The sequence below is a fragment of the Triticum aestivum genome, chromosome 3A (genome assembly GCF_018294505.1).
Source record: "Triticum aestivum cultivar Chinese Spring chromosome 3A, IWGSC CS RefSeq v2.1, whole genome shotgun sequence".
Classification (NCBI taxonomy): Eukaryota; Viridiplantae; Streptophyta; class Magnoliopsida; order Poales; family Poaceae; genus Triticum; species Triticum aestivum.
In genome coordinates this window covers 512,571,858-512,643,946 of record NC_057800.1, presented here as the reverse complement: position 1 = coordinate 512,643,946, position 72,089 = coordinate 512,571,858, and the positions used below count along the sequence as shown (strand labels likewise).

General features: G+C 45.7%; 2 protein-coding genes across 2 annotated transcripts; one reads left to right on the top strand and one right to left on the bottom strand.

The window, feature by feature from the left end:
- Nucleotides 1–27,276: 27,276 nt before the first annotated feature.
- On the top strand, nt 27,277–36,593 carry LOC123061915 (terminal nucleotidyltransferase 4B). Its single transcript, XM_044485200.1, has 13 exons — nt 27,277–27,817; nt 28,222–28,334; nt 28,424–28,480; nt 31,128–31,220; nt 32,357–32,427; nt 32,524–32,566; nt 32,722–32,802; nt 32,909–32,968; nt 33,428–33,496; nt 33,776–33,873; nt 33,976–34,024; nt 34,113–34,157; nt 35,678–36,593. Exons 1-13 carry the CDS (start codon nt 27,310–27,312, stop codon nt 36,221–36,223), a joined length of 1,833 nt encoding a protein of 610 aa, XP_044341135.1. The 5' UTR covers nt 27,277–27,309; the 3' UTR covers nt 36,224–36,593.
- Nucleotides 36,594–37,562: 969 nt separating this feature from the next.
- Nucleotides 37,563–39,967, bottom strand: LOC123061916 (uncharacterized). Its single transcript, XM_044485201.1, has 3 exons — nt 39,795–39,967; nt 39,377–39,655; nt 37,563–39,087 (listed from the first exon to the last, which is right to left on the bottom strand). Exons 1-3 carry the CDS (start codon nt 39,897–39,899, stop codon nt 37,873–37,875), a joined length of 1,599 nt encoding a protein of 532 aa, XP_044341136.1. The 5' UTR covers nt 39,900–39,967; the 3' UTR covers nt 37,563–37,872.
- Nucleotides 39,968–72,089: the final 32,122 nt, after the last annotated feature.

Genomic DNA, 72,089 nt, shown 5'->3' with positions numbered 1-72,089 from the left:
GTCTCACCGAGATTGTGTAACCGTTCTCACCGAGATTACGTTATGCCCTAACCCTAATGATATCGGTCCCACCAAAAACCATAATGGTCACATTATGAACTAAATCGGTCTGACCGAGTTGTATGATTCGGTCCCACCGAGTTTGGTAATTTGTGTGTAACGATTAGATTTTGTGTGGAGGCTATAAATACCCCTCCACCCACTCTTCATTCATGGAGAGAGCCATCAGAACATGCCTACACTTCCAACATACATTTTCTGAGAAAGAACCGCCTACACTTTTGCTGAGGTCAAGATACTTCATTCCAACCACATAAATCTTGATCTCTAGCCTTCCCAAGTTGCTTTCCACTCAAATCATCTTTCTACCAAATCCAATCCTATGAGAGAGAGTTGAGTGTTGGGGAGACTATCATTTGAAGCACAAGAGCAAGGAGTTCATCATCAACACACCATCTATTACCTTTTGGAGAGTGGTGTCTCCTAGATTGGTTAGGTGTCACTTGGGAGCCTCCGTCAAGATTGTGGAGTTGAACCAAGGAGTTTGTACCGGCAAGGAGATCGCCTACTTCGTGAAGATCTACCCTAGTGAGGCAAGTCCTTCGTGAGCGATGACCATGGTGGGATAGACAAGGTTGCTTCTTCATGGACCCTTCGTGGGTGGAGCCCTCCGTGGACTCGCGCAACCGTTACCCTTCGTGGGTTGAAGTCTCCATCAACGTGGATGTACGATAGCACCACCTATAGGAACCACGCCAAAAATCTCCGTGTCTACATTACCTTTGCTCGCTCCAAACTCCTCCCTTTACCTTCATATGCAATTGTTTTACATTCCGCTGCTATACTCTTAGAATTGCATGTGTAGGTCGTTTGCTTGACTTGTGCTAAGTTGCTAAAATCTGCCAAGAATTAAAATTGGGAAAAGGCTAGAATTTTATTTGGTCAAGTACTCTAATCACCCCCCTCTAGACATACTTTCGATCCTACAAGTGGTATCAGAGCCAGGTTTCCATTTGCCTTGATTTCCATAGCTTTTGGTGATCATAGCCTTGGTTTCACAACCTAGGAGAGTATGGCGTCTAGTCAAGGAAATTACCACCGTAGAGGTCCTTACTTTGATGGTACTAATTTTGCTAGTTGGAAGCATAAGATGAAAATGCATATTCTTGGACATAACCCCGCCGTTTGGGCTACTGTATGTACTGGCTTGCAAGGTGAATTCTTTGATGGGAGGGAACCGAACCATGAGGCTAGCGCGGAAGAGTTGAAGATGCTACAATACAATGCTCAAGCTTGTGATATTCTCTTCAACAGATTGTGCCCCGAAGAATTCAAAAAAATCAGCCGTCTTGAGAATGCAAAGGAAATTTGGGATACTTTGATTGATATGCACGAAGGTACCGACTCCGTCAAGGAATCCAAATTGGATGTGCTTCAAAGTCAACTTGACAAGTTCAAAATGAAGGATGGTGAAGGTGTCGCTGAAATGACCTCTAGGCTTGCTCTCATCACAAATGAGATTGCCGGCTTAGGAAGTGAAGAGATGACCGATATATTCATCATCAAGAAGATCTTAAGAGCCTTGGATGGAAAATATGATACCGTGTGCACATTGATCCAAATGATGCCCAATTACAAAGATCTCAAGCCAACAGAAGTCATTGGAAGGATTGTTGCTGATGAAATGTCACTCAAGGATAAGGAAGAGCTTCACGACAAGTCAAGTGGTGCTTACAAAGCCTCATGTGATGCTCCCACATCATCAAGTGAGAAACAAAACTTCAATGAAGAATTGAGCCTAATGGTGAAGAACTTCAACAAGTTCTACAAGAGTAGAAGCAAGGAAAGAAGTTCCAAGTCAAGGTCCTACAATGACAAAAGATCTTCAAGTCGTGAACGTAATTGCTACAATTGTGGAAGATCCGGACACTACTCCAATGAGTGTACGGCTCCTTACAAAAGAAGAGAAGATTCTCCCAAAAGAAGTGTTGGGGAACATAGTAATTTCAAAAAAAATCCTACGCACATGCAAGATCATGGTGATGCATAGCAACGAGAGGGGAGAGTGTTGTCCACGTACCCTCGTAGACCGAAAGCGGAAGCATTAGCACAACGCGGTTGATGTAGTCGTGTCTCTTCATGATCCGACCGATCAATTACCAAACGCACGGCACCTCTGAGTTCAGCACACGTTCAGCCCCATGACGTCCCTCGAACTCCGATCCAGCCAAGTGTTGAGGGAGAGTTTTGTCAGCACGACGGCGTGGTGACGATGATGATGTTATATCGATGCAGGGCTTCGCCTAAGCACCGCTACAGTATTATCGAGGTGGACTATGGTGGAGGGGGGCACCGCACACGGCTAAAAGATCAACCGATCAATTGTTGTGTCTCTAGGGTGCCCCCTGCCCCCATATATAAATGAGCAAGGGGGGTGAGGCCGGCCAGGAGAGAGGGCGCGCCAGGAGGAGTCCTACTCCCACCGGGAGTAGGACTCCCCCCCTTCCTAGTTGGATTAGGACTTGGGAGGGAGGAAGAGGAGGGAGAGAGGAAGGAAGGGGGCGCCCCCCCCTCTCCTTGTCCTATTCGGACTAGGGGGAAGGGCGCGCGGCCCAGCCCTGGCTGCCTCTCCTCTTCTTCGTAAAGGCCCACTAAGGCCCATTAACCTCCCGGGGGGGTTCCGGTAATCTCCCGGTACTCCCGTAAAATCCCGATTTCACCCGGAACACTTTCGATATCCAAACATAGGCTTCCAATATATCAATCTTCATGTCTCGACCATTTCGAGACTCCTCGTCATGTCCACATCCGGGACTCCGAACAACCTTCGGTACATCAAAACATATAAACTCATACTATAACTATCATTGAAACGTTAAGTGTGCGGACCCTACGGGTTCGAGAACTATGTAGACATGACTGAGACATGTCTCCGGTCAATAACCAATAGCGGAACCTGGATGCTCATATTGGTTCCCACATATTCTACGAAGATCTTTATCGGTCAGACCGCATAACTACATATGTTGTTCCCTTTGTCATCGATATGTTACTTGCCCGAGATTCGATCGTCGGCATCTCAATACCTAGTTCAATCTCATTACCGGCAAGTCTCTTTACTCATTCCGTAATACATCATTCCGCAACTAACTCATTAGTTGCAATGCTTGAAAGGCTTAAGTGATGTGCATTACCGAGAGGGCCCAGAGATACCTCTCCGACAATCAGAGTGACAAATCCTAATCTCGAAATATGCCAACCCAACAAGTACCTTCGGAGACACCTGTAGAGCACCTTTATAATCACCCAGTTACGTTGTGACGTTTGGTAGCACACAAAGTGTTCCTCCGGTAAATGGGAGTTGCATAATCTCATAGTCATAGGAACATGTATAAGTCATGAAGAAAGCAATAGCAACATACTAAACAATCAAGTGTTATGCTAACAGAATGGGTCAAGTCAATCACATCATTCTCTAATGATGTGACCCCGTTAATCAAATGACAACTCATGTCTATGGCTAGGAAACTTAACCATCTTTGATTCAACGAGCTAGTCAAGTAGAGGCATACTAGTGACACTCTGTTTGTCTATGTATTCACACATGTATTATGTTTCCGGTTAATACAATTCTAGCATAAATAATAAACATTTATCATGAAATAAGGAAATAAATAATAACTTTATTATTGCCTCTAGGGCATATTTCCTTCAGTCTCCCACTTGCACTAGAGTCAATAATCTAGTTCACATCGCCATGTGATTTAACATCAATAGTTCACATCACCATGTGATTAACACCCATAGTTCACATCGTCATGTGACCAACACCCAAAGGGTTTACTAGAGTCAATAATCTAGTTCACATCGCTATTTGATTAATACTCAAAGAGTACTAAGGTGTGATCATGTTTTGCTTGTGAGGGAAGTTTAGTCAACGGGTCTGCCATATTCAGATTCGTATGTATTTTGCAAATTTCTATGTCAACAATGCTCTACACGGAGCTACTCTAGCTAATTGCTCCCACTTTCAATATGTATCCAAATTGAGACTTTGAGTCATCTGGATCAGTGTCAAAACTTGCATCGACGTAACCCTTTGCGGCGAACCTTTTGTCACCTCCATAATTGAGAAACATATCCTTATTCCACTAAGGATAATTTTGACCAATGTCCAGTGATCTACTCCTAGATCACTATTGTACTCCCTTGCCAAACTCAGGGCAGGGTATACAATAGGTCTGGTACACAGCATGGCATACTTTATAGAACCTATGGCTGAGTCATAGGGAATGACTTTCATTCTCTCTCTATCTTCTGCCATGGTCGGGTTTTTGAGTCTTACTCAACTTCACACCTTGTAACACAGGCAAGAACTCCTTCTGTGACTGTTCCATTTTGAACTACTTCAAAATCTTGTCAAGGTATGTACTCATTGAAAAACTTATCAAGCGTCTTGATCTATCTCTATAGATCTTGATGCTTAATATGTAAGCAGCTTCACCAAGGTCTTTCTTTGAAAAACTCCTTTCAAACATTCCTTTATGCTTTGCAGAATAATTCTACATTATCTCTGATCAACAATATGTCATTCACATATACTTATCAGAAATGTTGTAGTGCTCCCACTCACTTTCTTGTAAATACAGGCTTCACCGCAAGTCTGTATAAAACTATATGCTTTGATCAACTTATCAAAGCGTATATTCCAACTCTGAGATGCTTGCACCAGTCCATAGATGGATCGCTGGAGCTTGCATATTTTGTTAGCACCTTTAGGATTGACAAAACTTTCTTGTTGCATCATATACAACTCTTCTTTAATAAATCCATTAAGGAATGTAGTTTTGTTTATCCATTTGCCAGATTTCGTAAAATGTGGCAATTGCTAACATGATTCGGACAGACTTAAGCATAGATACGAGTGAGAAACTCTCATCGTAGTCAACACCTTGAACTTGTCGAAAACCTTTTGCGACAATTCTAGCTTTGTAGATAGTAACACTACTATCAGCGTCTGTCTTCCTCTTGAAGATCCATTTAATCTCAATTGCTTGGCGATCATCAGGCAAGTCAACCAAAGTCCACAATTTGTTCTCATACATGGATCCCATCTCAGATTTCATGGCCTCAAGCCATTTCATGGAATCTAGGCTCACCATCACTTCTTCATAGTTTGTAGGTTCGTCATGGTCTAGTAACATAACTTCCAGAACAGGATTACCGTACCACTCTGGTGTGGATCTCACTCTGGTTTACCTACGAGGTTCGATAGTAACTTGATCTGAAGTTACATGATCATCATCATTAGCTTCCTCACTAATTGGTGTAGTAGTCACAGGAACAGATTTCTGTGATGAACTACTTTCCAATAAGGGAGCAGGTACAGTTACCTCATCAAGTTCTACTTTCCTCCCACTCACTTCTTTCGAGAGAAACTCCTTCTCTAGAAAGGATCCATTCTCAGCAATGAATATCTTGCCTTCGGATCAGTGATAGAAGGTGTACCCAACATTTTCTTTTGGGTATCCTATGAAGACGCACTTCTCCGATTTGGGTTTGAGCTTATCAGGTTGAAACTTTTTCACATAAGCATTGCAACATCAAACTTTAAGAAACGACAGCTTAGGTTTCTTGCAAAACCACAGTTCATATGGTGTCGTCTCAACGGATTTAGATGGTGCCCTTTTTAATGTGAATGTAGCTGTCTCTAATGCATAACCCCAAAACGATAGTGGTAAATCGGTAAGAGACATCATAGATCGCACCATATCTAATAAAGTACGGTTACGACGTTCGGACACACCATTACACTGTGGTGTTCCAGGTGGCGTGCGTAGTGAAACTATTTCACATTGTTTTAACTGAAGGCCAAACTCGTAACTCAAATATTTTACTTCTGCGGTCATATCGTAGAAACTTTTATTTTTGTTACGATGATTCTCCACTTCACTCTGAAATTCTTTGAACTTTTCAAATGTTTCAAACTTGTGTTTCATCAAGTAGATATACTCATATCTGCTCAAATCATCTGTGAAGATCGGAAAATAATGATACCTGTCGCGAGCCTCAATATTCATCGGACCACATACATCAGTATGTATGATTTCCAACAAATCTATTGCTCGCTCCATTGTTTCGGAGAACGGAGTCTTAGTCATCTTGCCCATGAGGCATGGTTCTCAAGCATCAACTGATTCATAATCAAGTGATTCCAAAAGCCCATCAGCATGGATTTTCTTCATGCGCTTTACATCAATATAACCTAAATGGCAGTGCCACAAATAAGTTGCACTATCATTATTAACTTTGCATCTTTTGGCTTCAATATTATGAAAATGTGTATCACCATGATCGAGATCCAACAAACCATTTTCATTGGGTGTATGATCATAGAAGGTTTTATTCATGTAAACAGAACAACAATTATTCTCTAACTTACATGAATAATCGTATTGCAATAAACATGATCCAATCATATTTATGCTCAATGCAAACACTAAATAACATTTATTTTAGGTTTAACACTAATCCCGAAAGTATAGGGAGTGTGCGATGATGATCATATCAATCTTGGAACCATTTCCAATACACATCGTCACTTCACCCTTAACTAGTCTCTGTTCATTCTGCAACTCCCGTTTCGAGTTACTATTCTTAGCAACTGAACTAGTATCAAATACTAAGGGGTTGTTATAAACATTAGTGAAGTACACATCAATAACATGTATATCAAATATACCTATGTTCACTTTGCCATCCTTCTTATCCGCCAATTACTTGGGGTAGTTCCGCTTCCAATGACCAGTCCCTTTGCAGAAGCACTCAGTTTCAGGCTTAGGTCCAGACTTGGTTTTTTTCACTTGAGCAGCAACTTGTTTGCCGTTCTTCTTGAAGTTCCCCTTTCTTCCCTTTGTCCCTTTACTTGAAACTAGTGGTTTTGTTTACCATCAACACTTGATGCTTTTCTTGATTTCTACCTTCGTCGATTTCAGCATCACGAAGAGCTTGGGAATCGTTTCCGTTATCCCTTGCATATTATAGTTCATCACGAAATTCTACTAACTTGGTGATGGTGACTAGAGAATTCTGTCAATCACTATTTTATCTGGAAGATTAACTCCCACTTGATTCAAGCGATTGTAGTACCCAGACAATCTGAGCACATGCTCACTGCTTGAGCTATTCTCCATTTTTTAGCTATAGAACTTGTTGGAGACTTCATATCTCTCAACTCGGGTATTTGCTTGAAATATTAACTTCAACTCCTGGAACATCTCATATGGTCCATGACGTTCAAAACATCTTTGAAGTCCTGATTCTAAGCCGTTTAAGCATGGTGCACTAAACTATCAAGTAGTCATCATATTGAGCTAGCCAAACGTTCATAACATCTGCATCTGCTCCTACAATAGGTTTGTCACCTAGCGGTGCATCAAGGACACAATTCTTCTGTGCAGCAATGAGGATAAAACTCAAATCACGGATCCAATCTGCATCATTGCTACTAACATCTTTCAACTTAGTTTTCTCTAGGAACATATCAAAAATAAAATAGGGGAGCTAAACGCGAGCTATTGATCTACAACATAGATATTCTAATACTACCAGGAGTAAGTTCATGATAAATTTAAGTTCAATTAATCATATTACTTAAGAACTCCCACTTAGATAGACATCCCTCTAATCCTCTAAGTGATCACGTGATCCATATCAACTAAACCATGCCCGATCATCACGTGAGATGGAGTGTTTCAATGGTGAACATCACTATGTTGATCATATCTACTATATGATTCACGCTCGACCTTTCGGTCTCCGTGTTCCGAGGCCATATCTATTATATGCTAGGCTGTACGATCGAAAGTATGTCTAGAGGGGGGGTGATTAGACTACTTGACCAAATAAAAGCTTAACCTTTTCCCAATTTTAGTTCTTGGCAGATTTTAGCTATTGTAGGACAAGTCAAGCAATCATCACACAATTCAAGCAAGCATGCAAAGAGTATATTGGCAGCGGAAAGTAAAGCATGCAACTTGCAAGAATGTAAAGGGAAGGGTTTGGAGAATTCAAACACAATTGGAGACACGGATGTTTTTGGCGTGGTTCGGATAGGTGGTGCTATCGTACATCCACGTTGATGGAGACTTCAACCCACGAAGGGTAACGGTTGCGCGAGTCCACGGAGGGCTCCACCCACGAAGGGTAATGGTTGCGCGAGTCCACGGAGGGCTCCACCCACGAAGGGTCCACGAAGAAGCAACCACCCACAAAGGGTCCACGAAGAAGCAACCTTGTCTATCCCACCATGGCCATCGCCCACGAAGGACTTGCCTCACTAGCGGTAGATCTTCACGAAGTAGGCGATCTCCTTGCCCTTACAAACTCCTTGGTTCAACTCCACAATCTTGTCGGAGGCTCCCAAGTGACACCTAACCAATCTAGGAGACACCACTCTCCAAGAAGTAACAAATGGTGTGTTGATGATGAACTCCTTGCTCTTGTGCTTCAAATGATAGTCTCCCCAACACTCAACTCTCTCTCATAGGATTTGGATTTTGTGGAAAGAAGATTTGAGTGGAAAGCAACTTGGGGAAGGCTAGAGATCAAGATTCATATGGTAGGAATGGAATATCTTGGTCTCAACACATGAGTAGGTGGTTCTCTCTCAGAACATATGAGTTGGAATTATGTATGTGTTCTGATGGCTCTCTCCACGAATGAAGAGGAGGTGGAGGGGTATATATAGCCTCCACACAAAATCCAACCATTACACACAGTTTTCCAATCTCGATGGAACCGAATCAACAAACTCGGTCGGACCGAAAAGGTAAACCTAGTGACCGTTAGAGATTTTCGGTGGGACTGACATGCAATTCGGTAGGACCGATATGGTTAGGGTTTGGGCATAACGTAATCTCAGTGAGACCGATTACACAAACTCGGTGAGACCAAGTTTGGTAATAAGCTAACCAGAGAGTTGGTCAGGCAAACTCGGTGGGACCGATTTGCTCTTTCGGTGAGACCGAAAAGTTACAAAAAGGAAACAGAGAGTTTACACTGCAATCTCGGTGGGACCGATTCGCTCTTTCGGTGAGACCGAAAAGTTACGAAAGGGAAACAGAGAGTTTGCAATCCCATCTCGGTGAGACTGAGATCCCTATCGGTAGAACCGAATTGCTAGGGTTTGGCAGTGGCTTATGACAAGTGAAACTCGGTGGCACCGGATAGAAAGAATCGGTAGGACCGAGTTTGGCTTACGGTTTAGGTCATATGTGGATATGGGAAAGTAGCTGAGGATTTTGGAGCATATCATTAAGCACATGAAGCAAGAGGCTCATTAAGCAACACCTCATCCCTCCTTGATAGTATTGGCTTTTCCTAAAGACTCAATGTGATCTTGGATCACTAAAATATAAAATGAAGAGTCTTGAGCTTTTGAGCTTGAGCCAATCCTTTGTCCTTAGCATTTTGAGGGTTCCACTTTCACATCCATGCCATGCCAATCATTGAGCTTTCCTGAAATAGTCATCTTGGAATAGCATTAGCTCAATGAGCTCTATGTTGTTATGAATTACCAAAACCACCTAGGGATAGTTGCACTTTCAAAGGCCATATCTATTATATGCTAGGCTCGTCAAGTTTAATCTGAGTATTCCACGTGTGCAACTGTTTTGCACCCGTTGTATTTGAACGTAGAGCCTATCACACCTGATCATCACGTGGTGTCTCAGCACGAAGAACTTTTGCAACAGTGCATACTCAGGGAGAACACATATACTTCAATAATTTAGTGACGGATCATCTTATAATGCTACCGTCAATCAAAGCAAGATAAGATGCATAAAAGATAAACATCACATGCAATCAATATAAGTGATATGATATGGCCATCATCATCTTGTGCTTGTGATCTCCATCTCCGAAGCACCGTCATGATCACCATCATCACCGGCGCGACACCTTGATCTCCATCGTAGCATCGTTGTCGTCTCACCAATCTTTTGCTTCTACGACTATCGCTACCGCTTAGTGATAAAGTAAAGCATTACAGGGCGATTGCATTGCATACAATAAAGCGACAACCATATGGCTCCTGCCAGTTGTCGATAACTCAGTTACAAAACATGATCATCTCATACAATAAAATTTAGCATCATGTCTTGACCATATCACATCACAACATGCCCTGCAAAAACAAGTTAGATGTCCTCTACTTTGTTGTTGCAAATTTTACGTGGCTGCTACGGGCTGAGCAAGAACCGTTCTTACCTACGCATAAAAACCACAACGATAGTTTGTCAAGTTAGTGCTATTTTAACCTTCTCAAGGACCAGGCGTAGCCACACTCGGTTCAACTAAAGTTGGAGAAACTGACACCCGCTAGTCACTTGTGTGCATAGCACGGCGGTAAAACCAGTCTCGCATACGCGTACGCATAATGTCGGTCCAGGCCGCTTCATCCAACAATACCGCTGAACCAAAGTATGACATGATGGTAAGCAGTATGACTTATATCGCCCACAACTCACTTGTGTTCTACTCGTGCATATGACATCTACGCATAAAACCTGGCTCGGATGCCACTTTTGGGGAACGTAGTAATTTCAAAAAAATTCCTATGCACATGCAAGATCATGGTGATACATAACAACGAGAGGGGAGAGTGTTGTCCACGTACCCTCGTAGACCGAAAGCGGAAGCGTTAGCACAACGCGGTTGATGTAGTCGTCTGTCTTCATGATCCGACCGATCAAGAACCGAACACACGGCGCCTCCGAGTTCAGCACACGTTCAGCCCGATGACGTCCCTCAAACTCCGATCCAGCCGAGTGTTGAGGGAGAGTTTCGTCAGCACGACGGCGTGGTGATGATGATGACGTTCTACCGACGCAGGGCTTCGCCTAAGCACCGCTACAGTATTATCAAGGTGGACTATGGTGGAGGGGGCACCGCACACGGCTAAAAGATCAACTGATCAATTGTTGTGTCTCTAGGGTGCCCCCTGCCCCCGTATATAAAGGAGCAATGGGGTGCGGCCGGCCAGGAGAGAGGGCGCGCCAGGAGGAGTCCTACTCCCATCGGGAGTAGGACTCCCCCCTTTCCTAGTTGGATTAGGACTTGGGAGGGGGAAAGAGGAGGGAGAGAGGAAGGAAGGGGGGCACCGCCCCCCTCTCCTTGTCCTATTCAGACTAGGGGGGAAGGGCACGTGGCCCAGCCCTGGCTGCCTCTCCTCTTCTCCGTAAAGGCCCACTAAGGCCCATTAACCTCCCGGGGGGTTCCGGTAACCTCCCGGTACTCCGGTAAAATCCCAATTTCACCCGGAACACTTTCGATATCCAAACATAGGCTTCCAATATATCAATCTTCATGTCTCAACCATTTCGAGACTCCTCGTCATGTCCGGGATCACATCCGGGACTCCGAACAACCTTCTGTACATCAAAACATATAAACTCATAATATAACCGTCATCGAAATGTTAAGTGTGCGGACCCTACGGGTTTGAGAACTATGTAGACATGACCGAGACACGTCTCCGGTCAATAACCAATAGAGGAACCTGGATGCTCATATTGGCTCCCACATATCCTACGAAGATCTTTATCGGTCAGACCGCATAACTACATACGTTGTTTCCTTTGTCATCGGTATGTTACTTGCCCGAGATTCGATCGTCGGTATCTCAATACCTAGTTCAATCTCGTTACTGGCAAGTCTCTTTACTCGTTCCGTAATACATCATTCCGCAACTAACTCATTAGTTGCAATGCTTGCAAGGCTTAAGTGATGTGCATTACTGAGAGGGCCCAGAGATACCTCTCCGACAAATCTCGAAATACACCAACCCAACAAGTACCTTCGAAGACACCTATAGAGAACCTTTATAATCACCTAGTTACATTGTGACGTTTGGTAGCACACAAAGTGTTCCTCCGGTAAATGGGAGTTGCATAATCTCATAGTCATAGGAACATGTATAAGTCATGAAGAAAGCAATAGCAACATACTAAACGATCAAGTGCTATGCTAACAGAGTGGGTCAAGTAAATCACATCATTCTCTAATGATGTGACCCCGTTAATCAAATAACAACTCATGTCTATGGCTAGGAAACTTAACCATCTTTGATTCAACGAGCTAGTCAAGTAGAGGCATACTAGTGACACTCTGTTTGTCTATGTATTCACACATGTACTATGTTTCCGGTTAATACAATTCTAGCATAAATAATACACATTTATCATGAAATAAGGAAATAAATAATAACTTTATTATTGCCTCTAGGGCATATTTCCTTCAAGAAGGAATAGGAGAGAAGAATCACCACCAAGAGAGAGGAGTAGAGATGACCGTTATGAACGAAGAACATCACGGAGAAGCAAGGATTCGGAAAGGAAGGACAAATCATCAAGGGGCTACCCAAAATGAAGACATCAAGCTTACGTTGGTGAATGGGTATCCGGCTCCGACTCCGACGATCACTCCGAGAGAAGTTATCACTCTGACTCTGAATATACTCAAGATGAAGGTGTTGCCGGCCTAGCACATGTTTCAACCAACTCCTACGACATATTTGAGTCACCAAATGAAGGAATTGGAAGATGCTTCATGGCTAAAGGCCCAAAGGTACCACACCCCGAGTATGTTGATTTCAATAGTGATGAAGATGACTTGCTAGGTGATGATGATTTACTTGTTGACAATTCTAGCGATGAAAACTATGATGAACTTTCTATTAATCATGCTAATCAAGACAAAACGAATGACGATGATCAGAAGGAGATTGAGAATCTAACTAAAGATCTAAACACTCTTAAGTTAGCTCATGAAACTATCTTGGAAAATCACCGAGAGCTTTTAAAGACTCATGAGAAGTTACACTTCAAAAAGCTCAACCTTAAGCAAGAGCATGGGTTCTTAAAGGCGACCAATGATGATCTCGCAAGAAAAGTTCTTCTTACATTGCCAAGCGTTTACTCTTGTCTACTTACATGCCACAAGTTAAATCTAGCAACAAGAACAAGAAAGATTCCTCTTCTAGTAGTAATAATAATCATGCCAAACCCAATGGTGTTGCTTCTAGTACTTCTCTTGATTCCACTAATGATTCTCTTAGCCAAGTTACACTTGAGCAAGAAAATAGATTATTGAAGGGAATTATAGAGAAAGGTGTTTACAAGAGCCTTGCCGGAAGTAAGCAATTTGAGGAAATTATACGCAAGCAAGGAAGACACCGGAAGAATCAAGGTGTTGGTTTTGAACGAAAGTTCAATGCCAATGGAGTTGAGTGGGAAGAAGATCAATACCCCAAGACAAAATTTGTTCCTTAACAAGAGAAGTATGATCCTACTTCTTTCCAAGGAACACAAGCTCAAGATGATCTTCCACCACGAGACCACAAGCAAAAAGGCAAGGACAAGCTTCAAGAGGAGATTGATGAATTTGAAGAAGCTCCCAAATCCTTGGTCAACTGGTTTCCCAAGACTACATCAAGTTCTACTTCATCAAGTACGACTACAACTCCAAGGATTCCCATCAAGATGGTGTGGATCTCGAAGAAGAAGAACTAGAGAGTTCTTGAGGGTGACTCCGCCAACACACTTCACTCATATCATTTTGGCGAGGACAAGTGCAAACAACTTCCATATCTTGCACTAGTTCAAGGAGTCACAAACCCTCTTGTTGGTAAGACAAGGGACAAGGTAACCTAATGCATTAATGGACATCATCTCATGTGAACATCACTCTATGTCTATGGGTATCCTTGTTTGTTCCTTGTGGGACTAAGCCGTGTAGGTATTGAAAGTGCAACTCACTCCAAAGGATTGCTCCAAAGGATCTACATCAACATTGATCATCTACATCTTCAACACCTACATGAAGTCATCATCGACAAAGCCCAAGGTTAGTTCATCCCTCTTAGGGGGGATATCACATCTAGGGGGAGCTTTACTCTAATCAATTGAGCTAAAGAAACTCTAATGGTGTGAACACAACAATGCTTTATGTAAAAGTGGCAACCCCGCTTGTGCTTAAATGATGAGTATGACCTACGATCAAATGTTCTCTAAGTCAATATACTCATATATAGATGACCTAGTCATCACCAAATTGCTTGATAGATGCTAGAGTGTTTGTGCATGATTTGTTACATATTTCATTTGCCATCTTATTGTGTGAGCATGTTGGTTGCATATTTTTCTCATTCAAGGACATCCATTTATTGGTTTGATTGTTTGGCTTTTCTCTTTTGCCAAATGGATGGACAAGAATGCTTGAGAACCCCCTCTAGCTATCTATGCGTTCCTCGTCTCAAACTCTATTCATGCTACATCATAAAGTTTGATCAAGTCAGATTCGAACCACTCTGTGTGAGGAGCACTCGGAGTCCCCGATTCATCATAGACTTAAACTTCCAAAACCTCTTTGTGCATTTCGGTATGACCGAGTCATTCATTTTGGTCACACCGAGATCAATAAGTTGATCTAGGTTTTCAATCTCGGTGCAACCGATTAGAACTTTTCCGTCACACCGAGTTGCAGTTCTGCATCTCGGTGCTACCAAGTTGTTCCACTCGATCACACCGACAGGGTCAGGTTATATATACTGACGGGTCAAATTTTGGAATTTTTTCCAAAACCTTTCACCCGCGCGTGACCTGCTCTGCCTCCTCGGGTCTCCGGATCGTCCTCTCGCCGCTAGCGGACTCCCACCACTGGTCTCCACCGCCGTCAACGGCAATTTGCCCCGCCGTTGCCGCCGTAGCAAGTTCACCGCCGGAGTAGGGTATGAACTTGATCTTTGTGCTATTCCTTAACTCTGATTCGTAGCAAATTGCTTTGCCATGATTCTTGCCACGTATGAAATTATCCTGTCCAGCGAAAGCATCCCATAGATTAGATTTGATTTGAAAATTTAGGGTTAGGTCTCCGCTGAACTCATCTCGGACCGACCGAGTTGTAGAAATCGGTCTCACCGATTTGTCTTAGGCCATTGCACATGCGTTTTCGGTCTGACTGAAAATTGCAAATTGGTGTGACCGACTTCGATTCTCTGTGAAACCCTAGCGGTCTTGGTGCCACCGAACTATGACTCGGTCTGACCGAGTTCACTAGTTTAGGTTCCAAAAGCTGCTTCGGTATCACCGAGTTTACAAATTGGTAGATCCGAAATGCTTTTTATGAAGAACTAAAACTAAGTTTTTAAGTCATCTGTTTTGCAAGAATTCTGCACTTTGTGATGCTCATCTACTCTACCTCATCTACAACCTATTCACATGATCTGTTGACAGTTTGCCTGCAAGATGTCTGATCAAAGTGACAGCCAGAACAAGTCTGAGGAGCAGGTTCATGTGAGTGAGGGCGCTAGTCCCTCTAGCACTTCTGATGAGGGCAGCATGAGCACACTAAGCAACTTGCCCAAGGAAGCCACCAGAACAAGGAAGAAGAAGACCTCAGATTCTGAGGATGAGGATTATGTGGCTGTTGAGGAAGAAGTCATCTCCAAGAAAAAGGTGCTGAAGAAAGAGTATGGCTCAGCTGCTACAACAAAGCCAGGGATGCACAAGAAGGCTCCAGCAAAGAGGATTCCCATGTCAAAGGCCAGAGCCTCAACTGCTGAAACCTCCAAGCCAACTAAAGAGGCAGTTGGAGAAGGAAAGAAAAGGAAGGAAAGGGTCAAGAAGACCACTGCCAGAGTACTTGGTAGATCCTCCATTATGAGAGATTCAGAAGAAGAGGAGGAGGAATAGGATGCTGCACCAGCTCCTAAGGCTCAGAAGCTTATGGGAGATGCAATCAAGTCAGGGGCTGCTCCATCTAAGCCCAAGTCTGCTCCCTAGGCTGCTGCTCAGAAACCCCCAAAGCCCAAGAGGAACACCAGGAGTATACTACTAAGGAGAAGAACAAGGCCCCAGTGCCTGAAGCTGAAGAAGAACAAGATGATTCTCTTATTTTGAGGAAATTGAATCCCAAAATTCCTGACCACAATGATGCTCATCCAGTCGCTAAGGACATGCACATCAAGAAAGATACAGGAGTGAGGTTGTGGAGATAGTTTGATCCCTATGTTGTTAGGAGGAGGACTGCAGTTGACTACAGGTTCCATACAAAGGAACAACAAGATTTCTATGAGACAATTTTGCTTGACAAGAAGCCCATAGTGTGTGACATGAAATGGGTGGACTCGGAGTTCATCCGGGAAAATGAAGATCACTTCCCAGGAGTGTATGACAGCTTTAAGGCATGTGGAGTTGATGAATTCGTTGGACAAAAGCTCACCAAATGGAATGATGAGTTGATCATGCAGTTCTACTCCACTGCCCACTTCTATCCAGATGGGAGGATAGTTTGGATGTCTGAGGGTACCAAGTACCAGTCCACAGTTGATGAATGGGCCAAGCTAATCAATGCTCCCGAGGAACATGAAGATGACTTGGATGTGTATGCCAAGAAAAAGAAAGACCACAACTCAATGGCAAACATGTACAAAGAGATCCCTGATAAGGCTTTGGAAACTCACAAGCTTGGATCTGTGCATTTCTTGTTGTCTGGTCTGCCTACCATTAAATGGATCTTAAGGCACATATTGCTACCCAAGTCAGGAGATCACAAGATGATCAGAGGACACTCCATCAACATGCTGCAAATTTTTGATGTTCCCCAGAAATTCAAAGTTATGAGCTTGATTGTAGAAATGATCAAAAGGACAGCTGCTGATCAAAAGAGGAGTTGTGGATATGCTCCACATATTCAGGAGCTCATCAACTCTAAGATGGGCAGAAGGACTTACTTGCTGGACAAGGAGCATCTACCTCTATATCCTGAGTTTGAAGACAACATTGTTGTGATGAATGAGGAAGAACCATCATCAGCTCAAGTCAAGGAGAAGAGAGCCAAGGAAAAGGCTGAGAAAGCTACCCAGATGCCAAGTGTTGAAGAGGCATCTCGAGTCTTCCTAAAGATCAAGCAAGATCAGTTAGGCTATCTGATTCAAACTACACTGAGGATTGAGAAGGGCTTGACCACCCTGACTCAGAATCAGGAGAGCCTGGAGAGGATTGTGGAAACAAAATTCTATGATCTTGATCTGAAGGTGACTGAGATTCAGACTGCAGTTGAGCAGCTTCAGGAGGAAGCAGAGGAGAGGAGAGGAAAAGCAACCACTGATGCTTTTAAGCATGTGCCACGAGGTCCAAGTTCTGCTGCAGTGCCAGTCTCAGATGTTAGAGCTTCAATGTCAGCACTAGCAGCTGCAGCTCCAGTGCCACCTCCAGCACCCACTCCATCAGCTCCAACTACATCATTGGAAGCCTTCGTCCTTGGAGTTCTATCTACACCACCTCCCGAAGACCAAGCCTGATATACGTATAGCATTATGCATTTTCAAACTTTTTGGTAACTTGTTGCCAAAGGGGGAGAAATATGTATAGATCATAGGCTTCAAGAGAGAGAGTGTCTTACTTTTTATCTCTCTTGCTATTTTGGTTGAACTAATTTATTGTGTGCTTGTGTGAGATACTTTATGTCCTTGTGAGATACTTATATGATCATGTGGTTGATCATATGCTACCTTAATGTTTGGTTGAATGATGTTATCCTTTATATTCCATATATGATCATTCACTTGCTTGGTGATGAGTGCATGCTTTTAATTTTTATCATTTTGAGTGCTCCACCAAGATGTATGTGACATGGAAGAGTAACCCATGATCCTAATCGATTGTGCATTTGCATTCAAAAGCAAATTTTAAATAATGCACAAATTTAGGGGAAGTTCTTGCTTATCACATACTTCTCAAAGTGACGATGTTTTTCAATCTTATAATCATTTATCGAAGCTTTGATCTATATGTTGTCATCAATTACCAAAAAGGGGGAGATTGAAAGTGCAACTATCCCTGGGTGGTTTTGGTAATTCCTAACAACATATAGCTCATTGAGCTAATGCTACTTGAAGATAAATATTTCAGGAAAAGCTCAATGATTGGCATGGCATGGATTGGAAAGTGGACCCCTCAAAATGCTAAGGACAAAAGGATTGGCTCAAGCTCAAAGCACAAAACTCTACATTTCATTTTTAGTGATCCAAGATCACATTGAGTCCATAGGAAAAGCCAATACTATTAAGAGGGGGTGAGGTGTTGCTTAATGAGGTTCTTGCTCAAAGTGCTTAGTGATATGCTCCACAGCCCTCAATAACTTTCTCACATCCAAATATATCCCAAACCAAAAGTCAAACTCAGCCCCACCGATTTGATCTATCCAACGCCATCGAGTTCACTTGACATAGCCACTGCCACAAACCCTAGTGTTTTCGGTCCCACCGATAGGGATCTCGGTCTCACCGAGATGGGATTGTAATCTCTCTGTTTCCCTTCATAACATTTCGGTCCAACTGAGATGAATGATCGGTCCCACCGAGATTGCAATGCAAACTCTTTGTTTCCCTTTCATAACGTTTCGATCCTACCAAGAGAGCGAATCGGTCCCATCGAGATTGCCTGACCAACTCTCTGGTTAGTCTATTACCAAAATCGGTCTCACCGAGTTTGTGTAATCGGTCTCGCCGAGATTATGTTATGCCCTAACCCTAATGATATCGGTCCCACCAAAACCCCTAACGGTCACATTATGAACTAAATCGGTCTGACCGAGTTGTATGATTCGGTCCCACCGAGTTTGGTGATTTGTGTGTAACGGTTAGATTTTGTGTGGAGGCTATAAATACCCCTCCACCCACTCTTCATCCGTGGAGAGAGCCATCAGAACATGCCTACACTTCCAACATACATTTTCTGAGAGAGAACCACCTACACTTGTGTTGAGGTCAAGATACTTCATTCCAACCACATAAATCTTGATCTCTAGCCTTCCCAAGTTGCTTTCCACTCAAATCATCTTTCTACCAAATCCAATCCTATGAGAGAGAGTTGAGTGTTGGGGAGACTATCATTTGAAGCACAAGAGCAAGGAGTTCATCATCAACACACCATTTGTTACCTCTTGGAGAGTGGTGTCTCCTAGATTGGTTAGGTGTCACTTGGGAGCCTCCGTCAAGATTGTGGAGTTGAACCAAGGAGTTTGTACGGGCAAGGAGATCGCCTACTTCATGAAGATCTACCCTAGTGAGGTAATTCCTTCATGGGCGATGGCCATGGTGGGATAGACAAGGTTGCTTCTTCGTGGACCCTTCATGGGTGGAGCCCTCCGTGGACTCGCGCAACCGTTACCCTTCGTGGGTTGAAGTCTCCATCAACGTGGATGTACAATAGCACCACCTATCGGAACCACACCAAAAATCTCCGTGTCTACATTGCGTTTGCTCCCTCCAAACTCCTCCATTTACCTTCATATGCAATTGTTTTACATTCCGCTGCTATACTCTTAGAATTGCATGTGTAGGTTGTTTGCTTGACTTGTGCTAAGTTGCTAAAATATGCCAAGAATTAAAATTGGGAAAAGGCTAGAATTTTATTTGGTCAAGTACTCTAATCACCCCCCCCCCCTCTAGACATACTTTCGATCCTACACAAATGAGTTCATCCGACCCAAGCGGCCGCCGCCGCCACCATAGCCGCCGCCGTCATGGAGGTTGCCGAAGCGAGCTCCCAGGCATGCCCTCCCGGGTCTTACCCTGGACTTCTCCATGGAGGAGGACCTCAACCCGGTCGAGCCCCGGACGTCCCCCTACCCTGCCGCCGCCGCCGCTGATACGTCTCCAATGTATCTATAATTTATGAAGTATTCATGCTGTTATTGTATCATTCTTGGGTGTTTTACAATCATTTTATAGCAACTTTATATCATTTTTTGGGACTAACCTATTGACCCAGTGCCCAGTGCCAGTTGTTGTTTTTTGCTTGTTTTTTACATCACAGAAAATCAATATCAAACGGAGTCCAAACACCGCAAAACTTTACGGAGATTTTTTTGGACCAGAAGGAACCCAATGGGCCAGAGCCGCACCTGAGGGGTGCCCCGAGGGGGGCACAACCCACCAGGGCGCGCCAAGGCCCCCTGGCGTGCCCAGGTGGGTTGTTCCCACCTCGGTGGCCTCCCGCACCCCTTCTTTGCACTATAAATTCCTAAATATTCCGAAACCCTTCGGGGTTAACCTAGATCAGAAGTTCCGCCGCCGCAGGGCTCCGTAGCCACCGAAACACAATCTAGACCCGTTCCGGCACCCTGCCAGAGGGGGGAATCATCTCCGGTGGCCATCTTCATCATCCCGGCGGCCACCACGATGAGGAGGGAGTAGTCCACCCTCGGGGCTGAGGGTTTGTACCAGTAGCTATGTGATAAATCTCTCTCTCTCTCTCTCATGATCTATATCATGGGCTTTGTTAATATAGTCGGATCATATGAAGTCTCTCCCCTCTATACTCTTGTTGTGATGAATTGAGTCTTTACCCTTTGAAGTTTTTTCTTGTCGGATTGAATATTCAGAGATGAGAACACATGGCGTATGTCTTGCGGTATGAATACATGAGGTGAAAATTGGGGTGTCTTATTGATTCACTTGATATATGTTATGGCATTCAACTCGCGGATTCCCGCGGTGATATTGGGGTAATCTATGCATAGGGTTTGATGCACGTTTTTATTATGTTTTCTCCAACGGAAACTTTGGGGTCTCTTTGTAGTTCTTTGTGTGGATTGAGTATTATGAATATGATTTTGCTTTGGTGTTATTCTAGTATGAACTCTAGGATAGATCGAACGAAAACAATAACTTTGTGTTATTTTAGTACGGACTCTTGAATAGATCGAACAGAAAGAATAACTTTGAGGAGGTTTTGTACCCTGCAAACAATTCCTATCTTTTGTTCTCCGCTAATAGGAACTCGGGAGTGATTCTTCGTTACACTTTGAGGGATAATCATATGATCCAACTATGTTAGCAATGTTGAGAGATTGCACTAGTGAAAGTATGGACCCTAGGCCTTGTTTTTAAGCATTGAAACACCGTTTTTGTGCCCGTTTACTATTTGCTACCTTGCTGTTTTTATTTATCCAGATTATAAAAATATATTTCTACCATCCATATTACACTTTTATCACCATCTCTTCGCCGAACTAGTGCACCTATACAATTTGACATTGTATTTGGTGTGTTGGGGACACAAGAGATTTTTTGTATTTGGTTGCAGGGTCGTTTCAGAGAGACCATCTTCATCCTACACCTCTCACGGATTGATAAACCTTAGATCACCCACTTGAGAGAAAATTGTTACTGTCCTACAAAACTCTGTGCTCGGAGGCCCAACACGTGTCTCAAGAATAAAGTTGCGTAGTAGACATCAGCCGTCGCGGAGGAGGACGCGACCGCGACATATGTCGTCTTCCGCAACGAGATTACGGCTGCCGGGGACCCCCTTGTCGACATCCTCGCTGCCGATTTCTTCTCTCTTGACGTCTCGGGGGCCGTCGGGGCCGAGCCGGCCTCCCCGTCGTCGGTGACGCGTCCCAGATCTGGGCCCCTTCGAGCTCCATCTGGGCTAGGGCGGGCCGGCGGCTCGGTGTGTGGCGAAGCTGCTTCCTGGTGTTGGTGGCGAGAAGGCGGTGGTATGCGGGCGGTGGCTGGTTCGTTGGCCGGCGAGCTACAGCGCGATGACGGGGGCTGTCCGGACCCTTTTGGGTCCGACCGGGCCTAGGCGTCTGGTAGGCCCCTTGTCCGTGCGTCCGGTCGGCTCCGTGGCGGTGGTGGTGGATGTCCCTCCACATCGGATGTGTTGCGAATGCCCCCGAGCTCACTATCTCTTCTCCCATCCTTCAGGTCTCGTGTTGATGGCCTCAGGGAGACGATGAAGTTGGTTCGACGACCGTGGTGGCACATGTTGGTGGGTGGCATGTTGGGCGGTGCACTATGGATTGTCTGGGGTGGTGGTGGGGGCGTGGGTCGGAAGAAATCCCTGACGGCTCGTCCGACCCCGACGTGGCAACGCCTGCGGGTGCCGCGGAGCCTTCTTGAAGGGCGTCGGGTACACCCTCCCCCACTGCCACCCCCCCCCCCCCCCCCGCGTACCGGGGGAAACCCTAGGACTAGTCCGGGCAACAGCGTCGTCGTCGTCGCCTCCTTCTTGAAGGTGTTGCTAGGTTGCGGCGCGTCGGAGTGCTGGGTGCATGGTGATACTTCTCCGGAGGGTGCAGCGGTTGCCGGCCATCTTCCTTCCGTTGATCCGCCGTTGTTGGCATTTGTTTCTCTTTCTTTTTCCCTCTTTTTTCTTTGGGCTTGTTTGTGCTACGGCCCCGCGAGCTGGCTGTATCGGATGATGCTTCATCTATAATATAAAGTGGGGGAAACCCTTTATCGTAGTAACATATGCGTGGTGTCATACAAAGCTTCATTTATTAGGTTATAGACTCATATTGCATTAGGACATGTGATGTTACAGTAATTAGCTAAATTACTCAAACTACCTCTTTCCTCATTAGCTCATTGCCACATAAGCAAATTTGCCGAGTTGGACTCAATGTTACTGCTGAAATTACTCCCACTGTGGTTAGTAACATATGTATGTTACTAGTCTAAGTTACTCCCCAATATTACTAGCCTAAGTAACATCACACATACCAATATAAGATGAGTCTACAAGCTAATAAATGAAATGTTGCATGACAACACGCATATGTTGCTCCTCATTATGAAGGCATGTTACTAGTCGAAGTTACTCTTCATTGTGACTAGTAGAATGCCCGTGCGTTGCAACGGGCTTTTAAAGTGCTCTTCATTTGTTCCCTTTGTCTTCCCTTAACTAAAATGTTTCTCACAGTGATATGTGAACTCATAAATTTACAACCAAACCAACATATCAAGAGGTAAAAACATATTTATCGAAGAGCATATGTACATCAGATTCAACATTAAGGTTCTGATGTCCGGTAGATTGAGAACAAAAAAAATGGTGACTTACCAACAAATCTCATTTATATTTCAGAACATGGTTGTCCTACAATTGTGTGCCTACAAGATCTTTCTTCCCCTTCCTCCCTCCCTCCCTCGATCTATCGCCCCTCTCTCCCCTCTCTCTCACTCACTCTCTTAATCTCGAATGTGTTGCCTTCTGAAGAGGGCTCTAGCGGTCTAGTAGCCGTCTTGTGAGCTGGTCGTCATTCTTGTTGTTGGGGGCGACAACGAATGAATGAGACATGGGTATGTGAGGCATCACAAAAATGCGATTTCAAAATTTTATTTGGAAAACTTTTCTAGCTCAAACTGCTTATTCAAGTTTGAAAATCAAATCACATGTATAGAAAACATTTTTTTCACAAACAATATGGGTGCAAGGAGACATGTATAAGGGCATATGTTGTAGAGGAATATCGACTTTTTATACATGGGAGGAACCAACAAAGAAATAAAAATTTGAGAAAATGTTGGGCACAACTGTATTCTCACATGTGGACCTACAATAGATGTTAGTAAATAGATACTCCCTCCATCATCCCAAAATAAGTACCTCAACTTTATAGTTGTAGACGGGTATTTTAACTGCTTCATTTCTTGAGACACTTATTTTGGGACGGAGGGAGTACTTCAGGAGTCACAACGACATTTTCAAAACTGTTATTACCCATCCAAAGAAAGATATTTATGTTGCATAAACACCAGAAACCAAAATTCAGCCCAATAAAGTGTACTGATCTTAGTTATTAGCATTACTCACTTGATAGGAGCCGTAATAATCTGCTCATATGTTGCTCCCTTAAATCTAAGGGTGAAATAAACAACAGAAAAATCGACAGTGGGAACATGGAAGGCCATTCCAATCAATTTTCTAACGAGTTCTGGAAGCACCTTACCAATAGCATGCAAGAAATGAAGCAGTTAAAATACTCGTCTACAACCATAAATGACGTAGTTTGCGTACCACAAGAAAGTATGTTCAGTCCTAGCTTGTCTTACGAGTAATATACTCCCTTCGGTCCTTTTTAGTCTACATATAAGTTTTGTCTGAAGTCAAAGTATCTCTATTTTGACCAAACTTATAGAAAAAAATATCAACATGCACAATGACAAATCAATATTATTAGATTCGTTATGAAATGTAGCTTCATAATTCATATATTTGATATTGTAGATGTTCATAAATTTCAATATAAATTTGGTCAAACATTGCAAAATTTAACTTGACACAAATCTAATACGCGGAGTAAAAATGCCGGAGGGAGTATGTAAAACAATTTTTTTCAAGGCTGACAATAATGTGTTGTGTCCATAACATTGAAGATATACTATGAACATGTCACCTTCTAACATGCCTGCAACTCCTTAATTTATTTCTCGGAGGATGATTCAACAATCTTCAAGTGTACAGTAGAAGCTCCATCTTTTCCTTTCCCCACACCCGTGCAAGAATGCCGCAAGTTCCATGTCCACCTCCCTCTCGAGCAAGACTTGACCGACTGCCTCTCCCCTCCGGCTTCCTGCACCTCAAGACCACATAAAAAAATCAGAAACCACATAAACCGGTCCACAAAGCACTGAACAAAATTAGAACATACTTGAAGTCGCATACACCATGTTTTCCATCGATGGCGCCTACATCCCATGGCGCATCAATCATAGGCTAAAACGCTCAGAACTTCCAATGATGACATGATAAATATCAAGCATGTGATAACAATGGAGTCTGATGTACAAGAACTCTGATGAAAGCATCACTAAATCTAGCAATACTTGGTTATGTAGTTTCATGCATGAACAATTGAACATTCATACACGCTCAAATAAAGAGAGCATGTTATATATTCAAATTTCGAGCTTGGCACGGAAACTGAAGATAGTCTAAAAATTCAAACATTGGTGTTTTTGATGATCCTGCTAGTACAACTTTTATAGTTAGGATAGTCGCCTTGCTATTTCCATTTGAAAGAAAAAAAACACCAACAATTGGGACGGGTATGGCGATGCGACCCCTCACCTGCGTTTCTGCAAAACCTTGTTAGTTGCTAGCATCCATAGCTCAAGCTCACCCCTTCGACTGGCAGCGTGCGAGAGACCGCACCGGCCGGCCGCTGCTGACTGGCGGGAGCAGGTGAGGAATGCAGCGACACACACACACACAATCATCATCATCAAGCAAGCAGCCAAGCACACATAATTATAGAACTAAAACTACGGTTTTCATAGTTGAGAAACAGGGTGGACATTGTTGGAGCTGATCCCCAACTCCTTCTTCCTCTCAGTTTCTCACAAGTTCGCACAGGAACAATGGAACACAGAAGTTTTTTGGCGTCGTGCTGCTTCACACAGCCACGACCTTTTCTCTCTGTATTTCTCTTTCTCAAAGCAAACATACGTACAACTCTTAAATAAAACACACACGCACGCACACAACCGAGGCAAAGCCGCCCTGATTTTTGTGGCACTAACCCATGCACCAACGCACCACTAACCAACTATCCCATGCGGCTAATCTTCTTCCTAGACCTGGCATGCAATACTAACAAACTCACCCGTCTACTCCTCAGGGCCTTGGCTTCAGCTTACCGTTTCACACGACGGCGTGCCGATTCACACGACACCACATCTCACCATCTACATCGCTTCACACGATCTGGCATCTCACCTTGCACACTTGCTGCTCCAAGACTCCTACCCATGACACACCTGATGAACTACATGCAGTACAAAAGCAAAAAACACATGCAGATATGAAATCAAGATTAAACCAAACAGACGTAATAAGGTGCGGCAGGATGGATGGATTGTGTTGCCTTTTGAATGTAGTCGAGACATCACATCATGTTGAAGAAGTTGTCCTTGCTGCCGCTCACCCATGCCACCACTTCGCTTACCGCTTTGTCCATGGTGAAAATCCGACCGCCACCAGCGACCAGCCTCACTATAGCGACCGGATCCTCTGTCATCCCTAGGATTTCCGATACGCAGCTACATCCACGTGCTAGTCCTGGCCGCCGTGAGGACGAGGATGAGATCGTTGGTAGAGAGGATCACAATCTGGATGAGACCAAAGGAAAGATTGTAGAGTGTTTTGTGATTGAGAATTTGTGGGCCTAGGTCCCTAGCTAGGCAAGGAAAGTTAAGATTTTGGAAGGAAAGATTAGGACGGGGATGGGAAGGATCTTCGGTGGTGGGGGTATGGAACGAAATCAAAGACGTGGGGTGGGCCTGGGGATTTCGTTCGATCGATAGGTTAAGAAACGAAACGACGGTTTACTCGTAGCGAGACGATCGAGGGGCCTCCCTCCCTCTTTCGAGCGAGTCGTGGACGATTTTAGGAAGGTGATCGAAATTTTTTAATGCAATTGTTTAATCCGTAATTTGGTATTAAAATATTATGAATATAAAAGCCAAATAAGAAACCAATTCGGTTTTTGATGGGAAGGTGATCTCACGTAAGAAGGTAAGAAAATTAGCACCTACCAAAGAAAGAAGCGCGAGAATTATTACCTGATATAAACCAGGCAGGGTATTAAAGGCAATTACTTTGGTTTTAGTGGCAGGGTGAAAAAACCTATGTATAGGAGAGATGGTGGGAGGGAGGATGAAAAAAGACCAACGAAAATAAACCGTGGATACTATTCACCAACTCAGACATTAAGAGTAGAGATTAGGATTTGGAATTGATTGTCATAAAACAAAATTTTATTAATTGATAACGTGCTATCGGTACATGCCCGTTTATAACGTGTCTAGTTAGGAAACTTTGGAAAAGTTAGGAAAGTTTTTATTGTGAGGGTAAAAAAAATCAATGTGAGGAGATATGGTGGTGGGATATGAGACGAAATTAAACCGGACGAAAATAAACCAGACAAAATATAACCAGACGAAAATAAACCGTGGACGCAATCCTACCAACTGCTTCATTAGGAGTAGAGATTAGTCTGAGCAACACCGCTGCTGTCATTGTAGGAGTTGCAGATGGCCATTGCTGCTGCAACCGACACCCCCACGCGGGAAGGCGGAGCGTGGATTGGGGGCGAGGGCCACGTGGCGGGCCAAGCATGATGTGGATGGATGGCTCGATTTTTTTGCATCCAGGCCACTCCTATGCGTGGGGTGCAGATGTTCCGAACGACTGTCCGTCCTTTGGACACCGTCCGCCTCGCGACCCAAACAAACAAATGTGTGCGTCTGTTTGGGGTCTAGAGTTGAAGTTGCCACAAAAGTCTGTGAGAGAGGAGTACCGCTCCGCTTTGTATGCGTGCTTCGCGGGCCGCCAAATCGTGGAAGGCTACAATTTCCGACATCCGCGGACTCGTATGAAAACAACGAATCTCTCCGGGCCGCTTCTCCAGTCGAACCAAAGCCCATCCGACGATCGATCCTCCGACCAAATGCCTCGCAAGGCGAAAGCCGCGGAGCCTACCCGGCGGTCCAAGGGCAAACGAGTTCATCCGACCCAAGCGGCCGCCGCCACCACAGCCGCCGCCGTCATGGAGGCCGCCGAAGCGAGCTCCCAGGCATGCGTCTACGACGCCCTCCCGGGTCTTACCCTGGACTTCTCCCCGGAGGAGGACCTCGACGCGCCCGAGCCCCGGTCGCCCTCCTACCCTGCCGCCGCGGAGGAGGACGCGACCGCGACATATGCCGTCTTCCGCAACGAGATTACGGCTGCCGGGGACCCCCTTGTCGACATCCCCGCCGCCGATTTCTTCTCCCTTGACGTCTCAGGGGCCGTCAGGGCGGAGCCGGCCTCCCCGTCGTCGGTGGTGGCGCGGCCTGCCGCGGCGGCGACGCCCTCGAGCTCCCTCGCCCCGACGGAGCAGCCGGCGCAGGGGTCGGAGCGCGCGTGGTTCCGAGGAGGGAGGCGGTTCAGGAGCCCCATGCTGCAGCTACACAAAGGTCTGGACTCTGGATTTATGGTTACTGCTACGAACTTGCTGTCGTGTGTGATGAGGAAAAAGAAGTGATTTTTTGTTTTGACAAGCTAGAACATGGGACATAGCAGTTGCAGTTTGTACAATGATGGGCTAGCAAAATATTGTCAAATGCTATTCGAAACCAATAGTATAGTGGTCTACATGTGTTTTTAATGGAGAAAGTGATAGGAGAAGGTTTTGGCAAACAGACATACTGTATTACTTAGTCGATTTTAGGCTCGCTGATCACATTTTGTTTGATCTTTGGAGGCTTAATTAGTTTTTATAACATGGGATCATTACAAAACTTGGGATCTTTACAAACTTATATGGTTCTACTGCAACATTTGCCCGATGAGATAATAAAGTATTGCCTATCTGTTGCAGAGATTCTTGACTTCTGTGATTTTATCTCACCTTCTGCCGAAGAGCAATCTTCACGGACAGCTGCTGTGCAAGCTGTCTCTGATGTTGTCAAGCATATATGGCCTCATTGCAAGGCATCGTAACATTCTCTCTCTCTCTCCCGTTTATATATTTTTACGATGATAGCCACATCATTTTGTTAGTTCTTGACTCCGCTTGGCAGGTGGAAGTCTTTGGATCTTTCAGAACAGGGCTCTATCTACCAACAAGTGATATTGATGTAAGAGTATTTTCTATCCTACTCTCATAAATTTCAGCACTTAACTTTCTCTGTCATGTTGTTTGTATTTTGTGAACTTTTGGGGCTATTAACAATTGTACTAGAAGAACGCCCGTGCGTTGCAACGGGGCCACATTAACTTTAAGAGTTCAATATTACGACATTGGCGACCTTTTTTACCATCAAATCCTCACACACACAGACACACACTCTCCCTCCCTCTTCCTCACTCTCTATCCCCCTCTCCCTCTCTCTCTAACACACACACATATCCATCTTATTGGGTACGGTACGGGACCATAATCCATCTATTTCAAACATACACGCTAGTGCATAACAATTTGGATTATGTGTATTATATTTGCCACCAGAACTGAGGGAATTAATTTCATATAAATCGACCAGCCACAATGTGAGAAATCACATGCATAGAAAAGACATTCTGATAGCAATCCAAATACCATACTCAACTGAATACCTAACCTGAACAATACTCTTATTTCTATGCGCCAGAAAAAATGGAATAGCAAAGCTAAGTATGCCTACATACGCTCAGATTATATATAAGAATCTTGGGTGAACAATTGCAACAAAGCACTAAGCAGCGATAAATTTAAATAAAAAATCCATTAATTATGCAGGCAGCAGGCTTGTTACAACATAGAGAGATAGGAAAATGTCACCTCCAGTAATGTAGCGCAAAGGAGTGGAACGAAGCATTAATGAGCGGTTGTCTGTTCTTCTCCATGTACATGGATCAGCAGTAGAGCCAAGTATATAAGTACTTGACCGAACTCCACTCTTCGTGTACGGAGAGCCATGTCACCTTCTCGCCGCTGCAGCATGGGAGGATGGCTGGTTCACGTGACCCTCCAGCTGGGGGATCCATGGTGGCTGACCGTCGAGCTCGAGGCAGAGAAGTTGAGGGCAGTAGTGGCGAGATCCATGCCGGCCAACTGGGCGAAGAGGAGGTCGTCGGGGAGGGACACATCGGCAAGATCCGGTCACCACGCGACCTGAAGAGCAACAGTGATCTCCACAAGCTGTAGGCCGACGGCGTGCTCCATCCCCTGAGATGGGGTGACCATGGCGGTGGCCACAGCTCCTCATGCTCGCCTCGATCTCGGTGACACACCCTGAGTGTAGGAGGCAGCAACGACCTCGACGAAATCATGGCCTCCATCCCGGAACGCAATCATGTCGCTCTAAATAAATGGATTCAATCATGTGACTCTAATTACTTCGGATTGTTATGTGCACATTAAGCGGTGTGCAGTTAGGAAAGAAAATGTTTTCTAATTAAAGTGATTGAGTGATTTAAGGTAAGGTTAATTAATTTAGATTTGATTTTTAGTGATTGTTAGTAAAGTATGATGCGTCTTTAAAATCTTTTATTTGTTTCCTTAAAATCTATTATTTGTTTCCTAAAGAAATTTGCAATAATGGAAGGTATCGGTTGATTTGGATAAGTTAGTAAATTTAGATCCGTGATTGCGTGCACGTTTGGAAAGTGCTGATTTGCAAGGAAAGAGCTGAGGGGTAAATAAACCGGTGAATAAGAAACCGGCATCGAAAAAAATCTACGATAGTTAACCTACGAAAAAAAACCGGACGAAAGTGGTGGGACGAAAAAAAACCTGGAAGCGAGACTACCAACTGCTCCATTAGGAGTAGAGATTTTATAAGTGCAAGTAGTAGTGAACCAGAGTACAACTGAATTACCATTTTAGTTGCAAAAATAAAAGTATGCATGTCTCAATCATTTAGTTCCTTTGTCTATGAGCCATCATCAATCATTCTTCTCTCCCCGTGCTCCTCGCCCACACCAGAGGGGTGCCGGAGTTTTTTCCTTTTTGAGAGTATACTACATGTGCTCCTCCCGCGTGGCGTGGCGTGTGACTGTAGTGTGGCAAACTAGCAGGTAAAGGTAAGCGTCAAACCAGTTAACTGTTAGATTTTTCTCTAACACGACCTGGTTTGAGGTGCAAGATTATTGCCCCCCCCCCCCCCCCCCCCCCCCCCCCCGCGCGCCGTGCGTGGTCTAGAGTGCAACTTATGACACAGTACCTGGTCATCAGTGCAGTTTACTCCAACAAAAATGGTAGAATCTGAGCGTGGTAAGCATTCTGAAACCAAAATGCTAGAATCTTAAGAAAGAGATTTTCAATTGAAGTAACAAGAAAGGAGAGAACAAAATATCATACTGGTGGAGTTCCTACACTGTTTCTGAACTCTCCTTGTCTAGGACAACAGTACACTGTTTCTCTGGACTAATGCTCACCTAATTGCACTTGTGGAATCATATACTGAAACTGATAAGGCATCTTGTTCTGTTTTATAATAAATAAATTACCGTGATATGTCAGCTTGCTACAAATGATTGCATTCACCACCTTTTTACGTGTGACCACAGACAAAACATACTTGTATTAATAATATCTTCTTTGTCTTTGAAAGTTCAGACATGGTATCTTGTGCTGTTTTATGATAAAAGAAATTACCTGGATATATCAGCTTGTTACAACCGATATGCACTCACTTCCTTTTTTTTTTACCTGGAAACACATAGAAAATATACTTCCGCTTAGGAATGTCTTCCCTTCGTCCTTGGAAGTTCTCAAGTTCATATGTGTTATTTCTGTTGCAGGTTGTAGTATTTGAGACCAGGGCTAAGACTCCTCAAGGCCTATATGCTCTTGCGAAAGCATTATCTCAAAAAGGTGTTGCGAAAAAGATACAGGTTCCAATTCTCACCCTTTCTTTATCTAGCGGCAATAATGTGGTCTCTGGAAGCCTCATTTTCTTATGTGAAAGAACTACCATACTCCGGAGGGTTTCAAATTTCTTTGCCAGGCTTCCTGCTAGTGGCCGTACAGTTTTCAAGTTTTTGAATTTTGATTTCCCAAATGTGAACTTCAGAAGTCAAATTGATCCAGTTCTATTTTTTTGGGAATGCACATGGAATTCTAAGTGTTATCATGAAGGATCTGATGTTTTATGTCATGCAGTACGGGAAGTATTGCATGCAGCTTTCGAATAGCACCATCAAGATTTGCAGCATTCATAGCTATTATGCATCAACCTGATAAATAGGAGATTATCCCAATGATTCTCTGGTTAATAATAATGTATGAACATTGCGCTTGGGTACGATGTTTGCTGGAAATCAGGTTGATGACAACATTCTGAAGTAATGTGGAAGCAAATATGGAATTCCTTCATTTGCTAAACTCGTCATTCAACCAGTAGAGAACAAGGAGGTTGTTAACATGCTTTTGAACATGTTGCGGAGAATTGAACTCAATATTTATTTTTTTGAACAGGGCTTGATATTTTGAAGTGGTGTATAATTAATGCGTGCGTGCAGGGAAGTGGCTATGGAAGAATACTGTTTGGTCCTACTAGATTTCCTTACCTTTTGGCTTCTGAGAAAATGTGCATGTGAATAGAGTTTGCACAACCTTCTCAGGACACTAACTGCGCACGAGAAACACAAACCGCCTCTTGTTCTATCCCTATATTTGTGCGAGCCAAACTATTGATGATTTTCTTGTCCATTGGAATTTGGCTACTGGAGTTTGAAATTCAAGCTCGAACCGGCTGATTTTACCAAGCTATTTGTTGGCCAGGATCCTTAGTACTTGCCAGTATCTGAATCCCACTCGTAATGATAGCTTCTAAAGCAAGAAAACATGTGGTATTTATTATTTTCCTGATAATGGAAAAAAGCCCAATTGTTCCAATTGAATTACAATATGGGATGATACATAATCCACCTTCGAAGGTTGCCAAATGCTATCGGTTGAGTTTGGAAGCTAGCACCGTTCTGTTCTGCAGTTGTCAGTTGGTAATGATGTTAACTTTGTTTCTTGGCAGGTAATAGCAAAGGCCCGTGTGCCAATCGTAAAATTCATGGAAAGAATTAGTGGAATACCTTTTGACATCAGGTTAAATTTTGTTTTCTCATGTTTTATAGGTCTCCCTCCTCCCTCTTACTAAGTTGTACAAGCGCTTACTGTTATGATCTTCTTTTCCTTTTCCAGCTTTGATATTGATGGTGGACCACAAGCAGCGGACTTCATCAAGGTATCTATTCCAATAAAGGACTGGGCACTACACTATGGAGGGCACACATACTCTTTTGTAGCTAATCTTTGACAGACATATGATCATATATACTTCTAATCATCTATGTTGCGGTCATACTGAAGACAATTATATTTTCCATTTTGTACCAATAGGACGCCATCAAGAAGATGCCTGCTTTAAGACCTTTGTGTATGATTCTGAAGGTTTTCCTTCATCAAAGAGAGCTCAATGAGGTACACAACTTAAATTGTTATTTCTTCACTCCATAGTGAAAACTCAGTTGCTTGGAATTGTTGCGTCGACAGAGATTTCTAATGATTGCTTCACTCTGGTCGGTAGGTCTATACTGGTGGGGTTGGGTCATATGCTCTTCTCACAATGCTGATCACACATTTACAGGTGAACTGAGTTCTGTTTTATCTGCATGTCCTTGCCTCACTTTCTTAGCCTCATGGCACATGTGTTATACACTCGTATTTTTTAGCTAAACTTGCCACACTTGTGCCTCCATCATCCACAAGTAAGCCTTGTTAGCCAAAAAAGTTTGGCATTGCTTTAGTTATTTGTCTTGTGACATATGCTTTCCTTCAACCCAATAGTTAAAATAAATTCTATTAAAACAAATTCTTAAATAAAGTCCTAATGCAGCGTCGGTACTAAGCCACATCACCTTTAGTAGCCTTCGTATTAAACTTCATTGTACTTAATAATCGGGTCATAAGTTGCTAAGAGGTGTTTAAAATAAGGAATGTTTTAGAAATGATGTTAGTTATTAAACTCCTTGTACTATATTCATGAAGGATATGCAATTCTTTTCATACATATATTTATCATCTAAAGGATTATCCTTTTTGCTAGTTGATCTGGGGAGTGAAAGATATGCTGGGCTATCGACAATCCAAGGAACACAATTTGGGAATTCTTTTGGTAAGCAATACCTTCCTAATGATTCATGGTAATGAGATCTTTTAAACTTTGGTATTTATCTTATGTAAAGTTGCACTTAATAGTCACTGGTTCTTCATATGCACCAGGATATATACCAGTGCACACATGTGAAATGCCTGTTTTATCTTCTTTTTGCTACTTTTGGATAAACTTGCATCACCTTTGATATGATGGGGAAACATATATTATCTTTGTAATGATGGAGATACAAAACATGGTTGCAACCCTTCATACAAATTTATGTTTTCTCCATGTCAGATCAAGTTTTTTGACTTTTATGGACGCAAGTTGAACTATACGGATGTTGGAATATCCTGCAACTCTGCAAGAACCTTTTTCTTAAAGAGTGATAAAGAGTAAGACAACTGATTTTATTTGTATTATTACTCCCACATCAGTACTATCTCTACTGTGATGTCCTGCTGTTCACTGATCCTATTTCTAATCTGTTTTTAAAGCTTTGTGAATCTTGACCGACCACATCTTATAGCCATTCAAGATCCCATGGTAAGATCATTTTCCTTGTTCATTTTGGTTGAACTTGATAATTCGCAGTAGCAGTGTGTTTACCTATTGAAATTATTTCATGGCCTAGGTACCAGATAATGATATCGGGAAGAATTCCTTCAACTACTTCAAGGTAGCTTTCTAAAGTTCCTATCTGTCTTTGTGCACCTCTTTGTCTATGATGCTATGAATAATTTGATGCCACTCATTTAAAATTTCATAATGCTGTATGTTCTTATGGATAACGAATTAACAATTGATAAAAGTAATCTTATTTTAATTCGCTGATTATTTTACTGGTTCCCGCTGGCGGTTTGATTCGGTTTGATCCTTCCTTGCCTTCTTAGTGTTATTCCAGTAAAGTGGCTGTCTGACATATCACGCACTTACCAGAATCCTAGCGTTTTCTTCAGTGATGAATGGCCCAGAATGGTTACTCAATCTCTGTTTGCAACCTGGGGCCATCAATCTGAACTTATCTTTGGGCATAAAATATTATGTGCTTAAATTTGAGTATCTGCGTCTTTAATGTTGGATTAAATACGCTAGGTGTCTCTAGTTTGGTTTTTAATCAACTACCACAAGCATGCATGAGTAATTCACAGCAAACCTGTCTTGATAACAGTATATGACACTTCGCCCTTTTCTTGCCAAATGCTCCAGTTTGTTCGCTTAATAAGTGAAACTTCCATGGATTTGGAACAATTGTAACTAGGCTTTGATGTCTGAAGTGCATTTGCTATCTTTGACATATCTATACCACTATAGAGTGTGTGAATAAGTTTAAATATGGATCGTTGGATGAACTCAATCCGACGGTCAAGAGATGGCAAATCCAGGCGTTACTGACCATTCGATTTCCTATCAATTACATCAGATCTGCCATGTGCATTATCTAGAAGTTTTCAATAATTAAAAACTTATTCTAGAATCTTCCATGCATGATCTTGCTCCATTTGAGTTTCTCGCTTGAATAAAGGTGTATCCATTTATGATTTAGTCTAGATCTTCCATGCATGCTCTTGCTCCATTAGAGTTTCTCGCTTGAATAAAAGTGTATTTGTTTATGAGATTACTTGTGAATTTTTACTCAAGATGAAAGACTTCTTATCAACCATTTCTTACAGTCCATATATATTTTCAGAGAATTTTAATCAAATGCTGCAACACTATCTTGGCATATTCATGAAATTTAACCATGTAGCACTATGTAGCTAAGGTTTTCCTTTTTGTAACAAATTTGTATCCTGAACTTCATGCACGTAATATGTACATGTCAGTTGTCTGTCAACATTGTGTTGTAACGATATCTCACAACTCATGTGAAAAGCACGTGCAACTCACTAGTAAAAAAAGGGCCCCGATAAATCCCAAACGTTCGGATTTTAAGCATGTCATCCCAAACGTTTTTTGATGGCAACTGTTGACGCGAGGTGGCAACTTTAGTTGTTATAACATGGCAACTTTGTCCCAGTTCGTTTTTTTGTCAGAAAATTGCCATGTTTGCCAACCTCGTGTGAACTAAAGTTGCCATGAAAAACGTTTGGATTGCCATGCTTAAAATCTCAATGTTCGGGATTTATCATTTCCGTAAAAAAAATCTACATGGCAACATGACATATATCTGATGAAGATACTTGATTCATGGTACAGGTGAAATCAGCATTTTTGAAGGCTTATTCAGTGTTAACTGATGGCAAGTTGATTACAAGCTTGGGACCAAACAGGAGCATTCTGGGAACCATTGTCAGACCGGATTCGGTGCTCCTCGACCGTAAAGGCTGGAACACTGATAGTGTGTTAGCTGACATGTTAGCAGAACCCTGGGAACCGTTGCCCCAACGGTTTGACAGTGAGAATGACGCATTGTATAACTGGCACACGTTAGACGATGATGAACCACTGCCCAGAAACACTCAACCTGCATCTGAGGAAACTAGTTCATCACCACTGGGGAAACGCAAGTCCTCCAAGTCAAAAAAGAAATCACAAAAGAAGGCGAAGGCTGATGCATCAAGCAGTGATGATAATGACAAAGAGGGGTCCAGAAGCAGAAGAGAACAGAGTCGGGGTAAAGGGTCGGCACAAAGTGAAAAATCGCGTCGCAGTGGGGGAAGCAGCCGAAGAAGGAAAGGGACGCGAGAGTATGACAGATTTACAAACACACTCCCACAGTACACGCACATCAGCAGATGGTGAGTCGTGTGCTGCTATTGATAGCTTTCGCAGTCTGTTTTCGGAGGTGCCGCAGAATTTGACGGCGGGAAGAGCATTGTGACACCATGGCAGTCTGTTTTCGGAGGTGCCGCAGAATTTGACGGCGGGAAGAGCATTGTGACACCATGGCGGCATGCTACCAAACATTTAAGTTAGCAGCAGTAGTCGGATGCTCAAATGTGTTGTGCTATTTGTTTTATTAGTTTACTATCCAGTCCTTGTAATGCTGAGCAAACCGAATTTTCAATTATATTTTTTGAATCAGCAGTTTTACCGAGCCGCACCGTGATCGCAAAGTTGTTCCAGGTAGTAGTATTTGGTTGTTGTGATAAAGGCTTCAAACTTTTATATAGCATCTACGCTGCCATAGCGAATTGATCAGTGTCATGTAAAAGACTGGAGTCTCTTTTCAAGACAATAAGGCCAAAAGAAACTTCTGAACAAACTTGGAATAGCCTGCAGTTGCCTACCAATCACACGCACTATATGCAACTAGCAACTTTGCTTCTTCTTTTTTTTTTTTGAGACTCGTAACTTTGCTATGAACGACCAGTCTTATTGTCCCGGACATAAAATCTTGCTCTGTTGGCCCAAGGAGCAGTAGCTGGAACAGTGTTACTAGCAAGTAGTGGTTGTTCAACATTTTTGCACTCTACAGTTTTTTCTACAAGAGAGACATTTTTGCACTCTACAGTTTTTTCTACAAGAGAGAAGTTCCGGCCGTTATTTTCCAAAATCACAGCAACATTTGCTTTCTCCAGTGGCAGTGTTCGCACACATACTGCTTATTCTGAGGTGTTAAAAAGAAATGCTACATCTGAAACGCAATTATGGTTTACGAAATACTCCCTCTGTAAACTAATATAAGACCTTTTTGAGTTTTAAAAAATATATAAGACCTTTTAGGTCAAGGGAGTAGTTATGGGCTATTGATAAGTTAATTTTGAGATGCCAGATACATATACTCCCTCCGTTCCTAAATACTCCCTCCGTCCGGAAATAATTTTAGTTATAGATACATCCCTTCTTATCCATTTTGATGACAAGTATTTTCGGACAGAGGGAGTACAAGTCTTTTTAGAGATTCCAATGCGGACTGCATACGGAGCTAAATGAGTGAATCTACGCTCTAAAATATGTCTATATACATCCATATGTAGTCCTTATTGAAATCTCAAAAAAGACATATTTATGAACAGAGGGAGTATATCTCAGTTCTTTTCTTCTTTACTACTCTACATGCTACAAAACCCCAAATAAAAAAAATATATGGCATGACAAGACTACATAAACTGTGGTAAACCGATATTTAAACAGCGGATAAGATGATGTAAACTCGTCATATATTCATATCGCAAAGGCACAGGTTCATCGCCAACTGTCGGTTACAAGCAAGATATGTCCATTAAAAGTGAGGACATACGCCAGCATCATCACTAGACTAATCTATCATTCTTATTTCAGATTGACCCTTCAGCAGAAAAAAGAGTAGAAGGATCTGTACCAATCTGCTGGCTAATAAAAAGGAAGCCAGATGAAATACCCGGGTGAGAGCCGACAAGCTTCCAGCTATAGTCATGGAAATAAGTTTTGTGGTAGCAATGAAGTACCCAATAACTGCCCATTCTGCACTATGCAGGCCAGTCTCGCGGGGATGTAACATTGCTACCAGCATTGAGCTTATCAACCATGTTACTGGAGTCCGCAGTCACCACTGGGAGCGTCATACTCCCAACTAGATCATGTGGATACCCTACTACACTGGCCGTTTCGAACATACTTCCATATGGATTCTTATGCAAGATTTGTGGCCCCAAATGATGAAACGCCATAGGAGCTGTTGCCGAATGCTGGGGCAGAACAGCAACAACAGTTGCAGGACTCTCGGCAGGATTCTTATATGTGGCAGTGTAGGCTCGGCCACTACCCTGAACAGCATATGATGCAACGCTGCAGTGGCTGGGCTTGCTTGGTTGAGGTGGGCATGAGGCCTGGCTCTGTGTTTGCAGTTGCTGTGGCTGTTGATGTTGGATATTATGCTCTGCCGTGGGAAGCAAAATTGTGTTGCCTTGGCCATAAAACGAAGGCATGACTTCATGATGCTTCTGCTGGGGTGAAGAGTATGGAGACTGCCCAACCAAACTTCTCGGAAGTGGCTCAGTGGTAGCATTGGCAGGCTTCTGAGAAGAGTATTGAGGATACATGAGTGTGACTTGAGGAGTACTTTGAGCATGAGGAGAAGATGTTTTCTGTTGAACCATCTGCGGTGGGACTTGCTGAACACTGTAGTGCTGCTGTTGCGCGACAGGGGGCTGTGATCGCCATGCCTGTGACTCGTGATGCTGAGCAGGCATTTGTAGCATATGATGCTGCATTGGAGGGTACATTTCCGTTGGCTGACTAGATTTCTGAGGTAGCTCAACTGCAACCCTGGCTTCAGAGTTCTGGACATGCGGCTGCATAACCTGAACAAAAGACTCGGATGGTTTGTTATCTGCGCAGTTCACTTGATTTTGGCTTTGCATATAGTACACCGCAGCTTGGCTCGGATGTTGCTGATCATGTTGTGTGCTCAAAGAGACGGGCACAAGTTGCTGCAGAATATAACCACCACTACTTTGGTTCGGCATAGCAGGAGACTGCATCGCATTAACTTGGTGAATTGGCACAAAAGAGACCTCAGGGTTGGCGAATTGTGTGCTCTGATCATTGACATTTTCCCTTGCAGCGAGCATCGACAAGGCAGTGGCTTCATTTGTTCTAGCAGGGAATTCATGCGCTATTTGAAGTTTGGCCAGTTGCTGCGGCTCATGCTTATCCTGAAGCATCTGCACAGCTTTCTGAACCTGGTCAACAGAAGAAACGATTGTTCAGCTCAGAAGCATATTCTTAATGCAGCAAAAATGATCCAAATCTCACGAGAACAGTAAGTCCGACTCCACCGTACGTAGTTTAAGAATAGCAGCCTGTGAAAATGTTCCGCTGAAGTAACTCCTTAAGCACCACACAAGACAAACGTGAAACGCAAATGCTCAATGGTGAAATCTGCCTCAACTAATTGGGTACTCGAGAGCAAGGCATTTGGCAGTAATTGGCTGGGCGTGCGTGGATCTGAGGGCAGAGCAGAGCACGCACCTGTCTGAGATTCTTGTCGAGGCAGCGGAAGTTGACGGTGCCCTCGCTGTGATAGTCCATGACGTCGCTGCGCAGCTCCCCGATGGAGCGCTCGAGCTTGTAGCAGTAGAGCTCGAGCTGCGAGAGCCTCCCGCCGATGCCCTCGAGCGAATGCAGCAGGCCCTCGGCCTGCTTCCTCATGCACTCCTCGACGGCCGCCATGACGGCCTCCTTGGGGTAGCCCTCCTGGCCGTACACGTTGACGAACGTCCGCACCAGCTGCCTCTTGTCCTGCGAATCCTGCTTTCCCCGCCCACACACGCATCAACCCCCGCCTCAGAAACCCCCCGAGATCGAGGGACCTCGCGTGGTGGTGGTAGTAGTAGGGAGATGGAGGCCGGCAGGCAGACAGACAGAGAGACAGAGAGACAGGACGTACCTCGGCGCGGCGGCGCGTCTGGTCGAAGGAGCAGCGGGCGTCGGGCGGGAGGCCGAAGGCGCCGGAGACGGACGCGGCGGCGGGGCGCGCGGGGGACGACGCCATGGGCGCGCGGGCCGGATAGGGTTTTGGGTTGGTGCGCGGTTGGGAGAGCCGGGGGGGGGGGGGGGGGGGGGGACGGGAGGGAATCCGAAGCGAAGGAAGGGGCGACGAAAGAGAGGCGGGCGAGCGAGAGGAGTAGAAGCAAAGCGGGCAAAGGGAAAAGCAGGGTGAAACAGAGGGGAGGCCAATCAGAGGAGCGGAGCGCGAGGCGTGGGGAGCAATAAAAATGGGGGAGGGCGACGGGACGACGGGGACAAGTGGGGAAAGAGGGGGCGTGGGTGGACTTCAGGGCGAGTGAGATCTGCTTCGACTTGGATGTGGCCGTGCTCGTTTGTTTACTGACGCCCAGCAGGGAGGAGATCGCCATTGGGATACCTTGCTTGCCTTGCTGGACGATCGTTTTCAGATCAAGACGGGAGAGGGCCTGGTTGGTTCGGGTCAGCTTGGGTTTGGTTGGGTTGGGTTGGGTGCAGCGTCACGCTCAGGTCTCCGCCTCGTGAGTCATGTGCGTGATTCAAAAGAAATGTGCGTGAACGGGTATTGGGTTTGCCACGCTGGTTGTGACACCGGTTTTGATGGGGAGATGTGGCCGGTATCAGTAAGCATATTGGAGCTGTCGGTATCACGATGATCCTCTAATCGCCAGGGAATTATAGTTTGACTCGAGAGGCGTCTATGTCTATGAAAAACACGCGTAGGGCGTGGTTGGGTTTAATGCTCGCCCGCTCGTGAATGGACGTTTGGCCCATTCGAGCGGCGTGCCGGCCGAGGGCGCCGCCCATTACACGCCCGGTTGAACACGTATCCTCGCCACATTGAAACGCCTTCACTAAACCCGCGTGGAAGCCAAGAAACCTACTCCGTCCAAATATCCGTTCACGAGCGGGTCAGTATTAAACGCAACGCCGAGCAAGCTCCTCTCGCCCGCCCTCTATTTAAACGTGGCCAGACGTCGGGCAAGAATCGCGCCACCAAGTCCGCCGCTCCCCATCTCATTCTTCTACCATTTATTCCATCCTTTCGATGGCATCCGACGAGCAAGAAGAACAGTTCTCCGGTATAAAAGCCCGCTTGGTGGCCCGCCGAATCCGCTGGATACGAACGAGGTGAAGGAAATATGCCCTAGAGGCAATAATAAAGTTGTTATTTTATATTTCCTTATATCATGATAAATGTTTATTATTCATGCTAGAATTGTATTAACCGGAAACTTGATACATGTGCGGATACATAGACAAAACATCGTGTCCCTAGTAAGCCTCTACTAGACTAGCCCTTAATCAAAGATGGTTAAGTTTCCTAACCATAGACATGGGTTGTCACTTGATGAACGGGATCACATCATTAGGAGAATGATGTGATGGACAAGACCCATCCGTTAGCTTAGCATAATGATCGTTAAGTTTTATTGCTATTGCTTTCTTCATGACTTATACATATTCCTCTGACTATGAGATTATGCAACTCCCGAATATCGGAGGAACACCTTGTGTGCTATCAAACATTCGTTCACGAGCGGGCCAGCATTAACTGCAACGCCGAGCAAGCTCCTCTCGCCCGCCCTCTATTTAAACGTGGCCAGACGTCGGGCAAGAATCGCGCCACCAAGTCCGCCGCTCCCCATCTCATCCTTCTACCATTTATTCCATCCTTTCGATGGCATCCGACGAGCAAGAAGAATAGTTCTCCGGCATAAAAGCCGGCTGGGTGGCCCGCCGAACCCGCCGGATACGAACAAGGTGAAGGAAATATGACCTAGAGGCAATAATAAAGTTATTATTTTATATTTCCTTATATCATGATAAATGTTTATTATTCATGCTAGAATTGTATTAACCAGAAACTTGATACATGTGCGGATACATAGACAAAACACCGTGTCCCTAGTAAGCCTCTACTAGACTAGCCCGTTAATCAAAGATGGTTAAGTTTCCTAACCATAGACATGTGTTGTCACTTGATGAACGGGATCACATCATTAGGAGACTGATGTGATGGACAAGACCCATCCGTTAGCTTAGCATAATGATCGTTAAGTTTTATTGCTATTGCTTTCTTCATGACTTATACATATTCCTCTGACTATGAGATTATGCAACTCCCGAATACCGGAGGAACACCTTGTGTGCTATCAAACATTCGTTCACGAGCGGGCCAGCATTAACCGCAACGCCGAGCAAGCTCCTCTCGCCCGCCCTCTATTTAAACGTGGCCAGACATCGGGCAAGAATCGCGCCACCAAGTCCGCCGCTCCCCATCTCATCCTTCTACCATTTATTCCATCCTTTCGATGGCATCCGACGAGCAAGAAGAATAGTTCTCCGGCATAAAAGCCCGCTTGGTGGTCCGCCGAACCCGCTGGATACGAACGAGGTGAAGGAAATATGCCCTAGAGGCAATAATAAAGTTGTTATTTTATATTTCCTTATATCATGATAAATGTTTATTATTCATGCTAGAATTGTATTAACCGGAAACTTGATACATGTGCAGATACATAGACAAAACACCGTGTCCCTAGTAAGCCTCTACTAGACTAGCCCGTTAATCAAAGATGGTTAAGTTTCCTAACCATAGACATGGGTTGTCACTTGATGAACGGGATCACATCATTAGGAGAATGATGTGACGGACAAGACCCGTCCGTTAGCTTAGCATAATGATCGTTAAGTTTTATTGCTATTGCTTTCTTCATGACTTATACATATTCCTCTGACTATGGGATTATGCAACTCCCGAATACTGGAGGAACACCTTGTGTGCTATCAAACATTCGTTCACGAGCGGGCCAGCATTAACCGCAACGCCGAGCAAGCTCCTCTCGCCTGTCCTCTATTTAAACGTGGCCAGATGTCGGGCAAGAATCGCGCCACCAAGTCCGCCGCTCCCCATCTCATCCTTCTACCATTTATTCCATCCTTTCGATGGCATCCGAAGAGCAAGAAGAACAGTTCTCCGGCATAAAAGCCGGCTTGGTGGCCCGCCGAACCCGCTGGATACGAACGAGGTGAAGGAAATATGCCGTAGAGGCAATAATAAAGTTGTTATTTTATATTTCCTTATATCACGATAAATGTTTATTATTCAGGTTAGAATTGTATTAACCGGAAACTTGATACATGTGCGGATACATAGACAAAACACCGTGTCCCTAGTAAGCCTCTACTAGACTAGCCCGTTAATCAAAGATGGTTAAGTTTCCTAACCATAGACATGTGTTGTCACTTGATGAACGGGATCACATCATTAGGGGAATGATGTGATGGACAAGACCCATCCGTTAGCTTAGCATAATGATCGTTAAGTTTTATTGCTATTGCTTTCTTCATGACTTATACATATTCCTCTGACTATGAGATTATGCAAGTCCCGAATACCGGAGGAACACCTTGGGTGCTATCAAACATTCGTTCACGAGCGGGCCAGCATTTACCGCAACGCCGAGCAAGCTCCTCTCGCCCGCCCTCTATTTAAACGTGGCCAGACATCGGGCAAGAATCACGCCACCAAGTCCGCCGCTCCCCATCTCATCCTTCTACCATTCATTCCATCCTTTCGATGGCATCCGACGAGCAAGAAGAATAGTTCTCCGGCATAAAAGCCCGCTTGGTGGCCCGCCGAACCCGCTGGATATGAACGAGGTGAAGGAAATATGCCCTAGAGGCAATAATAAAGTTGTTATTTTATATTTCCTTATATCATGATAAATGTTTATTATTCATGCTAGAATTGTATTAACCGGAAACTTGATACATGTGCGGATACATAGACAAAACACCGTGTCCCTAGAAAGCCTCTACTAGACTAGCCCGTTAATCAAAGATGGTTAAGTTTCCTAACCATAGACATGGGTTGTCACTTGATGAACGGGATCACATCATTAGGAGAATGATGTGACGGACAAGACCCATCCGTTAGCTTAGCATAATGATCGTTAAGTTTTATTGCTATTGCTTTCTTCATGACTTATACATATTCCTCTGACTATGGGATTATGCAACTCCCGAATACTGGAGGAACACCTTGTGTGCTATCAAACATTCGTTCACGAGCGGGCCAGCATTAACCGCAACGCCGAGCAAGCTCCTCTCGCCTGTCCTCTATTTAAACGTGGCCAGATGTCGGGCAAGAATCGCGCCACCAAGTCCGCCGCTCCCCATCTCATCCTTCTACCATTTATTCCATCCTTTCGATGGCATCCGAAGAGCAAGAAGAACAGTTCTCCGGCATAAAAGCCGGCTTGGTGGCCCGCCGAACCCGCTGGATACGAACGAGGTGAAGGAAATATGCCGTAGAGGCAAAAATAAAGTTGTTATTTTATATTTCCTTATATCACGATAAATGTTTATTATTCAGGTTAGAATTGTATTAACCGGAAACTTGATACATGTGCGGATACATAGACAAAACACCGTGTCCCTAGTAAGCCTCTACTAGACTAGCCCGTTAATCAAAGATGGTTAAGTTTCCTAACCATAGACATGTGTTGTCACTTGATGAACGGGATCACATCATTAGGGGAATGATGTGATGGACAAGACCCATCCGTTAGCTTAGCATAATGATCGTTAAGTTTTATTGCTATTGCTTTCTTCATGACTTATACATATTCCTCTGACTATGAGATTATGCAAGTCCCGAATACCGGAGGAACACCTTGCGTGCTATCAAACATTCGTTCACGAGCGGGCCAGCATTTACCGCAACGCCGAGCAAGCTCCTCTCGCCCGCCCTCTATTTAAACGTGGCCAGACATCGGGCAAGAATTGCGCCACCAAGTCCGCCGCTCCCCATCTCATCCTTCTACCATTTATTCCATCCTTTCGATGGCATCCGACGAGCAAGAAGAATAGTTCTCCGGCATAAAAGCCCGCTTGGTGGCCCGCCGAACCCACTGGATATGAACGAGGTGAAGGAAATATGCCCTAGAGGCAATAATAAAGTTGTTATTTTATATTTCCTTATATCATGATAAATGTTTATTATTCATGCTAGAATTGTATTAACCGGAAACTTGATACATGTGCGGATACATAGACAAAACACCGTGTCCCTAGTAAGCTTCTACTAGACTAGCCCGTTAATCAAAGATGGTTTAGTTTCCTAACCATAGACATGGGTTGTCACTTGATGAACGGGATCACATCATTAGGAGAATGATGTGATGGACAAGACCCATCCCTTAGCTTAGCATAATGATCGTTAAGTTTTATTGCTATTGCTTTCTTCATGACTTATACATATTCCTCTGACTATGGGATTATGCAACTCCCGAATACCGGAGGAACACCTTGTGTGCTATCAAACATTCGTTCACGAGCGGGCCAGCATTAACCGCAATGCCGAGCAAGCTCCTCTCGCCCGCCCTCTATTTAAACGTGGCCAGACGTCGGGCAAGAATCGCGCCACCAAGTCCGCCGCTCCCCATCTCATCCTTCTACCATTTATTCCATCCTTTCGATGGCATCCGACGAGCAAGAAGAACAGTTCTCCGGCATAAAAGCCCGCTTGGTGGCCCGCCGAACCCGCTGGATACGAACGAGGTGAAGGAAATATGCCCTAGAGGCACTAATAAAGTTGTTATTTTATATTTCCTTATATCATGATAAATGTTTATTATTCATGCTAGAATTGTATTAACCGGAAACTTGATACATGTGCGGATACATAGACAAAACACCGTGTCCCTAGTAAGCCTCTACTAGACTAGCCCGTTAATCAAAGATGGTTAAGTTTCCTAACCATAGACATGGGTTGTCACTTGATGAACGGGATCACATCATTAGGAGAATGATGTGATGGACAAGACCCATCCCTTAGCTTAGCATAATGATCGTTAAGTTTTATTGCTATTGCTTTCTTCATGACTTATACATATTCCTCTAACTATGGGATTATGCAACTCCCGAATACCGGAGGAACACCTTGTGTGCTATCAAACATTCGTTCACGAGCGGGCCAGCATTAACCGCAACGCCGAGCAAGCTCCTCTCGCCCGCCCTCTATTTAAACGTGGCCAGACGTCGGGCAAGAATCGCGCCACCAAGTCCGCCGCTCCCCATCTCATCCTTCTACCATTTATTCCATCCTTTCGATGGCATCCGACGAGCAAGAAGAACAGTTCTCCGGCATAAAAGCCCGCTTGGTGGCCCGCCGAACCCGCTGGATACGAACGAGGTGAAGGAAATATGCCCTAGAGGCAATAATAAAGTTGTTATTTTATATTTCCTTATATCATGATAAATGTTTATTATTCATGCTAGAATTGTATTAACCGGAAACTTGATACATGTGCGGATACATAGACAAAACACCGTGTCCCTAGTAAGCCTCTACTAGACTAGCCCGTTAATCAAAGATGGTTAAGTTTCCTAACCATAGACATGGGTTGTCACTTGATGAACGGGATCACATCATTAGGAGAATGATGTGATGGACAAGACCCATCCATTAGCTTAGCATAATGATCGTTAAGTTTTATTGCTATTGCTTTCTTCATGACTTATACATATTCCTCTGACTATGGGATTATGCAACTCCCGAATACCGGAGGAACACCTTGTGTGCTATCAAACATTCGTTCACGAGCGGGCCAACATTAACCGCAACGCCGAGCAAGCTCCTCTCGCCCGCCCTCTATTTAAACGTGGCCAGACGTCGGGCAAGAATCGCGCCACCAAGTCCGCCGCTCCCCATCTCATCCTTCTACCATTTATTCCATCCTTTCGATGGCATCCGAAGAGCAAGAAGAACAGTCCTCCGGCATAAAAGCCGGCTTGGTGGCCCGCCGAACCCGCTGGATACGAACGAGGTGAAGGAAATATGCCCTACATGCAATAATAAAGTTGTTATTTTATATTTCCTTACATCATGATAAATGTTTATCATTCATGCTAGAATTGTATTAACCGGAAACTTGATACATGTGCGGATACATAGACAAAACACCGTGTCCCTAGTAAGCCTCTACTAGACTAGCCCGTTAATCGAAGATGGTTAAGTTTCCTAACCATAGACATGGGTTGTCACTTGATGAACGGGATCACATCATTAGGAGACTGATGTGATGGACAAGACCCATCCGTTAGCTTAGCATAATGATTGTTAAGTTTTATTGCTATTGCTTTCTTCATGACTTATACATATTCCTCTGACTATGAGATTATGCAACTCCCGAATACCGGAGGAACACCTTGTGTGCTATCAAGCATTCGTTCACGAGCGGGCCAGCATTAACCGCAACGCTGAGCAAGCTCCTCTCGCCCGCCCTCTATTTAAACATGGCCAGACATCGGGCAAGAATCGTTCCACCAAGTCCGCCGCTCCCCATCTAATCCTTCTACCATTTATTCCATCCTTTCGATGGCATCCGACGAGCAAGAAGAACAGTTCTGCGACATAAAAGCCGGCTGGGTGGCCCGCCGAACCTGCTGGATACGAACGAGGTGAAGGAAATATGCCCTAGAGGCAATAATAAAGTTGTTATTTTATATTTCCTTATATCATGATAAATGTTTATTATTCATGCTAGAATTGTATTAACCGGAAACTTGATACATGTGCGGATACATAGACAAAACACCATGTCCCTAGTATGCCTCTACTAGACTAGCCCGTTAATCAAAGATGGTTAAGTTTCCTAACCATAGACATGTGTTGTCACTTGATGAACGGGATCACATCATTAGGAGAATGATGTGATGGACAAGACCCATCGGTTAGCTTAGCATAATGATCATTAAGTTTTATTGTTATTGCTTTCTTCATGACTTATACATATTCCTCTGACTATGGGATTATGCAACCCCCGAATACCGGAGGAACACCTTGTGTGCTATCAAACATTCGTTCACGAGCGGACCAGCATTAACCGCAACGCCGAGCAAGCTCCTCTCGCCCGCCCTCTATTTAAACGTGGCCAGACGTCGGGCAAGAATCGCGCCGCCAAGTCCGCCGCTCCCCATCTCATCCTTCTACCATTTATTCCATCCTTTCGATGGCATCCGAAGAGCAAGAAGAACAGTTCTCCGGCATAAAAGCCGGCTTGGTGGCCCGCCGAACCCACTGGATATGAACGAGGTGAAGGAAATATGCCCTAGAGGCAATAATAAAGTTGTTATTTTATATTTCCTTATATCATGATAAATGTTTATTATTCATGCTAGAATTGTATTAACCGGAAACTTGATACATGTGCGGATACATAGACAAAACACCGTGTCCCTAGTAAGCCTCTACTAGACTAGCCCGTTAATCGAAGATGGTTAAGTTTCCTAACCATAGACATGGGTTGTCACTTGATGAACGGGATCACATCATTAGGAGACTGATGTGATGGACAAGACCCATCCGTTAGCTTAGCATAATGATTGTTAAGTTTTATTGCTATTGCTTTCTTCATGACTTATACATATTCCTCTGACTATGAGATTATGCAACTCCCTAATACCGGAGGAACACCTTGTGTGCTATCAAACATTCGTTCACGAGCGGGCCAGCATTAACCGCAACGCCGAGCAAGCTCCTCTCGCCCGCCCTCTATTTAAACATGGCCAGACGTCGGGCAAGAATCGTTCCACCAAGTCCGCCGCTCCCCATCTCATCCTTCTACCATTTATTCCATCCTTTCGATGGAATCCGACGAGCAAGAAGAACAGTTCTCTGGCGTAAAAGCCGTCTGGGTGGCCCGCCGAACCCGCTGGATACAAACGAGGTGAAGGAAATATGCCCTAGAGGCAATAATAAAGTTGTTATTTGATATTTCCTTATATCATGATAAATGTTTATTATTCATGCTAGAATTGTATTAACCGGAAACTTGATACATGTGCGGATACATAGACCAAACACCATGTCCCTAGTAAGCCTCTACTAGACTAGCCCGTTAATCAAAAATGGTTAAGTTTCCTAACCATAGACATGTGTTGTCACTTGATGAACGGGATCACATCATTAGGAGAATGATGTGATGGACAAGACCCATCCGTTAGCTTAGCATAATGATCATTAAGTTTTATTGTTATTGCTTTCTTCATGACTTATACATATTCCTCTGACTATGGGATTATGCAACTCCCGAATACCGGAGGAACACCTTGTGTGCTATCAAACATTCGTTCACGAGCGGGCCAACATTAACCGCAACGCCGAGCAAGCTCCTCTCGCCCGCCCTCTATTTAAACGTGGCCAAACGTTGGGCAAGAATCGCGCCACCAAGTCCGCCGCTCCCCATCTCATCCTTCTACCATTTATTCCATCCTTTCGATGGCATCCGAAGAGCAAGAAGAACAGTTCTTCGGCATAAAAGCCGGCTTGGTGGCCCGCCGAACCCACTGGAAATGAACGAGGTGAAGGAAATATGCCCTAGAGGCAATAATAAAGTTGTATTTTATATTTCCTTATATCATGATAAATGTTTATTATTCATGCTAGAATTGTATTAACCGGAAACTTGATACATGTGCGGATACATAGACAAAACACCGTGTCCCTAGTAAGCCTCTACTAGACTAGCCCGTTAATCAAAGATGGTTAAGTTTCCTAACCATAGACATGGGTTGTCACTTGATGAACGGGATCACATCATTAGGAGAATGATGTGATGGACAAGACCCATCCGTTAGCTTAGCATAATGATCGTTAAGTTTTATTGGTATTGCTTTCTTCATGACTTATACATATTCCTCTGACTATGAGATTATGCAACTCCCGAATACCGGAGGAACACCTTGTGTGCTATCAAACATTCGTTCACGAGCGGGCCAGCATTAACCGCAACGCCGAGCAAGCCCCTCTCGCCCGCCCTCTATTTAAACATGGCCAGACGTCGGGCAAGAATCGTTCCACCAAGTCCGCCGCTCCCCATCTCATCCTTCTACCATTTATTCCATCCTTTCGATGGAATCCGACGAGCAAGAAGATCAGTTCTCCGAAATAAAAGCCGTCTGGGTGGCCCGCCGAACCCGCTGGATACAAACGAGTTGAAGGAAATATGCCCTAGAGGCAATAATAAAGTTGTTATTTTATATTTCCTTATATCATGATAAATGTTTATTATTCATGCTAGAATTGTATTAACCGGAAACTTGATACATGTGCGGATACATAGACGAAACACCATGTCCCTAGTAAGCCTCTACTAGACTAGCCCGTTAATCAAAAATGGTTAAGTTTCCTAACCATAGACATGTGTTGTCACTTGATGAACGGGATCACATCATTAGGAGAATGATGTGATGGACAGGACCCATCCGTTAGCTTAGCATAATGATCATTAAGTTTTATTGTTATTGCTTTCTTCATGACTTATACATATTCCTCTGACTACGGGATTATGCAACTCCCGAATACCGGAGGAACACCTTGTGTGCTATCAAACATTCGTTCACGAGCGGGCCAGCATTAACCGCAATGCCGAGCAAGCTCCTCTCGCCCGCCCTCTATTTAAACGTGGCCAGACGTCGGGCAAGAATCGCGCCACCAAGTCTGCCGCTCCCCATCTCATCCTTCTACCATTTATTCCATACTTTTGATGGCATCCAACGAGCAAGAAGAACAGTTCTCCGGCATAAAAGCCGGCTTGGTGGCCCACTGAACCCGTTGGATACGAACGAGGTGAAGGAAATATGCCCTAGAGGCAATAATAAAGTTGTTATTTTATAATTCCTTATATCATAATAAATGTTTATTATTCATGCTAGAATTGTATTAATCGGAAACTTCATACATGTGCGGATACATAGACAAAACACCGTGTCCCTAGTAAGCCTCTACTAGACTAGCCCGTTAATCAAAGATGGTTAAGTTTCCTAACCATAGACATGGGTTGTCACTTGATGAACGGGATCACATCATTAGGAGAATGATGTGATGGACAAGACCCATCCGTTAGCTTAGCATAATGATCGTTAAGTTTTATTGCTATTGCTTTCTTCATGACTTATACATATTCCTCTGACTATGAGAATATGCAACTCCCGAATACCGGAGGAACACCTTGTGTGCTATCAAACATTCGTTCACGAGCGGGCCAGCATTAACCGCAATGCCGAGCAAGCTCCTCTCGCCCGCCCTCTATTTAAACATGGCCAGACGTCGGGCAAGAATCATTCCACCTAGTCCGCCGCTCCCCATCTCATCCTTCTACCATTTATTCCATCCTTTCGATGGCATCCAACGAGCAAGAAGAACAGTTCTCCGGCATGAAAGCCGGCTGGGTGGCCCGCCGAACCCGCTGGATACGAACGAGGTGAAGGAAATATGCCCTAGAGGCAATAATAAAGTTGTTATTTTATATTTCCTTATATCATGATAAATGCTTATTATTCATGCTAGAATTGTATTAACCGGAAACTTGATACATGTGCGGATACATAGACAAAACACCGTGTCCCTAGTAAGCCTCTACTAGACTAGCCCGTTAATCAAAGATGGTTAAGTTTCCTAACCATAGACATGTGTTGTCACTTGATGAACGGGATCACATCATTAGGAGAATGATGTGATGGACAAGACCCATCCGTTAGCTTAACATAATGATCATTAAGTTTTATTGTTATTGCTTTCTTCATGACTTATACATATTCCTCTGACTATGAGATTATGCAACTCCCGAATACCGGAGGAACACCTTGTGTGCTATAAAACATTCGTTCACGAGCGGGCTAGCATTAACCGCAACGCCGAGCAAGCTCCTCTCGCCCGCCCTCTATTTAAACGTGGCTAGACGTCGGGCAAGAATCGCGCCACCAAGTCCGCCGCTCCCCATCTCATCCTTCTACCATTTATTCCATCCTTTCGATGGCATCCGACGAGCAAGAAGAACAGTTCTCCGGCATAAAAGCCGGCTTGGTGGCCCGCCGAACCCGTTGTATACGAACGAGGTGAAGGAAATATGCCCTAGAGGCAATAATAAAGTTGTTATTTTATATTTCCTTATATCATGATAAATGTTTATTATTCATGCTAGAATTGTATTAACCGGAAACTTGATACATGTGCGGATACATAGACAAAACACTGTGTCCCTAGTAAGCCTCTACTAGACTAGCACGTTAATCAAAGATGGTTAAGTTTCCTAACCATAGACACGGGTTGTCACTTGATGAACGGGATCACATCATTAGGAGAATGATGTGATGGACAAGACCCATCCGTTAGCTTAGCATAATGATCGTAAGTTTTATTGCTATTGCTTTCTTCATGACTTATACATATTCCTCTGACTATGAGATTATGCAACTCCCGAATACCGGAGGAACACCTTGTGTGCTATCAAACATTCGTTCACGAGCGGGCCAGCATTAACCGCAACGCCGAGCAAGCTCCTCTCGCCCGCCCTCTATTTAAACGTGGCCAGACGTCGGGCAAGAATCACGCCACCAAGTCCGCCGCTCCCCATCTCATCCTTCTACCATTTATTCCATCCTTTTGATGGCATCCGACGAGCAAGAAGAACAGTTCTCCAGCATAAAAGCTGGCTTGGTGGCCCGCCGAACCTGTTGGATACGAACGAGGTGAAGGAAATATGCCCTAGAGGCAATAATAAAGTTGTTATTTTATATTTCCTTATATCATGATAAATGTTTATTATTCATGCTAGAATTGTATTAACCGGAAACTTGATACATGTGCGGATACATAGACAAAACACCATGTCCCTAGTAAGCCTCTACTAGACTAGCCCGTTAATCAAAGATGGTTAAGTTTCCTAACCATAGACACGGGTTGTCACTTGATGAACGGGTTCACATCATTAGGAGAATGATGTGATGGACAAGACCCATCCGTTAGCTTAGCATTATGATCATTAAGTTTTATTGCTATTGCTTTCTTCATGACTTATACATATTCCTCTGACTATGAGATTATGCAACTCCCGAATACCGGAGGAACACCTTGTGTGCTATCAAACATCACAACGTAACTGGGTGATTATAAAGATGCTCTATAGGTGTCTCCGAAGGTGTTTGTTGGGTTGACATAGATCGAGATTAGGATTTGTCACTCCGAGTATCAGAGAGGTATCTCTGGGCCCTCTCGGTAATGCACATCACTATAAGCTTTGCAAGCAATGTGACTAATGAGTTAGTTACATGATGATGCACTACGGAACGAGTAAAGAGACTTGCCGGTAACGAGATTGAACTAGGTATAATTACGCACCACAGAACGAGTAAAGAGACTTGACGGTAACGAGATTGAACTAGGTATGATGATACCGACGATCGAATCTCGGGCAAGTAACATACCGATGATCGAATCTTGAATAATGTATGTTGTTATTGTGGCTTGACCAATAAAGATCTTCGTAGAATATGTAGGAACCAATATGAGCATCCAGGTTCCGATATTGGTTATTGAATGGAGATGTGTCTCGGTTCTCGAACCCGTAGGGTCCGCACTCTTAACGTTCGATGATGATTTGTATTATGAGCTATGTGTTTTGGTGATCGAAGTTTGTTCGGAGTCCCGGATGAGATCACAGACATGACGAGGAGTCTGTAAATGGTCGAGAGGTAAACATTGATATATTGGAAGGTGGTATTCGGACACCGGAAGGGTTCCGGAGTGTATCGGGTACATACCGAAGTACCGGAGGGGTTACCGGAACCCCCGGTGGAAGATATGGGCCATATGAGCCATAGGAGGGAGGCTAACTAGCCCGCAAGGGGCTGGTGCGCCCCCCCACTAGGGAGGAGGCCAAATTGGTTTAGGTAGGGGGGCGCCACCCCCTTTCCTTCTCCTACTCCCTCTCCTTCCCCCTTTCCATCTCCATGAGAAGGAAAAGAAGGGGGTCGAATCCTACTAGGACCAGGAGTCCTAGCAGGACTCCCCCCTTGGCGCGCCCCCTCTAGGCCGGTCGCCTCCTCATCCCCTCCTTTATATACGGGGCGGGGGCCACCCCAAAGGCAAACCAATAGTTCTCTTAGCCGTGTGCGGTGCCCCCTTCCACAGTTTACTCCTCCGGTCATAGTGTCGTAGTGCTTAGGCGAAGCCCTGCGCAGATCACATCACCATCCCCGTCACCATGCCGTTGTGCTGACGGAACTCTCCCTCGACCCTCTGCTGGATCAAGAGTTCTAGGGACCATCTAAATCCGTTGAGACGACATCGTATGAGCTGTGGTTTGGCAAGAAACCTATACTGTCATTTCTTAAAGTTTGGGGTTGCGATGCTTATGTGAAATAGCTTCAGCCTGATAAGCTCGAACCCAAATTGGAGAAGTGCATATTCATAGGATACCCAAAAGAAACTGTTGGGTACACATTCTATCACAGATCCGAAGGCAAGATATTTGTTGCTAAGAATGGGTCCTTTCTAGACAAGGAGTTTCTCTCGAAGGAAGTGAGTAGGAGGAAAGTAGAACTTGATGAGGTAATTGTACCTTCTCTTGAATTGGAAAGTAGTTCATCACAGAAAACTGTTCCCGTGATGCCTACACCAATTAGTGAGGAAGTAATGATGATGATCATGAAACTTCAGATCAAGTTACTACCGAACCTCGTAGGTCAACCAGAGTACGTTCCGCACGAGAGTGGTACGGTAATCCTGTTCTGGAAGTCATGTTACTATACCATGACGAACCTACAAACTACGAGGAAGCGATGATGAGCCTAGATTCCGCGAAATGGCTTGAGGCCATGAAATCTGAGATGGGGCCCATGTATGAGAACAAAGTATGGACTTTGGTTGACTTGCCCGATGATCGGCAAGCCATAGAGAATAAATGGATCTTCCAGAAGAAGACTGACGCTGACGGTAATGTTACTGTCTACAAAGCTCGACTTGTTGCGAAAGGTTTTCGACAAGTTCAAGGAGTTGACTACGATGAGACCTTCTCACCCGTAGCGATGCTTAAGTTTGTCCGAATCATGTTAGAAATTGCCGCATTTTATGATTATGAAATTTGGCAAATGGATGTCAAAACTGCATTCCTTAATGGATTTCTTAAAGAAGAGTTGTACATGATGCAACCAGAAGGTTTTGTCGATCCTAAAGGTGCTAACAAAGTGTGCAAGCTCCAGCGATCCATTTATGGACCGGTGCAAACATCTCGTAGTTGGAATATACGCTTTGATAGTGTGATCAAAGCATATGGTTTTATACAGACTTTTGGAGAAGCCTGTATTTACAAGAAAGTGAGCGGGAGCTCTGTAGCATTTCTAATATGATATGTGGATGACATATTGTTGATTGAAAATGATACTGAATTTTTGAATAGCATAAAAGGATACTTGAATAAGAATTTTTCAATGAAAGACCTTGGTGAAGCTACTTATATATTGCGAATCAAGATCTATAGAGATAGATCAAGATGCTTAATTGGACTTTCATAAAGTACATACCTTGATAAAGTTTTGAAGAAGTTCAAAATGGATCAAGCAAAGAAAGGGTTCTTGCCTGTGTTACAAGGTGTGAAGTTGAGTCAGACTCAATGCCCGACCACTTTAGAAGATAGAGAGAAAATGAAAGTCATTCCCTATGCTTCAGCCATAGGTTCTATCATGTATGGAATGTTGTGTACCGGACCTGATGTGTGCCTTGCTATTAGTTTAGCAGGGAGGTACCAAAGTAATCCAGGAGTGGATCACTGGACAGCGGTCAAGAACATCCTGAAATACCTGAAAAGGACTAAGGATATGTTTCTTGTTTATGGAGGTGACAAAGAGCTCGTCGTAACGGTTACGTCAATGCAAGCTTTGACACTGATCCAGATGACTCTAAGTCACAAACCGAATACGTATTTTTATTAAATGGTGGAGCTGTCAGTTGGTGCAGTTCCAAGCAGAGCGTCGTGGCGGGATCTACGTGTGAAGCGGAGTACATATCTACTTCGGAAGCAGCAAATGAAGGAGTCTGGATGAAGGAGTTCATATCCGATCTAGGTGTCATACCTAGTGCATCGGGTCCAATGAAAATCTTTTGTGACAATACTGGTGCAATTGCCTTGGCAAAGGACTCCAGATTTCACAAGAGAACCAAGCACATCAAGAGACGCTTCAATTCCATCCGCGATCAAGTCAAGGAGGGAGACATAGAGATTTGCAAGATACATACGGATCTGAATGTTGCAGACCCGTTGACTAAGCCTCTCTCACGAGCAAAACATGATCAGCACCAAGACTCCATGGGTGTTAGAATCATTACAATGTAATCTAGATTATTGACTCTAGTGGAAGTGGGAGACTGAAGGAAATATGCCCTAGAGCCAATAATAAAGTTGTTATTTATATTTCCTTATATCATGATAAATGTTTATATTCATGCTAGAATTGTATTAACCGAACACTTAGTACATGTGTGAATACATAGAAAAACTGAGTGTCACTAGTATGCCTCTACTTGACTAGCTCGTTAATCAAAGATGGTTAAGTTTCCTAGCCATGGACAAAGAGTTGTCATTTGATGAACGAGATCACATCATTAGAGAATGATGTGATTGACTTGACCCATCCGTTAGCTTAGCACTTTGATCATTTAGTTTACTGCTATTGCTTTCTCCATAACTTATACATGTTCCTATGACTATGAGATTATGCAACTCCCAAATACCGGAGGAACACTTAGTGTGCTATCAAAGTCACAACGTAACTGGGTGACTATAAATATGCTCTACAGGTGTCTCCGATGGTGTTTGTTGAGTTGACATAGATCGAGATTAGGATTTGTCACTCCGTGTATCGGAGAGGTATCTCTGGGCCCTCTCGGTAATGCACATCACTATAAGCCTTCCAAGCAATGTGACTAATGAGTTAGTTACGGGATGTTGCATTACGGAACGAGTAAAGAGACTTGCCGGTAACGAGATTGAACTTGGTATTGAGATACCGACGATCGAATCTTGGGCAAGTAACATACCGATGACAAAGGGAACAACGTATGTTGTTATGTGGTTTGACCGATAAAGATCTTCGTAGAATGTGTAGGAACCAACATGAGCATCCAAGTTCCGCTATTGGTTATTGACCGAGATGAGTCTCGGTCATGTCTACATAGTTCTCAAACCCGTAGGGTCCACACGCTTAATGTTCGGTGATGATCGGTATTATGAGTTTATGTGTTTTGATGTACCGAAGGTTGTCTAGAGTCGAAAATGAGATCATAGACATGACAATGAGTCTTGAAATGGTCGAGACATAAATATCGATATATTGGAAGGCTATGTTTGGACATCGGAATGGTTTTGGGTGAGTTCGGGCATTTACCGGAGTACTGGGGGGTTACCGGAACCCCCCAGGGAGTCAATGGGCCTTATTGGGCCCTAGTGGGAGAGAAGGGGAGGCACCTAGGTGGAGGGCACCCCCCAAGCCCAATATGAATTGGGTGGGGGGGCCTTTCCTTTCTCCTTCTCCCTCTTCCTTCTTTTCCTAGTGGGACTAGGAAAGGGGGCTGTCCTTCTCCTACTAGGAGGAGGATTCCTCCCCCCTTGGCATGCCTAGAGGGCCGTCCGGCCTCCCCCTCCCTCCTTTATATACGTGGGGAAGGGGGCACCCTAGAACACATCAAAGTTGATCTTAGCCGTGTGCGGTGCCCCCCTCCACAGATTTCCACCTTGGTCATATCATTGCAGTGCTTAGGTGAAGCCCTGCGCCGGTAGCTTCATCATCACCGTCACCATGCCGTCGTGTTGACACATCTCTCCCTCGACCTCAGCTAGATCTAGAGTTCGTGGGACGTCACCAAGCTGAACGTGTGCAGATCGTGGAGGTGTCGTACCTTCAGTGCTAGGATCGGTCGGATCGTGAAGACGTACGACTACATCAACCGCATTGTCATAACGCTTCCGCTTACGGTCTACGAGGGTACGTGGACAACACTCTCCCCTCTCGTTGCTATGCATCACCTAGATGGATCTTGCGTGTGCGTAGGAATTTTTTGGAAATTACCGCGTTCCCCAATAGGTTTGACCGATAAAGATCTTCGTAGAATATGTAGGAACCAATATGAGCATCCAGGTTCTGCTATTGGTTATTGACCGGAGATTTGTCTCGGTCATGTCTACATAGTTCTCGAACCCATAGGGTCCGCACGCTTAATGTTCGATGACGATTTGTATTATGAGTTATGTGTTTTGGTGACCGAAGTTTGTTCGCAGTCCCGGATGAGATCACGAACATGACGAGGAGTCTCGAAATGGTTGAGATGTAAAGATTGATATATTGGAAGGTGGTATTCAGACACCAGAAGGTTCCAGAGTGTATCAGGTACATACAGGAGTACCGAAGGGGTTACTCGAACCCCCTGGTGCAAGATATGGGCCATAGGAGGGAGGCTAACCAGCCCACAAGGGGCTGGTGCGCCCCCCACAAGGGAGGAGGCCGAATTGGTTTAGGGAAGGGGGCGCCACCCCCTGAGGGAGTCCTGGATTAGGGGGTGTTCGGATAGCCGAATTATACCTTCAGCCGGACTCCTGGACTATGAAGATACAAGATTGAAGACTCCGTCCCGTGTCCGGAAGGGATTTTCCTTGGCGTGGAAGGCAAGCTTGGTGATACAGATGTTAAGATCTCCTACCATTGTAACCGACTCTATGTAACCCTAACCCTATCCGGTGTCTATATAAACTGGGGGGTTCTAGTCCGTAGGACAACATACACATCAACAATCATACCATAGGCTAGCTTCTAGGGTTTAGTCTCTCTGATCTCGTGGTAGATCAACTCTTGTATTGCCCATATCATCAATATTAATCAAGCAGGACGTAGTTTTACCTCCATCGAGAGGGCCCGAACCTGGGTAAAACTTCGTGTCCCCTGCCTCCTGTTACCATCCGGCCTAGACGCACAGTTCGGGACCCCCTACCCAAGATCCGCCGGTTTTGACACCGACATTGGTGCTTTCATTGAGAGTTCCTCTGTGCCGTCGCCGTCAGGCCCGATGGCTCCTACGATCATCAATGGCGATGCAGTCCAGGGTGAGACCTTCCTCCCCAGACAGATCTTCGTCTTTGGTGGCTTCGCGCTGCGCGCTGATTCACTTGGCCATCTAGAGTAGATCGAAAGCTACGCCCCTGGCCGTCAGGTCAGATTCGGAAGTTTAAACTACACGGCCGACATCCGCGGGGATTTGATCTTCGACAGATTCGAACCACTGCCGAGCGCGCCGCACTGTCATGACGAGCATGATCTAGCTCTGCCGCCGAACAGAGCCCTGGAGGCCGCACCCGCATCGGCTCCGACCCCTAGTTCGGAGCCGACCGCGCCGATCGAGGATGGGCGGTTGGACGCCACCTCGGGGGCTGCGATCCCAACGGCGGTTGAGCCGAACACCAGCCCCGTACTCTGCAAGACTCGTGACTCCATGGAGCCGGATTCTTCTCCAGACTTCGAACCCTCCGCGCCCCTGCCGAGCGAATCTGATTGGGCGCCGATCATGGAGTTCACGGCCGCGGACGTCTTTCAGCACTCGCCTTTCGGCGATATCCTGAAATCACTGAAGTCTCTCTCTTTGTCAGGAGAGCCCTGGCCGGACTACGGTCAGCAAGGTTGGGGTACGGACGATGAAGAAATTCAAAACCCACCCACCACCCACTTTGTAGCCACTGTCGACAACTTAACCGACATGCTCGACTTCGACTCCGAAGACATCGACGGTATGGACACCGATGAAGGAGATGATGAAGAACCAGCGCCCACTAGGCCCTGGAAAGCCACCTCATCATATGACATATACATGGTGGACACCCCAAAAGAGGGAGAGGGCGATGGAACAGCGGAGGATGACCCCTCCAAGAAACAGCAAAAGCACCGGCGTCAGCGGCGCCGCTCAAAATCCCGCCAACACAAAAACGGCGATTCCAGCACAGGAGATAATAATACCCCGAAAAGCGCCAAAGAACATCCCCCCGAGCAAGATTTAGCACAGGAGGATGGAGAAACCAGCCCTCATGAGGGAGCGGCCGACAGAGAGGTCGAGGACAATAATTGTATGCCTCCCTCCGAAGACGAGGCAAGCCTCGATGATGACGAATTCGCCGTGCCAGAGGATCCCGTCGAACAAGAGCGTTTTCAACGCAGGCTTATGGCCACGGCAAGAAGCCTCAAGAAAAAACAGCAACAGCTTAAAGTTGATCAAGATCGGCTAGTCGATAGATGGACTGAAGTCCTTGCGGCCGAAGAGCATAAACCCGAACGCCCCTCCAAGTGCTACCCGAAGCGTAGGTTGCTACCCCGATTAGAGGAGGAAGCACTCGACGTGGCCGACAGGCCACCTCATGGCCGCGACGGAGAGGCCTCATGGCCCTCCACCCAAGCCGCACCCCGTACCAAGGCACGGGAGTATGCGCCGGACTTACGAGACATGTTGGAGGACAAGACAAGGCAAACAAGATCGATCTACGGATCACGTAGGCACCCCACGGCTCGAGACGACAACCGTCACGCCGGCCACAAATTCGGCAGGGCCGAACACAGTAGACAAAGCTCATTGGAGCTACGTCATGATATCGCCCAATACAGAGGCGCCGCACACCCATTGTGCTTCACAGACGAAATAATGGATCATCAAATCCCCGAGGGTTTCAAACCCGTAAACATCGAATCATATGATGGCTCAACAGATCCCGCGGTATGGATCGAGGATTATCTCCTTCATATCCACATGGCCCGCGGCGATGATTTCCACGCCATCAAATACCTCCCACTCAAGCTTAAAGGACCAGCTCGGCAGTGGCTTAACAGCCTGCCAACAGGGTCAATCAGCTGTTGGGAGGACCTGGAAGCCGCATTCCTCGACAATTTCCAGGGCACTTATGTGCGACCCCCAGACGCTGACGACCTAAGCCACGTAATTCAGCAGCCAGACGAATCGGCCAGGCAATTCTGGACACGGTTCCTAACAAAGAAAAATCAAATACTCGACTGTCCGGACGCAGAGGCCTTAGCAGCCTTCAAGCATAATATCCGTGACGAGTGGCTTGCCCGGCACCTAGGACAAGAGAAGCCGAAATCTATGGCAGCACTCACGGCACTCATGACCCGCTTTTGCGCGGGAGAAGACAGCTGGCTTGCTCGTAGCAACAATATGACCAAGAACCCTGGTCGTTCGGACACCAGGGACATTAGTGGCAGGTCGCGTCGCAACCAACAGAAGCGCCGCATCAACGGCGACAATGCTAAGGATACGGCAGTTAATGCCGGATTCAGAGGCTCTAAATCCGGTCAGCGGAAAAAATCATTCAAAAGGAATCCCAGGGGCCCGTCCAGCTTGGACCGAATACTCGACCGCTTGTGCCAAATACATGGCACCCCCGAAAAGCCGGCCAATCACACCAACAGGGACTGTTGGGTGTTCAAGCAGGCAGGCAGATTAAGCGCCGACAATGAAGACAAGGGGTTGCATAGCGATGACGACGAGGAGCCCCGGCCGCCGAACAACAATGGACAGAAGGGTTTTCCCCCACAAGTGCGGACGGTGAACATGATATACGCCACCCACGTCCCCAAGAGGGAGCGGAAGCGCGCGTTAAGGGACGTATACGCGGTAGAGCCAGTCGCCCCAAAGTTCAACCCATGGTCCTCCTGCCCGATCACCTTTGATCGAAGAGACCATCCCACTAGCATCCGTCATGGCGGATTCGCCGCATTGGTTCTCGACCCAATTATTGACGGATTTCATCTCACCAGAGTCCTTATGGACGGCGGCAGTAGCCTGAACCTGCTTTACCAGGATACAGTGCGGAAAATGGGCATAGATCCCTCGAGGATTAAGCCCACCAAAACGACCTTTAAAGGCGTAATACCAGGTGTAGAGGCCAGCTGTACAGGCTCAGTCACACTTGAAGTGGTCTTCGGATCTCCGGATAATTTCTGAAGCGAGGAGTTAATCTTCGACATAGTCCCGTTCCGCATTGGCTACCATGCACTGCTCGGGCGAACCGCATTCGCCAATTTCAATGCGGTCCCGCACTACGCATACCTTAAGCTCAAGATGCCAGGCCCTCGAGGAGTAATTATGGTCAATGGAAACACCGAACGCTCCCTCCAAACGGAGGAGCACACGGAGGCCCTTGCAACGGAAGTACAAAGCAGCCTCTCCAGGCAGTTCTCCAGTCCGGCCATTAAACGTCCGGACACAGTCAAGCGCGCCCGGAGTAACCTACAACAAGACCGCCTGGCACGTTCCGAGCAGGCGTAGCAATGCGGCCCCAACCCCAACCCCTGCAAAAAGGCGACGCCAGTACTTTGCGTACATAACTACGCCCTAGAAATACCATGGGCATAGGGGGAGGGGCACCATCACGACATGCCCAAAACACGGCTTAAACCGCACCAGGGGCTGCCGACCTTTTTATACTTTTCTCTTACTTCCAGGACTCTACTCTTCGGAAGGCTTGTTCGGCAGTTCAATTGCCGCACAAACGATGCAAGGACCAGGGAAGCAGACAAGCCATGCCGCATTACGGAAATCCCAGGTGGTCTCTATCACGAGCAGTATACCTGTTTCGCATACTATCCCGCAGCTTGCCCCTGAAGCAGACATGTTAAATAGTCCAACTTTTCATTTATCGCATCACTTGTATCGTTCTGCTTTGATCGCAGCTATTTTAATGAATAATGCATAGCTTTTGTCTATTTTTTGCATTACCTTTTTAATATATATATATGTTCCTTAATGACATGTTGCACCCGTACACTTTGGTACGGCCAAAATACGCCAGGGGCTTCAGTACCCCTCAACATGGTGTGAGAAGTCCGAACACTTTAACAAGTGCGGCACCCCAAACTTATAGCATTATATGCATCGGCTCCGAATCATGTCTTGGGTCAATAGTTGGGTTTGCCCGGCTCCTATGTTTTGGTGCCTTACGTTCCGCTATATCGGCTAAGGTAGCACTAGGAGAACCACTGCGATTGTGCCCCAGTTGAGCTGGGCCGAGCACCTCAGTGGAGAAAGCTAAAACTGACTGTCATGATGAAGCGAGAGCTGGTCGCTGTTCGAGAGGTTTTTTCGAGTCCCTAAAGACTTATGCCGCTTCGGGCGAGGAGTCGGCTCTGTCCGGCCAAGGCGTGGATAGCGCCCCGAAATCGGTCTTCCGAATACTAGGGGCTTCGCCGAAATTTAAAATTATAGAATTCTATGGCTAAGTGAGAGTGTTCACGCATTATAGTCCGATTGCCTCGTTCGTTGGGCTGAGCGCCTCCCTCGAAGGACCCAAATATGGGAAAAAGAGCGCCCAGGTTTATCCCCGAACACCCCAGCACTAGCGGCATGGGGGCAGAAGCCGACGACTCGCCATCTCTCAGTATTGATAAACAGCCGCACAGAAGGTAATATTTTAAATTCAAGCAGCATTGCTTAGCGCATATGAACAAGTTTTCAGCGCACAGGATAACACGAGCGGGTTTTACTCAAAAAATACATCCTTGGTACATTCATCCGCAACAAGGCGGGCACCCTTCAGAACATCCTTATAATAATTCTCGGGCTTGCGATGCTCTTTCCCCGGCGGTGGCCCGTCCTTCACAAGCTTCTCCGCATCCAGCTTGCCCCAGTGCACCTTAGCACGGGCAAGGGCCCTACGGGCACCTTCAATGCAGACGGAGCGCTTGATGTCTTCAAGCCTCGGACAGGCCTCCACCAGCCGCCGCACCAGCCCGAAATAGCTCCCAGGCAGAGCCTCTCCAGGCCACAGCCGAACTAGGAGGCCCTTCATGGCCTGTTCGGCCGCCTTGTGGAGCTCGACCAGTTGCTTCAGCTGGTCGCTCAGGGGCACGGGGTGTCCGGCCTCAGCGTACTGAGACCAGAACACCTTCTCCGTCGAGCTGCCCTCCTCGGCTCGATAGAATGCGGCGGCATCAGATACACTCCGGGGAAGATCTGCGAACGCTCCTAGAGAGCTCCGGATTCGGGTAAGTAACAGGTAACTCACGTTTATGTGTTTGCTTTGCATAAAGAATGCCTTACCCGCCGCAATCTTCTTCACCTCATCCAACTCCTGGAGGGTCTTCTGGGACTCGGCCTTGGCAGACTTGGCATTTTCTATAGCTGCCGCGAGCTCGGACGCTCGCGTCTTCGAGTCAAGCTCCAAACTCTCATGTTTCTTCATGAGAACCTGGAGCTCTTGCCGCACCTTGCCAACCTCAGCCTCATACCTCTCCCGCTTGGTGCGCTCCACGGCCGCACTCTTCTCGGCCTCGAGCAGCGCTTGCTTAAGGGTCGCCACCTCAGACGTGGCCCCTGCAATAGCCATGTCAATCCTGTCATTTTTTGCAATTGCACCTTTTTTATATACATATTCAAACAGGGTATTTCTTACCTTCCTTCTCCTCGAGCTGCTTCTTGGCACGCCCGAGCTCTTGCTCGGACTTCTCGAGACTCTGCTTCAGCACGTCCACTTCCGCAGTCAGTGCGGCGGACGCTAGCAGAGAAGCCTGCATACGCATATTGACTCCTTTTGTTAGACTCCTGTGAATTCTTTGATCCTCTATTCGGCTTTTCTTCCCGAACGCCCAACAGAGCATCAGGGGCTACTGTCTATGCGGTAACATTATTTGAACATTCTTTTCTTACCTCAAAGCCTGTTAAAAGGCTTGTACAAGCTTCAGTCAGTCCGCTTTTGGCGGACTGAACCTTCTGGATCACCGCACTCATAATAGTGCGGTGCCCCTCGTCGATGGAGGCACCTTGGAGCGCCTCCAACATATTGTCCGGCGCCTCCGGTTGGACGGAGGTCACCGGCACGGTAGGCTTGCTCCTCTTGGAAGGAGGTCGCCCGCCGGACTCTGGAACCCTTGAAGATTCCGGAGCTGTGTCCGGCCTTAAGCCGGACTTGGAGCCCTGGGGGGTTTCATCCCCTTTACTCCTGGAGTCCGGGAGGTCGCCTTGCGGCGCCTCCAGGACCACCTCCTCCCGGCTTGGAACCTGTTGGGACAACACTTCGGTGTCGTCCGCAGGGCGGGGGGATGAAGCCGTCGGAAGCGAGTTCACCTCCGACGGGTCCAGTGAGCCGCTCGACGATGCGTCGAGCCGGTCTTTGGGTGGGCTGCATAAACATATTCGACATAAGGAAAGCTGTGCGAAAAACGAATACTATGAATTACCCCGGTATCCGGACACTTACGATTTCGCCAGGGGCTTGGCCCTGGGCTGCCACTCCTCTTCGTCGTCGGCGGCGTCGGTGGAGCAGTCCGGAGGAAGGGTTTTCCCCTTCTTGGACCCTCCGGCCTCCTCGGAGAGGGCGGCCTTCCTTTTCTTCTCTCCTCCCGCTGGAGGGGGAGAGGTCTCTTCTTCTTCCTCCTCGTCTTCACGAGAGGAAGGCGCTTCGGGACCGTCGGATGACGAATCCGACACCTCCTGGCGCCGGGCACTCTTTCGAGTCCCCGTGGCCCTTTTCGTGGCCTTCTTCTCCGGCACCACATAGGGCGCCGGAACCAGCAGCTTCGCCAAGCGAGCGTCCGCTGGGCCTTCGGGCAGAGGAGCCGGACAGTTGATCTGTCCGGACGTCGCCACCCAATCCTATCAAAGATAAGGGAACTCAGATCCCGCATAGAGTCAAACTATGAAAAACTGATACCCTGTAAAAGGACAAAAATGGCTTACCGCATGAGCGTGATGCTGAGTACTGAATCCGCGATCCTCGGCAGCGGATGCGGGAGCCTCGGCGCCCTTGAAAAGCACCCTCCAGGCATCTTCGTACGTCGTGTCAAAGAGCCTGTTTAGAGTTTGATGCTGCGCCGGGTCGAACTCCCACAGGTTGAAGGCCCGTCGTTGACACGGGAGGATCAGGCGGATGAGCATAACCTGGACTACGTTGACAAGCTTGAGCTTCTTGTCCACCAGGGTTTGGATGCATGTTTGGAGTCCGGTCAGCTCTCCTTTTTTACCCCACGACAGGCCGGTCTCCTTCCAGGAGGTGAGCCGCGTAGGGGGTCCAGACCGAAACTCGGGGGCTGCGACCCATTCGGGGTCACACAGCTCGGTGATGTAAAACCACCCCGATTGCCGCCCATTCAGGGTCTCCACAAAGGAGCCCTCGAGCCACAGGACGTTGGCCATCTTGCCAACCATGGCACCGCCGCACTCCGCCTGGCTGCCGCGCACCACCTTCGGCTTGACGTTGAAGGTCTTTAGCCATAAGCCGAAATGAGGGCGGATGCGGAGGAAAGCCTCGCACACGACGATAAACGCCGAGATGTTGAGGACGAAGTTTGGGACCAGATCGTGGAAATCCAGGCCGTAGTAGAACATGAGCCCCCGGACAAATGGATGCAGAGGGAAGCCTAGTCCGCGGAGGAAATGGGGGAGGAATACCACCCTCTCATGGGGCCTAGGAGTGGGGATGAGCTGCCCCTTCTCGGGGAGTCGGTGCGCGATGTCGCTGGCCAGATATCCGGCCTTCCTCAGCTTTTTATGTGTCCCTCCGTGACGGAGGAAACCATCCACTTGCCTCCCGCTCCGGAGATGACTAGAGAAGGTTGAGGTGGTAGTACGGACTTGGGCGCTGGAGCTCGAGTGTGCAAGAACGGATAGGCAAAGGAGGAAGAAGGCGTGGGTGAAAAGGTGGATCCTTATCCCCTTATATGGGTGGACGCGACTACATGTCCCCACCAGCCTGGTAAAACTTGCTTATCTCCAAGCGCCGTAATCAAAGGCAGGTTGGGTTACCCACGCCTGTATTGATGAGAATCCCGGAATAAAGGGACACGATCTCTGCTTTGACAAGACGTGCTAAGGAAACCGCCTCGCATAACACACTGAGGTGGGATAATGAAACGATTTGGATAAAGGCTTGGCCGTGGCGTGTCGCACCACGGAATACGTCAGCAGATTAGATTTGTGTTAATATTATTATTCTCTCTATGGCAATATGTGGAAACTTATTTTGAAGAGCCGGACACTATCTTTGTGTTTAAGATCTTCTATGAACTACTTGGAGGAGGAACCCGCCTTGCAATGCCGAAGACAATTTGCGCGCCGGACTCGTCGTCATTGAAGCCTGGTTCAGGGGCTACTGAGGGAGTCCTGGATTAGGGGGTGTTCGGATAGCCGAACTATACCTTCAAGCCGGACTCCTGGACTATGAAGATACAAGATTGAAGACTCCATCCCGTGTCCGGAAGGGATTTTCCTTGGCGTGGAAGGCAAGCTTGGCGATACGGATGTTCAGATCTCCTACCATTGTAACCGACTCTATGTAACCCTAACCCTATCCGGTGTCTATATAAACCGGAGGGTTTTAGTCCGTAGGACAACATACACATCAACAATCATACCATAGGCTAGCTTCTAGGGTTTAGCCTCTCTGATCTCGTGGTAGATCAACTCTTGTATTACCCATATCATCAATATTAATCAAGCAGGACATAGGGTTTTACCTCCATCGAGAGGGCCCGAACCTGGGTAAAACTTCGTGTCCCCTGCCTCCTGTTACCATCCGGCCTACACACACAATTCGGGACCCCCTACCCGAGATCCGCCGGTTTTGACACCGACACCCCCCTTTCCTTCTCCTACTCCCTCTCCTTCCCCCTTTCCACCTCCATGAGAAGGAAAAGAAGGGGGGGGGGCAAATCCTACTAGGACTCCCCCCTTGGCGTGCCCCCTCTAGGCCGGCCGCCTCCTCCTCCCCTCCTTTATATATGGGGGAGGGGGACACCCCAAAGGCAAACCAATAGTTCTCTTAGCCGTGTGCGGTGCCCCCTCCACAGTTTAGTCCTCCGGTCATAGCGTTGTAGTGCTTAGGCGAAGCCCTGCACGGATCACATCACCATCACCGTCACCACGCCGTCGTGCTGACGAAACTCTCCCTCGACCCTCTGCTGGATCAAGAGTTCGAGGGACGTCATTGATCTGAACGTGTGCTGAACTCGGAGGTGCCATACGTTCGGTACTAAGATCAGTTGGATCGTGAAGACGTTCGACTACATCAGCCGCATTAAACTAACGCTTCTGCTTTCGGTCTATGAGTGTATGTGGACACACTCTCCCCCTTTCATTGCTATGTATCTCTTAGATAGATCTTGCGTGATCGTAGGATTTTTTTGAAATTGCATGCTATGTTCCCCAACACGAGGTAGCTCGCTGCTCCAGCTCCCTCGCCTTGCTCGATGAAGCAAGTTGCCACCCCAAGCCAGTGAGTGGTTCAGCGACTCACCACTCCAAGCCAGCTCGCGGAGGAGTGGAGAGTTGCTCCAGGCCTGCACAGCGGGGAGCACGGCGGCACGAGCATTGCCACTATCGTGGACGCCGCCGCATCGTACCTGCCCTCCCGTGCGTGCGACTGCGCCATCCGCCGTCAATGCGCGCGTAACCACGCCCTACCGATAGAGAAAGAAGCCAGCTGCACGGATATCGATGAGTCGGTGACCAGCGTGTCCGCGTCAGCCGCCAACATTGAGGAAAAGTAGAACATGGGAAGCCACTGCCGCTTGGGTCCCAGGAAGGCTACCACCGAGGCAACACAGGCATACACATGCGGTGTCTTGCCCGGTTCTTCAGTGCAGACCATCGTCAGCCCCTGTATGGGCTCCACGGGAACGGAGGCGCCCCCTTCCCCTCCGGCTGAAGCATCAGCTGGTGGTTCCACTTTGATGAGCGACGGGGAAGCGAGCCTCCCTTTGCTCTGAAGCATATACCTCTGGGGCTCCCGACAGTCCGGTAAGCGGGTTGTCGTGCTAGAAATATGCCCTAGAGGCAATAATATTCACTACAAAAATTGCTCTATTCAGTGACAAAAACCCTCGCGACGAAACATGAACTATCGCCTAAAACCATTTTCTATGACGGTCCACCGTCACGAGGTGTTTCCCTCCCGGGGCAGGGCCCTAGCCAACTTTGGCGATGTTCCAGGCTGATTTTTTGCGACGTATTGGGCCGTCACTATGCATGTTCATTTTTTGGGATGAGTCTCAGTGTCACAGTTAATGTTGGTGGGTCATTTTTTGTAAATGTAAATAGACAATTACAAGTACTTGTTTTTCAGCTATCTCATTTAGCAGGATCTCTTTTCATAATAGCGGGAACTTGGAATCCGTCTGATCCCCTCCTAATAAAGGGAATTGGGATCGTTGGCTTAGGGCCCTCTATCATACCACGCCCTCATCAATGAGTCGAGAGGCCAACACGGCGAGGTGAACGTGGCTGCAAGGGTACAACGAGGACACGCGCCACGGTTGAAGGGCGAAGTCACGCACGACGGCGGAAACGTCAAACATGGTCTATTTCAGGTGAGATCTGTTTACTGAAAAATGTCATAGTAGCAAATATCAGGTGCGTTCTATTTACTTTTCATGTTGTACATGCAATGGATCATGGTTGGATTACTCATGGAACGGTCCTCACGCCACCATACATGGCTGGCATGAATCACTTTATGGAATTCGCGCTTGCTCACAACAATGGGGCCGAAGATATGTTGTGCCCATGCAGAAATTACCGTAATGGGATCCGCAAAACTATTGATGTTGTCAGATGTCACATAAATGTCACTGGTATGCTCAGGTCCTATATGATGTGGACCTTCATGGGGAATCAGGGTACAACAGTGCACACAATTGTACTGCTAATGATGATGGTTATGAATCTGACGACTCTGATGACTTTGAGTTGTACCAAAATTCTGTGTTTGATATGGTGGGAGCTCTTGTGGATGACATGGGCAGAACAACTTGAAATAAATAAGATGCATCTGGTGGGTTGGATATTTTTAAGAAGCTCAATGAAGAAGTGATGAAACCCCTTCACGAGGAATGTGGCAATATGACACGGCTGGCATTCATTATGAGAGTGCTTCATATCAAAACATATACACATATGATCAACAAGACATTCAATATGCTTCGCCAGCTGTTGAATACTGCTTTGCCTAAGGTGGACTTTCCAAAATCTTAAGTTGATGCTAAGAGAGGTATTTCTGATCTTGGTCTTGGATACCAGACAATTCATGTATGCAAGTATGGCTGCATTTTGTATTGGGAGACTATGCCAACGGCACTCACTATCCTCACTGTGGTACATCAAGGTGGAGACACGTCGATGGGAAGAAAAAGGTTCCTCACAAGATCCTTTGACACTTTTCGATAATCCCACATTTACAAAGATTTTTTTCTTCGAGCGAAATAGCAGAGCACACTCAATGGTACAAGGAAAAGAGGGTTCAAGAGGCTAATGTAATGAGGTACCCTGCTGATGGTGATGCATGAAAGTACTTCAATGGAAAATATGAAGGATTTGCTAAAGATGCCCACAACTTGAGGTTAGGATTTGCAACTGATGGATTCAATCCCTCTGGACACATGAGCAGTGCATACAGTGTGGCCTCTTTTGTCATTCCATACAACTTCCCCCTGGATGTGCATGGACCAATCCAATTTCATGATGGCATTGCTGATTCCCAGAAAATACTCACTAGGAAAGGATTTTCATGTATTTATGCATCCACTGATAGCAGATATGCAGAAGCCGTGGGATGGTGTGGAAACAACAGATGCATGCACGGGAAAACCTTTAAATTTGTGTGTGATGCTTATTTAGTCCATTCATGGTTATCCTGCATATGGCACTACCTTCGGTCAGAGCACAAACGGTTATTACGCATGTGTGCATTGCAATGAGAATCCTTGCTTTCAGAAACTAAAAAATAAAATTGGATACATTAGCCATCGACGATTGCTTCCTATAAAACATCATTTTAGAAAGCAGAAAAAATCGTTTAATAACAAGACAAAGCATAGGGGTCGACCAAGGAAGTTCACAAGCAAAGAAGTTGATTAGTACTTATAGCTTGCTAAGGAGAATTTCAAACTAGGGAAGTACCCTGGTAATGCTAGTAGAAAGAGAAAGCGCACGGATAATAATCCCACATGGCACCTGAGGGCGAGCTTACATTATTTGCCATACTGGAAGGATATCTTGTTACCTCACAACATGGATGTTATGCACATTGAGAAGAACATATGTGAGAGTATCATTGGTACACTCCTTGAACTTGATGGTAAAGATCAGCGCAAGATTGGATTTACAGCATATGGAGATGTGGGATGATCATTGATACGTCTCCAACGTATCTATAAATTTTTATTGTTCCATGCTATTATATTATCAATCTTGGATGTTTTATATGCATTTGTATGCTATTTTATATCATTTTCTGGGACTAACCTATTAACCCAGTGCCAAGTGTTAGTTGTTGTTTTTTGCCTGTTTTTAGTTTTTCAGAAATATAGTACCAAACGGACTCCAAACGCAATGAAACTTTTGGATGATTTTTTTTGGACAAGAGAGACCCTAGAAGCTTCAGGAGGAGACCAGAAGGCAAACGAGGAGATGGAAAGTAGGGGTGGGCGTTCGGTATAAACTGAAAATTCAGTTTCTACCATTCGGTTTTTTCTCAAAGTCGGCTAGAAAAATCAATAACCGAAAATGGTACCTAAAAGTAGCTAACTGAATTTTCGGTTAACTGGTTATTCTGTGCGGTTTTCGGTTTTATACCGAAGTACCACGCTTGAAGCACTTGTGCATGGATTGCAGCAGCGGCACACTATTATATAGGCAGAAGTATTTGGTTCATCTCCTCGGTCGGGCAAGGTGGGACTAAAGGAATTGGTCAGCTGTGTGCTCACACTACAGGACACACCCTTCACAAAAAAGCCCACGTGAGCTGGGCCTTGCATGCACTTCCGTCAGGTACTCAAGTTGCGGCGAGACGCACACAAGTGAGGGGTAGGTTGGTTCCCTCTAGCTAGGGTTTCTTCCTCTCGGGGCGATCTCGATCGCTGTCGTTGAGACCTGGTTTTCCCTATCTCTGCCACGTTCCTCGGCCCTCCTTCCACGATCAGGGACGTCGCGGTGCTCATTAGTCCGAGGCGGGGCTACGGGAGGGGGAGGTCCTAGGGTTTCCTGCAAGGCCCCAATCGTTTCTGATCGGGTTACGGTTCGATAAATCATGGCATCAGACAGAGCTTCGAGGTCGAGCTCAATGAGACCTATGGAGCCGGACGATGTGACATCACTAATAAAGGAGCTTGGTCTTCAGGAGGAGGACCCAACGACGTGGTGTTCAATGAAAAGGAGGCACCGACTTAGGCGGCGCAATGGATAGCGCTTGCGAGGGTTCACTCGGCCAAGACCTACAACCAATATTGGTTCTTCAAGAACATGAGAGCCACATGGGATCTAGCCCAGGAGGTCCAGTTCAAGCCTCTGGAAGATAATCTATATCGGTGCAGTTCTCTTGCTTGGTAGATTGGGAGA

Bases quoted from the DNA above. Each gene is read 5' to 3' on its own strand.
- LOC123061915 (XM_044485200.1), top strand. From the start codon at position 27,310: ATGCCTCGCAAGGCGAAAGCCGCGGAGCCTACCCGGCGGTCCAAGGGC. The intron at 32,969-33,427 runs GTGAACTGAGTT...CCTTTTTGCTAG, and splicing joins TGCTGATCACACATTTACAG to TTGATCTGGGGAGTGAAAGA. The intron at 33,874-33,975 runs GTAAGACAACTG...CTGTTTTTAAAG, and splicing joins TTCTTAAAGAGTGATAAAGA to CTTTGTGAATCTTGACCGAC.
- LOC123061916 (XM_044485201.1), bottom strand. From the start codon at position 39,899: ATGGCGTCGTCCCCCGCGCGCCCCGCCGCCGCGTCCGTCTCCGGCGCC. The intron at 39,656-39,794 runs GTACGTCCTGTC...CGGGGAAAGCAG, and splicing joins AGACGCGCCGCCGCGCCGAG to GATTCGCAGGACAAGAGGCA. The intron at 39,088-39,376 runs GTGCGTGCTCTG...TCTGTTGACCAG, and splicing joins TCGACAAGAATCTCAGACAG to GTTCAGAAAGCTGTGCAGAT.